At 35.1% G+C, this 72,089-nt stretch overlaps 2 protein-coding genes and 1 long non-coding RNA gene across 14 annotated transcripts in view; all 3 read left to right on the top strand.

Annotated features, from left to right (window-relative positions):
* LOC121407034 (calbindin-32-like) overlaps positions 1–9,921 on the top strand; it is a 23,940-nt gene extending 14,019 nt beyond the window's left edge. For 6 of the 8 annotated variants that reach the window (XM_041597941.1, XM_041597938.1, XM_041597935.1 and 3 more), the window contains 3 exons: positions 1,697–1,753; positions 3,802–3,876; positions 5,353–7,700. In XM_041597941.1, coding sequence (XP_041453875.1) covers positions 1,697–1,753; positions 3,802–3,876; positions 5,353–5,490 — 270 coding nt within the window. In that variant the 3' untranslated portion in view covers positions 5,491–7,700. Of the gene's footprint in view, positions 1–1,696; positions 1,754–3,801; positions 3,877–5,352 lie in introns of all 8 variants that reach the window. The other 2 variants (XM_041597937.1, XM_041597934.1) reach the window with 1 other exon arrangement.
* A 4,515-nt stretch (positions 9,922–14,436) lies between these two features.
* On the top strand, positions 14,437–69,155 carry LOC121407032 (blastula protease 10-like). 5 transcript variants are annotated; one of them, XM_041597929.1, is made up of 21 exons: positions 14,437–14,618; positions 19,405–19,428; positions 21,240–21,257; positions 22,020–22,034; positions 23,352–23,405; positions 23,844–23,867; positions 24,336–24,353; positions 25,630–25,683; positions 26,332–26,385; positions 32,134–32,151; positions 33,927–33,944; positions 34,670–34,736; positions 43,167–43,323; positions 48,710–48,782; positions 50,825–51,025; positions 53,466–53,595; positions 54,507–54,632; positions 59,282–59,394; positions 61,732–61,853; positions 68,500–68,654; positions 68,893–69,155. In XM_041597929.1, the coding sequence occupies exons 1-20, from the start codon at positions 14,529–14,531 to the stop codon at positions 68,639–68,641; spliced, it is 1,518 nt and encodes a 505-aa protein (XP_041453863.1). In that variant the 5' UTR covers positions 14,437–14,528; the 3' UTR covers positions 68,642–68,654; positions 68,893–69,155. The 5 variants fall into 5 exon arrangements, with proteins under 5 accessions (XP_041453863.1, XP_041453862.1, XP_041453864.1 ...); XM_041597928.1 differs by having other exon boundaries at positions 68,500–69,155; XM_041597930.1 differs by lacking the exon at positions 26,332–26,385 and having other exon boundaries at positions 14,438–14,618; positions 68,500–69,155.
* LOC121407033 lies at positions 36,991–39,239 on the top strand. The gene is made up of 3 exons (XR_005968864.1): positions 36,991–37,030; positions 38,448–38,572; positions 39,061–39,239. It is a non-coding gene; the product is annotated as an uncharacterized LOC121407033 (long non-coding RNA).
* Positions 69,156–72,089: the final 2,934 nt, after the last annotated feature.

Genomic DNA, 72,089 nt, shown 5'->3' with positions numbered 1-72,089 from the left:
TTTGTCATTATTTCGTTAGACGTACGGTTCTCAGTGGCGGTTAATTTGATAATAATTTATAGCTACATCATATTGATTCATCTATAGAAACTTGCATGACCTTTTTTCTCTTTATCTTTACTTTCTATATTTTCGGGGTTTTATTTCTATTATTGAATGGAGAATTATTTCATTATATACGCATGATTTTGCCTGGCGATGACTATACTATCACTCACGTTTTTAATCTTGCTTTTCATGCATGGATACGATGTCATTCTGTTCAAATTTCCAGATGATATTGACGCTCGTTTATCGCCGAGACCATTAACCCTTTGAAAGGCCTATGTATCTTTCTTTGCTTAAGCTGTTGTTTCTTGATGGTCCATTGTAACACATCAACTTTGACCCTTATTTAAGCATTTATCAATCGCATGGTCATCCCACTCTTGAGTTCATTGACCCCTTAATTTCGACCAATGATGATTCTCTGGCATTGTAGGCTTCGTTCACGCATAGACCGCCTCAACGACAATCGCGTTAAAACAGATAATTAATTTTGTGTAATTAAAATGATGAATGGGGAATAAGAACCAATACGAACTCGCCTAATTGTTTACAATTTCTTTATTTGAGTTTCAACATACATATCAGTGAATTGATAGTAATCATGTTTTTCTGCGATGCGTTTTAGGCGGTTACCAAAATTATGTGTGAACGAAGTCTCCTAATAACAGCGCTTCGTTCGCTTGAGAGCAGTAGCCACGCACGCTTTATGTGGTATTATTCCTATGCACATTACTTTTGTATTTTACTAACATATAGTTTATTGAAGTATCTTCACGTGTTGTACACACTGACATTCTTTCTGAATCGAAGTCATACTGATATGAGAATAAATAATTTGTTACACAGATGCGACCTATCCCCATTTTTTTTAAAATTTAATGCAAATATAAAGTGTTGAAAAGATAGAATGTGAACAAATTTGTTCTTTATTTTAACATGGTACCACTTTAAAAATGACCATTTATTCAGGAATATTGCATGTAATGAATCGTATTGTTAATTTCAAATGGATTTTCTACATTAGATACTGAAGAAATTAGATTACCCAGTATTTTTTATTGTTAGGAAATCGCCTTTTGGTATTAATTTCTTTCTGCATTCGTTGGTGAGAATTAAAATACAATGTGATATTTTTTTTCCAAAGCCGAAATGTTATTAACCCTCTTACGGTGTATTAGATCGATTTCAGAATTTCAGTCTGTCAGGATTTCGTTCATTTACTAATCAATCCAATTTGATACATTGATAACAATCTTACAAGTGATTTTATTTTCTTTGCTTTGGTATGTATGTCATTCTAACCAAAGTCATAGACTCGCACGCTTCTTAACAAACACACAAGCACTTAACATAATGTGAAGGATTATCATTTAATGTAATATGTGATTGCTTAACACAGACATGAAATACGATTGATGAGTCTTCTAGGAGATCTCATATCATTGCTGTGCTTACACTAAGAGTAGTACTAGCACTGGGAGCGCTTCTTCTTCTTCATAGTATATGTTTGTACGGCACTCATTCGTTGATCTGATAATCATCAAAGGCAAATAGAATGAAAGTTTGTTTTTGCATTAATCAACTAACATGAGAGATACATCTGATCATTACCTGTTTGTGTAATATGTATCTTTTTCTTAATTCACAGGGCCAAAGGAAACTGACGCGAGCAGAATTTGAAAAGGTATTCGTTCACTACGACACGGTAAGTTATGGATCTCGTTTTAATTTAATATGTGTGATGAGTTTGTCTGATTTATGGACACCGATGTGCAACACAAACTTTATTAGTATTCTTTTACTTCATGGGCACATTTAAACATCAGAATATCAAAAATGATTCGGACTGATATAGTTGTCTACACACTAAAATCAAGATCCCAGCAAACCATGAGCAGTATTCATAGTTTACAAAGTGTAGTACTTTCGGTTTATCATACAGATCATGAATTTCAGAATACGGGTTTCTTGTTCGTTTTGGGGTGGGTATCGATTGCATTTGGAATTAGGATGACTTGATATTATTCCTTGTCAGTTCTGAAAGTAGAACTTGCTAAACAAACTTCACTATATGTTCTTAATTTTGACCAAATATTATCAATGCAAGAACAAAATCGTTCTTATTCCATCGAGTTCTATCCAGCACGAATAAAGCATGCAAATAAATTTGTCTGGAAATCTCGGATGGAGTGATCACCTTACTAGATATTATATTCCATCCAACACCTGTCACCTACTCTCCATATAACAGCCATCAAACCATGCATTCTTCTTGGAATCGTAGTTTTTTCCTGACGAACTCAGCACCCTATTCGTCATTCAACTATACAGCCTGGTCACCACCATACTTTACACTCAACTCTTCAACCTGATTGATACCATGCACAGTAACCTCTTTGGTATAAAACTCAGCGCCACACTCGGCACTCGACTCAATAGCCTATTCCGCATCTAACTCGATAAACTTATCGGGACGTAATTCAGTACACAATTCGTCACTACACTCGGCAGTCGACACAGCTACCTGGTCAGAAACCTTATACGACAGCTTACTAGGCATATACGATTGGACCCTACTGGTTATTCAACTCGTCAACCCCGTCACCACCCTACTCGGCACCCTACGTGGCACATCACCTGTTACCGACTTTGGAATTTGACACCCAATTCGGCGCTCTGCCCGGCACCCTACTCACCATTCAACTCGGCAACGATGTCACCTCCCTACTGGGCACTCAACTCGGCACCTATTTCGACAAACAACTCAGCACCCTACTCGACATCCTATTCGTCATTCAACTCCGCAACGTAGTTACCATCCTACTAGGCACCAAACTCAGCACCAAACCCGGCACCTATTTCGACAACCAACTCGACACCCTATTTGTCATTCAACTTGGCAACGTAGTCACCACCCTGCTGGGCACTCAACTCAGCACCAAACTCGACAACCAACTTGGAACCAAATCGGCGCCCAACTCGGCACCTAAGTCAGCACCTATTTCGACAAACAACTCGGCACCCTACTCACTATTCAACTCGGCAACGTAGTCATCACCCTGCTGGGCACTCAACTCAGCACCAAACTCGGCACCTTTTTCGACATTCAACTTGGCAACGTAGTTACCATCCTACTGGGAACTCAAATGGGCACCCAATTCGACAACCAACTCGACATCCTACCTGAAATCCTGCTCAGAGTCCTAATTGTCATTCACGTTGGCAAATAAGTCTTGGGCCTACTGAACCCTCGACTAGGTAACCAAGACGATAACCAACACGGCATTCCTGTCAGCGCCCTACTTGTAACCTTCATTGATAATCATCTTAACACCCAAATCTCAGCACCCTTTTTGAAACCATACGATACCGATTGCGATTCAAATCATTATAAACTTTTCACTCGACTATTTTTTTTTGTAACCATGATGGATTCTAAATATCAATAAATGTCCTTCCAACTAATTATTGTATTAATTAGTGCAAGAATCAACACTTAAGATTAATTTTCATTTAGTGCCAAACATATGAGCAAACAAACACTTTTTTTAGTATTAGGGGTATTTCTTGTTCATATATTTGCACCGGTGTGTTGGCTCAGTTGGTTAACGATTTAAGAGATAGAGCCTCGTCGATCTGGCGCTGCACAGCGGCTGCCGGGCCCGCGATCGATTGGGCAAAAAACAAATTTGTTGAGTATTTAATTTCATTGTCTATTTTTAACAATTTTGTTTATTATTATTATTTTCTCAGGACAATAATGGTACAATTGAGGGTGATGAACTAAAAGGATTCTTAAAGGATCTTATGGAGCATGAGGGTCAGCAGGTAACATATATGGCAGTATTCTCAGTTCACTTTATATTCAATTTATTTCATTGATTCTGTTTGTATGCGAAACGGTATAGTTTAAAATGGTCAGTTTTTGTGTTGGTATGATTATCTTTAACAATAAGTATTGTAGCTGTCTTACAATGTGATGTTAAATTGTGTTTGTTAGTATATTAAGATATAGAGATAAGTTCATTCTAAATAATTGAATTTAGTGTGTACATTTAACTTATTTCAAATTGTTAAAGCATTTTCGTTTTGTTCAATGGCAGATTCCACAAGCTTAAAAACAATTATCAGCCTTTTTTGTAATATATCTTATCGAGTCGTTTTTAGGTTCATGATTTATTGTCATCGATTATAAGTCTGCTAGTGCCGATGTCTGAACTATTCATTGTTAATTGGCTAATCGAGTATTATCAATGAAATCAAAATATTTGTTTTAATGTTTGTCGATGAATACAGTTTATTTCCAGTTTTCATACCACTTTATTTTCTGTTGCACCCTTTTGATAAAACCTTTGTCAATGAAAAAAAATGCATTTTATGAATTTTGGCGCTGAACGGTTGGTATCAGATTTAGCGTATATTTGAAAGGAAAAAAAGATATAAGGTCGGAAAAATATAACTTCGGTGTTTTTTGTGTATCTTCTGTTTTCAAGTTGTTTCAAATGTAACTCTTAAAAGTATCATACTTTGTTTTGAATTGGTGAAACTGTTCCCAGTTTGTGTTTAGTAATATACAGATATTGACTAATGGGGTGTGTAATATAAACATTCTTTGGACCGCCGGATTTGTATTTTCCCGAGGGGTTATATTTTCCCGAAGCGCGCAGCGCTGAGGGAAAATATGATCACAAGGGAAAATATTAATCATTTAGGTGGTCCAAAGAATGTTTTTTTTTACACATCCCATCAGTCAATATCTGTTATATTAGATAGCCTCTAATGATGAATATAAAGTTAGGCTTAACGATGCGTGCAGCATGTTTATAATATTCACAGTGATTGATTGAACTGGTATAGATCTAACGTTAGATCTTGATCTAAGTAACGTTAGTCTAACGCAGTGAATGACCCTTTTCTATTCAAATCAACTTTGTTTAGGCCTAGCCCTATAGATCTAAATCGAAGTTCGAGCCCAGACCAGGTCCAGGACCCAATGCAGGCCGATAATGCATGGTAACATCTAATCCACAAGAGGGCGCCATACACGTAGAAAAATATATTCATGGACCGGTTGGTCAATATATTCATCGAAGGTGGACCGGCTGGGAAAATACATTGATATTGATCATATCACGTGACGCGTAATGGACCAATCGCGCTTGGCTCTCTGTCTTGGCTATTTAATAATTGAAAATAACAATGGTGATAAAGTTGAATACTATTCTTGTAACCCTGATATCGCCCACTTAACACCTAACCCCTTCCTATTTCTTTCCGTATTTTATCTATCAATTCTAATCCTAGGAGTATAGCATGAACGAGTTGGAGAAATGTTGTGCCACGCTTCTCAAGGTCTGCGATCAGAACAACGATAATAAAATTCAGAAAACAGAACTCGAAATGATCCTCCGCCCGACTGACTGTCCAGACCCTCAAGAATGATGTCATACATGGGACAGATCACCTGACCCTGTCACATGACGTGATGTTTTAAGATCAGCGGCGTGTGCGAGGGCACTGGATATGTACAGAAGTGCCCGCACTTGCGCTATATTTGTCGACGACGCGCATGCACGTTCATAACTTTGCGTTATATTGCATTGTTGTTGAACTGTGGATCACGGGTCTGGTGTCCATAGCCTTTTTTCGTTCACAGAGCTTACTAAAAAGCACTAGCAAAACATGTACATAGTAGAATACTTGAGGGAAATATGTATCACTTTACTAGCACATGTACAAATATTTATATCAAAAAACATTTATCACTATATATATATGATATATAATCTATCATAAAAAGGCACTTATTATGTCAGTTGGAAATAATTACGACTACTGCAACAATTAGCAGTACGATATGGAGAGATAAAACACAACTCTCAAAGTTAAAGTAAGCATATATCGTAGCAATTAGATTTAGAATTTGTGGTGACAAGCTCATGATGTACTGATAACAGTTTTGTGTCACGATTTCAAAATAGATGTAGATTGTTTTTAAACATGTGTAAACATAACTATTTCAAGACTATGCATAAACGTGGTTGCATCTAAAAATGACGTAACAATGCTCGTGAACAGATTATCACGCAGCATATTATATTGTGTGGTGAGTTCACCTTTTTTTTAAATTTCCCTTTTGTTCATGTCATTTATAATTTGTTTAGAAAATCTTTCTCACGTTTCTTGAGTAGAGTTGATAGGTGCTAGGATGCCAGCAGGTTCCATTTGGTTTGTTACATCGGTTATCATATTTCTGTTAAATTTATTTACTAACCTATTGTTGATGTAGACGCTGTGGAGCGCCCAAAGCCTTTATGTTTTATCGTTGTGCAATTCATCAAGTGCTTTCATTTCATCTTAATTATGTAAATAATAAAACAGGGGATCTTAAACGCAGCTATGCATTACAGCTTGCTTTTTGCAATAATTCCGCCTGACGCGCATTGAAAAAACCCCGTAGGATTGCATAGAGTGACTAGCATAGTTGCAACTCGTTGCCGATTTTCCTTGAACTTGAGAAAACAAAACCGGACCAAATATATCCAGATCATAATTCATTCTACGATAAAAGTTACAAATTCACTGGCATGTCACCATTCGTGATATTCCATGCAGCGTTAAATACAATAATTATAGTACAGTTCAACAGTGATGTCTTGGACAACATTATTTAGAAAATTAACCTGGTAATGTATGTAACATTTGTGGTAATTGTCACATCCCTATGTACTGTCCTAACCATTTTCTGAAATATTCTCCTTGTCAAAGTAACATAACATTTTAGACTACATCTAACATATTTTTAATCACTTTATATGAATAAGGTTTTTGTTCATAATTTTTGTTTGAATAACCCCTAGAAAGTTTATTCCCACATTCGAAAACAAATTGAAGTTAAGAATACGTGATGGCATATAAAAGAAACTATTTGCAGCTAAAACTTCGATCATTATATATATTTTACTTCAAATAATTATATAATTCACCCTCTAAATACATATAAAATTTAGGTTTATACAATTTTGAAACAAAGTAAATTAAAAATTCCAAATCTTAAAAGCCCCGAGCATATTTATTTTCGAGCAATATTTCCCACACTCAATTTTGTATTCACATCAAACTTGATTCTTAAGTGCACTTTGAAACAAAAATTAAAAAAATATTATGAAATGTAATGTTTCGATCCCATCTTTAGATGCTATTAAACAAAAATCCGATGTCTATTCGCATCTTTAGAATAAAGTTTCAAAGAAATGTGATTGTAGTTGATGAATCTATTATTCTTTCTCCTAGTCCATTAAGTCCAAATTGTTTATATAGAGGCTTAGTTTAGAGAAACTCATTGTAACATGATTAAACCTAATACGTTAGTCACAGACATATCCATGACACAATGAATATTAGGGATCGGATGAAGAAATCACGACTTTTGGATTCTGTAAATCAACGACAATATCCATATACATTACAAATTATCTCAATTGAGATGGTCATTTTTACGAAAAGCATTTTAAATCGAACATTCTCTTGAACCTAACATCCCGCACAGAAGAAGGTAAAACGGATCCCCACTGATGCGGAGATTGCATCTCTGGCCGATCAGATGATCAAAGCTTTGGACAATAATGGTGATGGCGTCCTCAGCGTCGACGAACTGCATATGATTATCTGCAAAAGATGAAAGACGAATACTGACTGACAGTAGTAGCCTTAAGAGCCTCGTTATTTGGACCAAACCATCACTTCGAATTACCAAAAAAAATGGAAAAAAGTTTCATCACAATGAATTCAATACAACTTTATTTTGTTGTTTCCATGATATACATAAATGCATAATATTGTTAATAGCATGGTCAACAAGTTGTTAAAAAAAGTCAATTTATTTTGATTGAATATAATATAGAAGAAATATTAACAAGAGTTTCATATAAATCCACCAGACAATAATGAAGTTGTTGGTATTATTTTTATGTATCAATTTTATGAAGTCACATGCGACCAGCACCCTGTATGTCATGTTTAATCAATGTCCGTATTATTGTAACAATCTCTGCAGTTCAAAACGATGTGCATGTGCAGCCGTTATAAGAAGAGACATTACTTTATAGAAATATTTATGAACAAATGAGTTTGTTTGATCCATAGAGATATCTCTATGCTTTGATCGTTATTTCATGAACCAACGAAAGATAACAATTTATGGAATTGATATTACTATGACGTGTTAGGATCGCATGTGATATTATAAAGTCAACATATGACCCGTTTTGTATCAACAATGATCGTGTCTCTGAAATGCTGCTTTATTAGTAGTTTTGTAATATTTTCTTTTAAATTCGTGTTTATTTGTTATAGGTTTCTAGATATTAAATTTTTGATGTCGATACTTATCATTTTTATCACAAATATCACTGTTTTCAATATATTCATTGTTTATATGTACGAAATATGATATTGTATTTAAAAAAATAATTTGCGGATTCTTATCAGGTTAGGCATGACGTTTGTCTTTTCATATCTGATCAAGGCGCTTTATTTTCATCAAGTTTTCTTTCTTTTTTGATCTGGGAAATTGTAGCTAAAAGAACTATTTGTGCACTTTTTTCTGTAAGTATGAATAAAGTCGAATTTATCATTTCATTTAAATGGTTTCCATGGTAAGTGGTTAATATAAAGAGGTTTTATGCCGTATCTGTACAGTATAGAATTAAGCCCATAACATCTGGGTGATGAAACAGATATGTACTAAAACCGCAAGTTTATTGATTTATTCTGTCTCCTTTTTTTAATACTCGAATTAACAGTGCCCAGCATGAATCATTGGGGAGTGGGGGTCTGACTCCAGGGCGTGCATATTGTATACGGGTCCTCTCGCTACTGAATAAAATCATTGCTTAGACTGTTACAGTACGTGTTACTAATCATAATCATCTGTACATTAGATAACCATATCCAGCAAAAACAGGCACTAATCTTCTCACACTGATATTGTAACTGGTATAAAAGTTTCTACCCCCCCCCTTATTTTAAATAGAACTGAAAAGTATTTTCAAAGTATTTTCAAAATCTTTTACTCGGTTTTTTCTGTGATCAGATGCCCTAGTCATTTTTAAAACTGAATTCTTGGCCCTGACTGACGAATAATCTAGTTGACATCAACAGAGCGAAAGTTGACTGTGTGATTTCTTTTTACTTTTTTTCTCTTTCTTTTTGGTTTCAATTGATAAGCCTACCTAAGAAATAATGAATTAAATATCATAGGTAAATCAATTTGTTTCAATGAAAATTAGTCGATAAGGCGATCAAAGATATTTAACAGAAAACATCCAAAACAATTAGTTTACTTTGAGATGCATAACTTAAATATTACATGGAAATCAATGAGACCCACTTTAATTCTATATTTTTTTATTTGTTTGTTTTATAAACAAAATTGTTAGAACGTTTGAAGCAGGTTGATTTAAATCTTGAATTGAAACGGGTTTAATAAGACAATGTGAACCCTCAGGTCAACGGTTGCTGGAGTTGTCATGATTTTTTTTATTTAGCAGAATGAACTGAGATTTTGCACCAAATCTATTTACGTAGTTTATGCCTTGGTTTATAGTGAATCCGTTTCTTATTTATAGAAAAGAGTCATCTGACACGGCATATTTTGTTTTTATATTTGATTGTAATTTTTTTCTCTCTCTCTCTTTATCTTACTCATTGTAGAATGATGGTATTATTTTGCTGAAAGTTATTGTACAAGGTCTATTACTCAACATATAATATCGATGTTTATTATAGAGGGTTGCGTGAGAATCGTCTGATGATATTTACGGAGTTGGATATTGATATTGGATTTTATTAAACCGAAAGCTCGAAATATTATGATATGTGTTTGATAATTGTTTTCATTTTCCTGTGTTGTATGGAGTTCATGTCGGAATATGAAAATTCATGATCATTCTGTAGTGAGACCGTGTATGTGTCTTGTTTTTTTAACAGGGTATATGATCATTATGATGGTGTAAACTGGAATGCTTCCATTCCTTCAAAAGAGATATTTTTCCATTACATTATTTTTTGCGTTCTTTTTCTTTTTAAGATCATACACGTTACCGTTACAACATATAGGAATATTCAATGTAACATGCACATTATGTTTCCATATTGTTGTGATGAAGCGTTTAGTTAGACTCGGAAAGGATTTCGTTATGGTAACAGATAAGGAAATGAAAAAAGACTCAATTTTTCGTCTGGTACCCGTAACACGAAGCTTAGGAATGATCCTAGAAGATTTTTTTTTACAATTGATTGCATTGCCTACAATGTACAATCAATCATGAACATCAAACGTACGATTGATCGCTAACCTTTGTGTAACAGTACCCAAATTTGATTTGGTGATGATGGTAATAATGATGATAATTATGAAGATGTTAATGATAATCGTGTTTTTGAAGATGATGATGAGGTGATCATATTTTTTTTTCTTTTTTTTCAAGAGATGAAATGGTGAGATTACAATGACGATAACGACAATGATGATGATAGTGGCGGCCGCGGTGATGATGATGTTGGTGGTGATGATGATGACGATGATGATGGCGATATTGATAGTGAATTTTACGGTGATGATGATAATGATGAAGGTGTGTTGGTGAGGATGTTGATGATGATGATGGTGGTGTTGGTGATGATGGTGGAGGTGGTGGTGGTGGTGGTGTAGATATTGATGGTGGTGGGATATATGTTTGATGTTAAATAACGAATTCGTAACTTATTCAATCATCAGTAAATCAAGCATGGTTGTTTATCATGGAAAACAGACACGTATACGTGTTTACCTGTTGTTTTTAAAATTGCATTAAATCAAACCAAAATTCTAACTTTTCATTGATTCACTGTTAGAAAATTTATCCTTGAAATAAAAGAAGTTCCTGCTGCAGAGTCTCGAGAACACCTGTAATCTTAACAGAATGCGTAATCTTACAGGAAATTGGTATTTGGTGTATGGCATCTTACAAATTTCCTTGAATAAAACAGTCTTTTCACCTTTTTAAACAGACCTGTTCTGTTGAATTGCAGAAAAAAATCATGTTTTATGAATTTACAGAATGATTCTGTATTTGCTTTCTGCAAAATCTTCTTTTATTTCTCTGTAAAATCACGGGTTTTTTAACAGTGTTGGAAAAGATGAATTGGTGATTGCATTCAAATTCATTTAGTGCTATTGTGTAAATCTACTGATTGGATTTTTAAAAATTGTATGTAAAATGCCGACAGGTCCGTTGTGGAGAGCCGTTATATTATATTACTGTAATAATGCTACCCATTGTTAGTTTGCATAAAACTACAAATAAATAAATTGATTAAGAAAGAATTAAAACAAAAACATGCTTTAATAAATAACAAAAAATGTTCCAGATGGAAATTTCATCGGTCATGTCTGTGGGGCAGGCATTTGTCACATTTTAGGGATTAAAAAAAATGTCCGCTGAACAAATGACGGCGGAACATTGTCAAATTATGTAGAACATTATGCTACATATACTGTAGACCGCTTAGAGACTTCTGACAAAGTAAGTAATAAGCGCTATATAAGCAAGAATAATTATTATTATTAACAAGATCGGCTGAGCAATTGTAGCATTTTGCGAAGCAATTGTCGGCGGAGCAGTTATTGGCGGAGCAGATGTCGGCGGAGCAATTGTCGATGGAGCAGTTGTCGGCGGAGCAATTGCCATGGAACCATTTGCGAGATCTATACGAACAAAACATAAACCATTTCAAATACATGTACGCGCATTTGTTTATTTGTTTATTTATTTATTTATTTATTCATTTATTTGAACGAACTCTTTTAAATCGGAGGCACTCATAGAATAGGCTACGTTCATACAAATAAAAAGAAAAACAAGTACAATCAATAAAAACAAGCTATCAAAACAACATTTAACAAAATCATCAATCCCTTTTTACCCCAAATGTAACATTATTCAGACATGGCTGAAACAGAAAAGGAGACAGCATCCGTCCCCCGCAAATCGGCAATTTGGAGGACCCCCTCCCCCACCTCTATTCGACTGTGGGGTGAAGCATTCGACTTATGGAAGTTACAGCTCAGAAATAATAATAATAAAAATAAATAATCTTCTGAATAGTGACAAAGGCTAGATCGTACTTAAAATATATTATAAGCCAAATCCAACTTCCTGCCGCAATTAAATCTGCATGAAAATATCAGTACATGTAATTAAATAAAAAAAATCACTAAACAAAACATCATGCATCATTTACGGTATATTAATATTGAAAATAGCTGTGATGAAAGCTAATTACTGCTCATACATTGTTTTCATAAAGAATCACGATTGATAGATGGACTTATTAAATTCCCAGTTTGACGTCAACCGTGTCCTTCTGAAGATGATATGATGAAGTTGATAATTTCTTCACGAAAATATGCGACATCATTTCATTGGTACATTACCCCATCTGAATACCCCATTCAGGCGATGGTACGAAGTGGCACTATTGACAGGAATGCTTAATAATGATTTGATAATTTTTCTTATAAACAGCCTTTTAATCTTTTAATTTATCTCAGATAAGTAGATCCTAATCCAAAGGACGTAAAAATCATTAAGTTTTCGAAAACTTAAATTTCGCCGCTATTGGTACATCAATCTCTTCGCTATACTTTATTCCCATGAGATCTGAAGAATTCAATCACACGAAGTTTTAGACTCGAAGGATTTTGAAGAAGAAAATGAAGAAGAAAAAGAAGGAGGAAGAGTACGAAATAGGAGGGATGGGATGCTGATGAGATTGAGGAAGAATATAGATAGATAGATAGATAGATAGAAGGGTTACAGAAGTTTGATAGAAAAACAATGATTTTCAGGATGAAAAGGGGTATTTGCTTAGATTCTAGGTCGAAATCTGAAACACGGGCGCGCATGTTTATTCAGTTATGCAGCTTATTCTCTATTTAAATCATTAGAAGCCTATCCAGTATTAGATCACAATATCAAAAATATTCTGCTCGCGCTTTTCGCTCGCATTATATATAAAGAAATATTTATAAGTACTCCTCCTTTTCATAATTTACAAAACATGAATAGAGTGTCCCATATCTAGGTGTAAATCTCGTGTTTTTATGCTCGCATCAATAATATTATTGTTGAGTTATCTACTTATATTTTTCACGATTACAAAAAGTGCTTAAATTTTCAATTCTTCAGGTAGAAATGTCAAAATTTTCAGCTCGCGCTTCGCGCTCGAATTATTTGATTGTTGAAAAATGTATCGTATTCATGGCTAACTGCAAGCAGCTGTTAACTGATTTTTTTTATCAGATCAAAACGTATATCAAATATTTCTTTTCGCACTCGCAGTTATTATTTAGTGGGATACACATCACGTTTAAGATCACAAACATTGCCCAGAATGTTTTAATTTTAGGACAAAATGCATGAAATAAAAAAAAATAGCTCGCGCTATTTAAATAAGGCTTATGAGATTATTATATATTTATGTTGATGAATAATTCAAGGAATTTCTTCCTAAATACCGGATATACCCATTCCCCTCACCTAGGTTGAGTGCAGCACAAAGTGGATAAATTTATTGCTGAAGGAAAATACACCATGGCTTAGAATCGAACCCACGTCATTCAGATAGAAAGACGAGAGTCATATAACCACTACAACACGAGTCGATATTGGTAAAAGAAATATTAATGATCGAGAATGTTTAATTTCCACCTTTACCACGAAGGCAGTTTCTCAAAAAATAAGTTCCAGCTAATGTTAAGTAATCACTCGACTAAGTACATTATTTTCTACTCTCATGCCATTAGCATAATTGGAATCATAAATAATGGAAGACATTCCACAATTAACATTCCGATAACGACAAATAATTATCACGGAAAATCATGATAATCATTGGAATACAGAGGAAACTTTAAACACTGTGAATTAATTCATTTACACAAACTTCATTCGAGAGAGGATGAAATACATTTTAATTTCACAAGCTGTCAGCTCTATCCTTTCTTAATTAAGATTGGATTGTTCTTGAAAAGGACCAGTCTACCCCGATATTTATTAATAATATTTTTGGCGTCCTCGCATCAAAGTAATATCCTTTACGTACTAAGCCTGTCGAAAATATAACAATTTCTGTTTGTTAATTAAAATTTTAATTAACACCCTTTCTTGTAAAACAAAATCAATATTTTAAAATGAGAATGGTGAATATTAAAATTATTAGAACAATGATACAGGCGTATCTTCTTCTAATTGATGTCGTATAATTGAATCAAAGGAAAATGGGCGGATAGGTAGGGGTGCTATAAAATCCCAACTCTATCTCCATCTACCATCATTTTGCATCTGGATTTACTTCGCTGCAATCTGTAAACAAGTATCGTCAATTTGATTTACTTCGCTGTAATCTGTAAACTAGTATCGTCAACTTCTAGCAAGATGAAGTTTGCTCTGGCCTTGTGTGCCATGCTATGTGCATATGGCTGGTACGGTGTCATCTCAGTTCCTTTCGGAGGAGACCAGTCCAAGGTATGTATTTTTTTTTCATTCTCATCCCCGCCCTTTGGACTAACTTTTAATTGCAACACGTGCACGCAGTTGATAATTTATATATATATATGTACCCTTTTTATCTAAATACTGTGAAAGTCAACTGCAGCACCGACTGCGCATACAAATTGCCCTTAAAAACCAATACCGGATGTACACCCTATGATTTATTATGCACCCCCAGAAAAAATCTAAATGAATAAGATAAACCAGACGAATGGCGTGAATAGCTACCTTCGTTTAGACACCTGTTAGTTTTATGATGATTACATTTGATTTGTTTTTAAATTGTGTTAATGCTCGCGAAATAAATAACAAAGTCAATGCATTCCATGTTGTATGCATGAATAAATAATATTTGATGATACCTTAAATTGCCGTAAAATAGGTTTTTCTTCATAAAAAAAGAAATAGTGCATTCATGTAGAGCAAGATAATCTCTCCATAGTGGATAGTTTTTTTTTCATGATTGGCTGTCTCCTGTAATAAAAGGAATCTTTTAGGGTAGCATAAATTTGTTGTTTTTACTTTATGTTTTTATAATTTTTTCTAATGCAATGTGCATTGCTCAATAATTTGTCGTACAAATTTTATTTTGACTTTATGACTAAATTGTATTCATCACAGAGGTACCGATTTTTTTCACAAGCTCTGCATTTTTAGCCTTCCTCATTTCTCATGTATTATGTGTACATCAAGCTAAAGGTTTTTTTTTATATAGGGCCTATGTATTTAAGATTTATTGCTAACTGAACTCAATCCTTTTATATTATTTTTTATACAGAATATAAAGTTGTTACATTGTAACTATTAAATATTCCTTTGACGGTTCCATGACATTTTGTCCGGCGATAATTGCTTCGATGGAAAATCTGCACGCTAAGTCAAACATAAATCCTAACCTCCAAAACTAAATAAACCCTAATTCTAATCTTTACATCATTCTGAAATAAAAAGTTTATTTCAACCCTGACTCTAACCCTATATGCCCTCTGAGAAATTATAAGACCGGAGAAAATGTCGCAGGAGCAAATGTTGTGTCACGTCCTTGGTCGGTCACTTTATGAGAAATAAACGATTGAACTTGAACTTGATCAACGGGTGTGATGTGGATGCAGGGTTGAAGATGTAAATGATTGAATGGTTCTCCGGGATGGACATTATTAAATCTAAATGATCATATAATAGAGCAACTAAAATTCGCCCAGCAAAACCCTGAAAACGTCATCAAAGTCTCGTAACAAATAACAAAGTTACTGAATTTTGAAGATCAGCTATATTTGTGAGAACAAATAGGCCGATCTGGGTCGATGATATCATTTGTCCCCACTTTTGTTTTTCTTATCTTAATTACATGAAATTATGATATGTGCATGATAGGTATCCCTTAAGTTGAAGCAATGATTATCTTACACAATTCATTCTTAAGGTACAAGCTTTGAATAAACATGATAACACTCGAATAAAAAAGAACAAGTGGGGATTCGAGATCAATTTTACCATTGAATATTCATAGACATACATAAAATTGTTTCACAATGATGCAATTCTTAAAAATGTCAGAACTTTGCTATTTAAGTTTCATTTTCTTTATCTATATCAAATTATATAATTATCAGTCTTGAGTAGCCTCTCAAAGTTTTTTTTTATAGAAATTATATTTATTTGTTTTGCACTGTGTCACCATGCACACTAGCTGTGAATAATATATTTACCGTCACTGTTCAGCAGAGTGTGTTCGTACAGTGCACAACGTGTAACCGCACAGTGTGTTCGTACAGTGCACACCGTGTAACCGCACAGTGTGTTCGTACAGTGCACACCGTGTAACCGCACAGTGTGTTCGTACAGTGCATACCGTGTAACCGCACAGTGTGTTCGTACAGTGCATACCGTGTAACCGCACAGTGTGTGCGTACAGTGCATACCGTGTAACCGCACAGTGTGTTCGTACAGTGCACACCGTGTAACCGCACAGTGTGTTCGTACAGTGCACACCGTGTAACCGCAGTGTGTTCGTACAGTGCACACCGTGTAACCGCACAGTGTGTTCGTACAGTGCATACCGTGTAACCGCACAGTGTGTTCGTACAGTGCATACCGTGTAACCGCACAGTGTGTTCGTACAGTGCATACCGTGTAACCGCACAGTGTGTGCGTATAGTGCATACCGTGTAACCGCACAGTGTGTTCGTACAGTGCACACCGTGTAACCGCACAGTGTGTTCGTACAGTGCACACCGTGTAACCGCACAGTGTGTTCGTACAGTGCATACCGTGTAACCGCACAGTGTGTTCGTACAGTGCACACCGTGTAACCGCCTCTGTTAAGCACAGTGCGATTCCATGCAGTGCATCACACACACTGTGGAGAAAACTGTCACTGTGGCATTTCGGTTCAGCACAGCTGGTAAGAAATGAACTGCCACGCGCTCTTTGGCATCTCAGCATAAGCGGCGGAAGGGGAAATTTTTGTGGTTCCCCCCCCTGAAATTTTTGTTGATAACCTTTTTTTTTTTTTTTTGCTTGTCAAATTTTTTGCTGGGTACATACGGATCCATTGTCAGACTTAATTACATGGTTCAAATTCGTCTGTAAAATTTGACAAGTAAAACAGTCAGTTTTGCATTTATGAACAGTGGCGTACCGTGGCTCACGGCATTGGGGGGGGGGCACCAGCGAAAATTTCGGGTCACTTAGGGAGCGCGCGAAGCGTGCTCAGTTGTCAGGTATACTGACCTAATAGAGATATTTTAAGAACATGCAGTGCCATCAAACGGATGTGTATCTCACTGATTAAATAATGCGAGCGCGAAGCGCGAGCTGAAAATTTTTGATATTGAGGACTAAAAATTGACATTATAAGCGAATTGTTTTGTAATCATGATACTTAACTGTCTCGCTAAACAAACAATGCGAGCGCGAAGCGCGAGCTAAAATTTTTGTATATACTGACCCTATAAACAAGGAAATTTTAAGGATTATATTTTACAATCCATTAAGAGTATAAATATCTCACCATAGTTATCTAATGCTATTGCCATCCTTTGCTGATTTTGTTAGAATTACATCTAAACACAGTCATGAAGCACCTTTTGTAGTCATGATTATCATACGCATCTTACTAATCAAATACCCAAGCACAAAAAAGCGAGCTGAAAATTGAGGAAATATAGACCTGAAGAGGGGCATTCTAAGGGTTGTTTGTAGGAATTCTCTAAGACCCTACGATTTGACTAACCAAATGATGCGAGCGCGAAGCGCGAGCTGAAATTTTTGTATATATTGACCACAAACATGGATATTTTAAGGACTATAGTTATGAATCCATTAAGTCAGAGTATACATATCTCACCATAGTCATCTAATGCGAGTGCCAAGCGCTTGCTGATTTTGTTAGAATTACATCAAAACACATGGAGCACTTTTTGAAGTCATTGTAATCATGATTATTATATGCATCTCACTAATGAAATACTGCGAGCGCGAAGCGCGAGCTTAAAATCTAGGAAATTCAGACATGATGAGGGGCATTCCAAGGCTTGTTTGTAGGAATTCACTAAGACCCCACGTATTTCACTAACCAAATGATGCGAGCGCGAAGCGCGAGCTAAAATTTTTTGATATTCAGATCAGAAAAATTGACATTTTAAGGACTGATTTTAGGAGTTCATGAAGAGCAGAAATCTCACCAATCCACGGACAGGAAATGTTTTATATTAAGACCTTGAAATAGGGCAATAACTTTCAGTAGTCATGAAAAAGAAGAATATATCACTACTTAAAACAATTGCGAGGAGATATATTATTTTGTTGTATATTGATTTGAAAACGGGAGGCTTTAGTACAGCAGGTCTATATATCTCGTTAAAAGTCTATGCGAGCACCAGGAACAATGAAGGCACAATAATTAAGCAAATGTTTCATAAAGTTGTGAAAAAATGCTTCTTATGTTATATTACATAATATAACACTATGATAAACAACAATGTCTTCTTTCGCCCACTACGTTTCTCTTCCTTTTTCTCCTTTTCCCCGTTTTTTTTTTTGGCCAGCCGATTGGGGGGCACGTGCCCCCCATGCCCCCCCGTAGTTACGCCACTGTTTATGAACATATGAAAAGCATGATTGCATATTTGAGGGAAGAAAATGATTTGTTTCATTATTTACCAACTCTCATGTGACTGCCAGATCGCGAGGCCTGGCGTACCATTGTTGATTCATTTCCTGATGCATCTAATGTGTAGTGTAGTAGTACATAGAAAAACGTCAGGGGCCAGGGGTGGCTTGCATGCAGCCCTCGGCTCCCCCACTAGCTGTTCCATGGCCCCTGGTTTGAGTTTCCCCCTCTACTTTATGATGTTGCGAGATATTTCATGTGTTAATTGCCATGACAACTTTGCAAGTTGTTGAGTTATTTGTCGTGATCAAGCCCTGAGATGTATCATTTATATAATAACGAGTTATATGTTAATGTTTTCTACCTGGTTCATTGGCGTAATGAGCTAAAAATCTTAAGGGGGTTAGTTTGATATGGTGAATCGCATAAAATTTATAAAAAGTAAAAAAAAAAGACTTTTTATTTGAGTTCAACATTATATTTTCAGAGAATAACATCATTTAACACCTGTTTTTTTTCTCTTCCTTTCTTTTCTCTGTTTTCTTGGTTGTGATTATATACATGTATATATTTGATAAGTTTTTCAATGAAATTGAGTAAAATGAAACTATAAAATTGTTATTTTTATCTTTAATTTTTTTCCAGAGAGCCGATGAAGCACCTGAAGTGGTATGTATCGACCCATTGCAAATCTTTTTAAAAAAATTGAAAAAATAGCAGAAAAATGCTGAAAAATATTGGTGAAGGTCTGAGTGAAATCCATCAAAGATTCCAAATGTTATTAGAAACTTTTTTTTTATTGGTGATATCAAATACTAGGAGCTTTCCATGTATTGTAAATTTGAAAATATCAATGGAATGCAATTATCTCAATTAAATGAAAGTGGGGTTTCTTTTACATTCACTACATCAACAAGTTATTTCACACCAGCTCATTAACCCTAAGAAGACTGGGGGACTGATTCAGCCCCCCCCCCATCGAAATTTTTTACGATAAATCCGCCGCTGAAAATTTTTTGACCGGATCGCATGCTGACTTTTTACTTTCACTTCTCGCGCAACTTTTGAGACCAAAATTGTGACCCCTAGGTACGGGGTTCTGAAATTACGCAACATTTCTTAAGTGCATGCAGACCCAATATTACTAAAAAACGTGAATTTGTGTACAAATCCAATGCAAATATTTTTTTAGCCCAATTTCATAAATGTATCATCAATTTCCTTTTACTGCTTAAAATCAATTCATTTTATCTTTTGTATGGTCAAAATAAAGTCCCCAACAATTTCCATTGAAATAACAATAAAAAACAAAAAGGCCAATAACAAAGAAATACATAAATAATTTAGAAAACAATAGAATACATAAGAAAATAAATGTGATGTTGAAATTTTTGAAAAATTAATTTGATCGGGTTCCTATCTAGAGTATGTAAAACAAAAATTAGCATTTTAGGGGCAAATTAGGGGCAAATGAGCATTAGAGCAAACTTATGATTTTACGCATAAATTAGCATAATTAATGAGCAATGAGATATTTCGCAGCATTTTATTTTATAGTTTTGTAGATCATGCCATGGGTAACGCACGTGCCAATTTTCGTCACGATCGCGCGATCGACGGCCGAGATCATAAGGGGGGGGGGGGCTGAATCAGCCCCCTCCCCAGTCTTCTTAGGCGTCGAAATAGCCCAGTCTATTTAGGGTTAAAAAGAAAAAATTAAGTAATCATGAACCATTGAAGATTGAAATTTAAAAAATTGGGGGAGCTGCTCGTATATGACGTCACAAATCAACAACTTGAAATTGAATTCTGATAACTTTCTTTCTTTGATAATTTTTCTTGTATTTTTACTACAAGTTTTTCGTCAGTGTAAACTTCCCCTTTGATTGTCCCAGGATCAGGTCTAGATGAGGGGGAGGGGGGGGGGAACTAAACAAAACTTTTTCTTGGATTAAAAGAAAATAGCAGCAATATGCAATTATGCATTCTCTAATTGGTGATTGATCATGACCCTAGTTTATGGTCATCAATTGTTTTTCTTCAGAAAACCTGCACTTTTACTCTCCCTGGTTTTTTAATTGAATTTTACAGTTTTTTACATTTCAAAATGCATGAACTTTGTATTAAGTAGAAATGTATGATTCATTTTGTACTATTTTGTAATTTGTATCATACGTATCATAAATTTGCCTGTATTTTAGTAAGTTCTGTTGTGATAACTAAAGGTCTGTAAGCGTAGACTATATAGGTGACCACTTCTACCGAAATGTCGCAGTGATGTTGTTGCAGCTAACCTAACAAACCTCTGTTGTACATAGATTTCATGAAATATCTACTGACTATACTGGTCTGTTATTTGCCTCCAATTTACTTTCCAACCAATTTCATCATTACTTTTAAACATTAAAGCATTTTCTGCATACAAATTTATGTTATAGAGTCATCTAAAACAATGTCATATATTTTCTTTTCTCTTGTAGGAGTTCAAGCGTGATCAGGTTAGTCTGTCTGTGAGTGGGAATGTGAGATAATCGAAAAGAATATCAAAGCAGCATGATGTAAAAAATATATTTCCTACAACACTCATTATTGTACAGTCATGATTGGTTGTTTTTATTCATTTGCCAAGCCTTTAAACCACAAAATAGATTGATTCATCAAAGTATAACTAATTAGTAAGCCTTGACAAGGTGGCCTATGAACGCCTGAAAGTTTATTCCAATGGGTTTATTGATGAATATGAAACAAAAGAGTAAATGAGTTGAAATCATCTTATTTACATGTTGAAAAATAAGAAATGATTATGATGGAAATGAATATGATTAATATATATATATAGGCCTATTACCAATGCTGTTGTATATGTATTGATCACACTTGTATAAATATATATGCTTAGATTTAACTGAAGGGTGAATTTGATCTCGTTTTAATATTTGTACCCCGGATTTTAACATGTACTATACAGTGTGTCCCAGAAAAACGGAAACCGTGATTCGGAGTAATTTTTGCCTATCATGATCATGAATTTTGCTTCATGAAATGTACATGAATGGAAAGATATACTTCTCTTCTTTCATTTGATACCAATCTAAACGTTCACAATGCATGCATGACTGAGGCAGAACAATAGAAAGTGGTGCTACCAAATTTTCATATTATTTTATACATGTATGAAATATGGTCATATATAGATTCTTGATGTTTAATAAATAGTTAAATATGTATTTTTTTTCCATTTTATTCCCTTTACTCAATAGCAACATGATTCTGAGGTAAACTTTTTTGTTATATCAATTTAGAATTTATGACTTTTGGAATTAAAGTAGGCATGTTTATCCCTGATGAGCAGTATGGAAGAGGGCCTACAATATTGTAACAAAATGTATAGAAATAGCAGAAGCGGATCTAGAGGGGGGGTTGGGGGTTGTAACCCCCCCCAAAAAAAAAAAATCCGGGGACCATTTTTTTAAAATCTTATCTTTTTTTTAAACTTGTAATTTTATTTTATTCTATTTCTATACAAATTTTCATGGGGGTTAATGTGGCAACGACCTCTATACCAAAAATAGTGGTGTTTATGATGCAAGAAAACGCCATTTTCACACAAAGATTTTCAAAAATTTTCCCTACTGTGGGAGGGGGACACCCCCCTCCCACACCCTCCCCCTCGCTAGCTCCGCTCGCTTGGACACGGTCGCTACGCTCCCTCGCATACCACCCAAACCCCCCCCACTGTATAAAAAGCTGGATCCGCCCCTGAATAGTCATGGCCACACTCGCACCAGCAAACTACATTCAGATTTTGTATGTGCTCTCTCACCCCCCCCCACCAATCATCCAACGTACCTGTGGACCTACCGCCACACACACACCCTCACACTGGTACCCACCCGGGGTACCCACATTATCTTTCTCACCAAGAAATGCATGTATATGAATACATAAATATGGCACAACACAGAGTATTTTCAAATTACATTATCATAACTATATTACAATATGAAGAAAATATATAATAGTAATTTTCTAAGAGTGATCTTTTTAATAAGATGTTTTCTACATGTGCATTTTAGTTGACTTTAGTCTCGTAATAGTGTATCTGAAATAGCTGTTTGTATAAAAGCATCCCAACACCTCCCACCTGACTGGCAGAATCACGACAAGCAAAATGTGTATTATCCAATCACAGAAGCTAAAATTATAATGTTGTTAGTTGACATTTTCAGGGCTCAGGGGGGGGGGCATTATTGTTATAAGGTGGACAATGTAGTCCCATACAGACTTTCAAAGTGTACCCTAAACAAGTCTCGTCCTTAGATCTCAGAACATCCTTACGTGCCTGGCCTCGTGATCAGTTCATACCACGTACAAATGGACAAATATATATAAAAGTAAGGGCCATGTAATGTTGAATCATTTGGCAACGATAAGATGAATTCATAAGTACTGATAAGTCACCAATCATTCAACCGTTTATATAGCAGGTCCTACAACTTCCCATGATCTTCGCCAAAATTCAAGTATCAAATTACATAATTGACAAAGTAAATAATGTGCAGATTGTATTTGCTGTCTGTTTTTTTCTCTAGAGAGCAGCAGAACTGAGAAAGGCTCAGGAAGCGGCCGACTTTGGAACAGATAAGGTATGTGATCGCATGATGACATCAAACTATTGGAATATTACAAGGGAATCCTCCCTATTTTCAATGAAAGTGCACAAAATATTAAAATCATCATCTGATTGTGATGTCCGACAATGGTCTATCCCCCCACTCTTAAAACCATTTTGCTGATATTGGAACCATACGAGGTATGCAAGATGAAAATTATGAGAAAATTGTACAGTGTAATCTGATGAAATTATGTTTGAGTAATTGAGACATAACTGATTTCTTTTCACTAAGACCACTCTTTTGTGGAAATCAAAAGGAATATCACTAGTTGGTCTAGGCATCATATTTTGTGTGTCTTGCCGTTGAATTAATCATATTTGTATTTTTTATATCAAGGCATAGATGATAGATCTGAAGAATGAATGCAATGTATGTAACTTAGATTTATTACTATACCTTGACTTTCAGAGAGGCGACGAAGGGACAGAGGCGGTATGTAGACTACAACATCTTAATCATCTTGTTTAAAGAATGTTTTTAAATACCCCCCCCCCTCATTAAGACGGTTAACCACATGCATATGTTCTTTCCAGATTCTTAGTGATACCCCCTTAAAGGACTTGGATTAAGTCCCCCCCCCCTTGAAAATGAAAGACCAGTGCACTTGAGAGTCTAGGATTATTCCAAGGTATATTATACAGTAAATAAGCTATTAATGGGGTTTTTAGAATGAATTTTTCAATTTACATTTTCAATATGCATGATCTTCGTATTTAGTAGATACGTGTGATTCTTTTCTGTACCAATTTGTAATTTATGTCATATTTCAAATTTGCTTGTATTTAAGTAATTTCATCATTGCTTATAAACTAAGAAGCGTTTTCTGCATACAAATTTATACTATATTATGCATAGTAGAGTCTCCTTAAACAATGACATATATTTCCTTTTTTCTTTAAGGAGTTCAAGCGTGATCAGGTAAGTCTTTAATTGCAAAGTATAATGTATGTTTTAAAGCAGCATGATGTGAAAAAATTTATCCTACAACACTCATTACTGCACAGTCATGATTGGTTGTTTTTTATTCATTTGACCAAGCCTCCATCACACAAAATAGATTGATTCTTCAAAGTCATACAAATCAGTAGGCCTAAGCTTTGACACGGTGTAAACTCGAAAGCTTACTTTTAATGGGATTCTTGACGAGTTTGAAACCCCCAAATTAATTAGTTGAAATCAAATATTTACACGCTGAAAAGAAATAATTATAATGGAAATAAATATGATTTAAATAGGTATATGTTTAGAATAGTTTCAAAAGCTGTTATACATGTATTGATCACACTTGATATATGTGTATTATGTCTATATTTAACGAGAGAGGCGTGAATATATGTACCATCACTTCATCATTGTTTATAATATAAGTATACAGAATAAGAATTCAGATTGACCATGATTGCTGAAAGGGGAAGTTCTTGTGGTTGCTTGTTCAAAATTTCATGTTTTCTCCATTTCTTTTCAACAGTAGTAATAATAAATACATGTAATAATAGGATGAATCTGTCTAGTGCAGACACTATAAAGATACACACTCCTTCACTTAGGTACTGTTACTGCTTCCACTAAAAACTTGAAACTTCACTTAGGTACTGTTACTGCTTCCACTAAAAACTTGAAAAATTATAATCTTAAATTGTTGTGAAACCACAGCAGTCGGTGTGAAAAGACCACACAAAGCATATTACACTAGTGTTCATGGGTTTAGTTCAACATTAATTGTTTATTTTAACAATGTAAATATATTGAGCACGTGAGTGTAAGGGTGATCTATGAAAGGACTGTAACACAATGATGATTAAGGCCCGTATTCTGAATTCAGGTTTAACTTAGACCATGGTCTAACTAAAAATTATGGCAAGCCAAATGTGTCAAAATTTGTATGTTTCTTATGTTTACTGTGCTCTTTCCTGATTCATCGACGGTGAAGACAATCATCTATTTACACTTCCGAGACAATTACGAATGATTTGATAGCCAAAATAGCTGATATATGATATCTATACTGTTAGTAATTTATGTAACGATTTGCTATCCATACTTAAACCACAACTTTAAACCTGAGTTTAAGTTAAACCCGACTTCAGAATACGGGCCTAAGTGTACACGTTCTATGAATGGTAGTTATTTAAATGCCAAAGATGAAGAAATTAATTTATTATGAATTGTTTGCATCATGATTCTTGTTATATAGAATGCTGAAAAGAGACCAGCTGGGGACAGCTATACAGATTTTGAGGCTGATAAGGTAGGTTGTATGTGATATGTAACATGACTTGAATTACATATGTGATATGTAACATTACTTGAATGATTTGTGTAAGGGCATGACTGTGTATTTTGAATTTGATGATGAAGATTATGATAATAAAGCATGCCCTGCTGAAAAGAATGTAGGGTTCCTTGGTGTAAAAATTTTGAGCATTTTAACGTTGTGAATCACACCTTCACATGTGAACACAATGTGAACACATTACATATTGAACACCGTGTGAAAACACTGAACTCCATGTGAACACTCTGAACACATTACATACTGAACACCATGTGAAAATACTGTGAACACCACGTGAATACTCTGAACACACTGCATACTGAACACCGTGTGAAAACACTGAACTCCATGTGAACACTAAACACATTACATACTGAACACCGTGTGAAAACACTGTGAACACCACGTGAACACTCTGTACACATTACATACTGAACACCATGTGGAAACACTGTGAACACCATGTGAACACACTAAACACAAAGTGAACACCATGTTAGCACACTGTGGACACACCGTGAACACTATATAAACACACTGATAAGTGGAGCAATAGATAGAAAAAGATGGATACAGATGAATTCATGGATGGTTCAAAATAGATGTATTCTTGTTATCTAGATTGCTGGAAAGAGAGGAGCTGGGGACAGCTATACAGACTTCGAGGCTGATAGGGTAGGTTGTATTCTATGTAACCATTATGAATAATTAAATGTCATGTAAATTTGAATTTGAATGACATCTCCACACAGTCCACTATACAAATTGTAAACACTATGTTAATACAGTGTGAACACACAGTTAACACACAGTGAACTCCATGTTAACACACTGAACATACTGTGAACACAATTTGAACACACAGTTTACACAATGTGAACACACAGTTAACACACTACAATGCCCAAACTTAAAGAAAAATCAAGTAAAGAAACCCGCCCAAAGCAGAAGCGAAGGAAGGAGACGCCAATCGAAGTTCTTGAGAAAGACATCCCCGGGAGCTCCCCGCATTCTGCTGACGACGAGGAGATCAGTAATCATGCTGGTCATTGGAGTGTATCGAGCCAGAACACTGAATGTGATGATGATCGAAATACACATACCAAAGCGGATCTGTATTCAAATTCTCCCGCCACGATTAAGGAACAGATAATGCTCGCACTGCAATCGCCGCCGGTGATTCGGGCCATTGTTGACGCAATTTACTCCGAGATTTATGAGAAAATTGCTAGTGATTTGCATGATGGTCTCCAGCTAGAACTTCAAAATAAAATGCGAGAACTACAGTCACTGGAAGTAAAACTGAATAAAGTTTCAAAATGTCTGTCAAAGATAGAGTCAAGTGTTGAAGAGCAAGAACAGTATAGTAGAAGGAGCTGTTTGAGGTTTCATGGAGTAAAAGAAAAACCGAATGAAACAACGGATCAGGCAATCATCAATCTAGCGAAGGATAAGATGGGTATTACTCTAGCACCGACCGACATCGACCGCTCGCATAGGCTATCTTCATCTAGGCTAGCAGCATCAAGTGTCGACGAAGGATCGGAATCCACAGAGTCAAGCAGTAAGCCTAGAATTATCATCGCTAAATTCAGCAGATACAATGTAAGGGACGCTATCTACCGCAATCGTATGAAACTTCGGGGCTCCAAGGTCTACATTCACGAGGATCTTACAAGCTACAGATCATCTCTTCTTTTCAAGGCAAGAACCAGTGTCAACGTGAAGAAGACTTGGACATCAGACGGCAAGATAACTGCCTTCACCAACAATGGAAGGAAAGTACGTATTACTTGTGAACGCGATCTTGAAAATCTTGACAGTTAGTTTATCCTTTATCTCGATATCTATAAAAGCTTGAATTGTCTTATGGTCAAACTCTTTCCATGTAATAGATGTAAACAGTCAGTTACTAATAATCAAAATGCTGTCTTATGTGTAAAATGCCTTCGATGGATTCATCTTAAATGTTCATCTCTGAGTTCTGAGTTTTTTCATTCGGATACTGATTGGATTTGCGATGTATGCCTGTACAGAGAATTGCCTTTTCATCTTATTGATCAATATGGAGAGACGGAAGGACCAAGTGTAATTGATACAACTTCAAATGACAACCATTATGACTCTATCCCACTTGTCTTTGAAAAACTGAATTGTAACAAGGGATTGAAAATTGGACATCTAAATGTATGTACTTTGTTAAAAAATGTAGATGAAATTAATCATATTTTAGAACAAAGCAATTTGGATATCTTAACTCTCAGTGAAACAAAGTTGGATAGCAATATATTTGACTCTGAAATTTCCATATGTGGCTATAATATTATCAGACTGGACCGAAATAGACATGGTGGTGGTGTCGTTATGTATTTAAAAGATAACATTGTATTTGAAATGCAAGAACGTGATTTTGGTCGCTTGGAATTAATATGTATTAAGATCGTTATTGAGAAACAAAAGCCTTTTCACCTTGTGACATGGTACAGACCACCAGATTCAAAGAAAGATGTTTTAGATGATTTTAATTTGTTACTTCAATATCTGGATTCTTGGTGTCTTGATTTTATCATACTTGGTGATATGAATTGTGATGTATCAAAAAAACCTCAAAACTTTCATACTAAAAAATTGTTATCGCTTGCCAGTGATTATAATATGAAACAATATATTTCAAAAGCTACCAGGGTAACTGACACGTCTTCCTCAACTATAGATTTACTATTTTCTTCTAATGATGACATAATTCAATTCTGTGATGTTGTAACAGTTTCCATTAGTGATCATTACATGATTGTTGCACGTTTAGGAAAAACAAAAATGACATTTTCTAAGCACAATTATGTCACCTATCGTGATTTGAAAAAAATGAATTTTTCCTCATTCTGTAAGGAACTGCAGAAATGTTCATGGTCTCAGATCCTTTCTGAAAATGATGTAAACACAGCCTACGATAATTTTCTAAATATGTATAATGATATCCTAAATAGGTTTGCACCTGTGAAACGTAAACGAATTCGTAAGAAAAGTGTTCCATGGATCAATGAACAGATTTTAACGATGATGAAGCTTCGTGATCAGTGTAAAGAAAGGGCTCGCTTATCTGGTGACCCAGATGTCTGGCGTGAATATAGACTGTTACGCAATCGAGTCACGGCAAAGCGACGTAAATCAAAAGGGAATATATAACAAAGAACATTCTTGAGAATTCTGGCAATAGTGCTGGGATATGGAAACTGCTAGGTAAAATCCTTCCAAACAAACGTAAAAGTCAAACTTTGAAATCTCTTGATATTGGTGGTGGTATATTGTCTGATCCTGAAGACATCGCAAATTATATGAATAATTATTTTGCTAATATAACTAAAGAACTTAAAGATGGTGCCCGGTTTACTCAGAAAACGTTTGAACCAACAGTCAAATGCTCGACTGTGTTTTCTTTTAATGAAGTTACACAGAACGATATAGTAAAGTGTTTTAATGAGATTCCAAAAAATAAGTCTCCAGGATTAGATGGTATACCTACCTGTATCTTAAAAGACTCAGTTTCACATATTATTGTACCATTGTTACACATAATAAATCTTTCTCTTAAACAGGGAATAGTTCCATTAGACTGGAAAATGGCTAAGCTCACGCCATTATTTAAAGGTGGTAACTTAAAGGATCCTACTAATTATAGGCCAATTTCCGTATTGCCTGTACTGTCAAAAATAATGGAAAAGGTTGTTTTTAAACAAGTTTATAAATATGTTTCTGATAATGATATACTTTCAAATAATCAGTTTGGATTTCGCCCCAATTATTCAACAAATACAGCCCTCTTTACAATTACAGAAAATATTCGTAAAGAATTGGATATTGGGAACGCTGTTGGCTTAGTATCGCTTGACCTTCGGAAAGCATTTGATATGGTTTCCCACGATATTCTGTTAACAAAACTTGATCTTCTGGGGTTCGATGAGTCAAGCTTACGATGGTTCCAAAGCTATTTAACTTTAAGAAAACATGTAACAGTTATCAATAATACATTTTCTTCTTATAATACAATTACCTGTGGAATTCCGCAAGGGAGTATAATTGGTCCATTGATGTTTATAATTTTCATAAATGATATTTCTACTGTTGTAAAGTTTAGCAGTATTTCAATGTACGCTGATGATACCTGTATATACTATTCCTCAGATAATGTTTCTGATTTATGTTCCTGTCTAAATGAAGATTTGGCACGGATTTCAGACTGGTTGAAATGTAATGAATTATTACTGAACCCTAAGAAATGTGAATTTATCATATTTGGATCAAGGCGTAAATTATTAGCATTTGCAAATGCACAAGTTCAAATTGACGGTGAAAAAATCAGAAGAGTGGAAGAGTGTAAATACCTTGGCGTTATGCTCAGTGCACCGCTTAACTGGAATGCACATGTTAAATTTGTTAAGACGAAAGCAACAAAAACCCTGTATTGTTTGAAACGGCTCAGGCCGTACATCAGTCTGAATACTGCTATAATGCTTTACAAAGCACTTTTTCAACCACACTTTGATTACTGCTCTATAGTATGGTTCAATGCAGGGAAAGTTTTACTTAAAGAATTAAGTGTTCTCCAAAATCGAGCACTGCGTATGGTCTTAAGAGTTGATTATAGATACAGTTCCAATCTATTGTATTCTACTCTGAACATTGATAAGTTAGAATTGCGATGGAAAAAACAGGCAGTTTCCTTTATATTTAAATTACTTCATGGACTACTTCCATCTTTCTTGTGCTCCAAAATAAGCATCAAGAAAAGTAATTATTCTCTTCGAAATTACCAGTGTAGGATTAATCTCGAAAAACCCAAAACTAATTTTATAAGGGACGGTGCTCTCTATATAGGTATTCAATTATTTAATTCTTTACCAAGTAATACCCGGCAACTGGATCAGTTCTCTTTATTTATGAAATCAGTTAATTCCATCGACTTCTAACTCATCTGCGGGGGGGGGGGGGCTAGAGAATTTCTATGATTTCTCTTCGCACTGCGGTTTTATGCAGTTTTACTTATTGTTTTTCATTTTAATTATGTATGTCTTATATTATGTGTTACTGTAATATTTAAAATATTTTCGTATTGTCTCACTATTACATGTTTTTTAATGTTCACGGACTTGCTGAAAAGCAGTCTGTTATGACTGAATGTAAGTTTTACCGTGATTAAATAAATACAATACAATACAATACAATACAATACAATACACTATGAACTCCATGTTAACCCACTCAACAATATTGATAATATTCCCTGCTAAAAAGAACATAAATATTTTGAGCATTTCAATGCTGTGAATCACATATCCACACAGTCCACTATAATAATTGTAAACACTATGTTAACACACTGTGAACACACAGTTAATACACTGTAAACACAAAGTTAACATACTGAAAACAGTTAACACACTGAACACAAAGTTAACACACTGTGAACCCTATGTTAACACACTGAATACAATGTGAACACACAGTTTACACACTAAAACACAGTTTACACACTATGAACACTATGTTAACACACTGTGAACACAAAGTTAACACACTATGAACTCCATTTAACACACTGAACAATATTGATAACATGCCCTGCTGAAAAAGAACATAAATATTTTGAGCATTATAATGGTGTGAATCACATCTCCACACATGAGGAGCACCGAGATTCTGTTTCTAGACTTTTGATCAATAGAATGTGCTATTCATTACTTTCAATTAAAATGTTATCTCTCATATCAATGGTGTTTATTTAGTCAATAAATGTTTAGTTTGAATAATCACAATCGGTGAAGATGATAGGCAAAGCGCTTACTGTACATAGAGGTAAGCTGGATAGCTCCTAAGCAAAGCTGAGGAAAGATAGCGAATACATGAAGCTCGCCAAGAAATTCACCTGAAATAAAGAGATAATTATATGCTTTATATTCCAAACTACCATGTGTATGCTTGTTTTTATTTTTTTTATTTGTCAAGTACAAACCATAAACAGATATCAGCGCGCTTAGAAACACCAGTAGTAAGCGGCTTACAAATTATTATTATCAATATTATTTTACATACACAATAGAATTAAAGCAAGCAATTATTCTATGCATTTTATTAAAGCAAACCACGATTTATTAATAAAATTCCTTCTTGTTGGGAAGTATGAATATTGGGGGGGGGGTTATCATGGATTTACAAGTGGAATATAAAGTAATCACCTTCATTTCAGATGGTGGGGGCAAACTGCATGCCACTTTTTAGCAGATGAGCTATCTCTACAAGATTGCCTCAAACTGTGATAGTTTGCTCATCACCTTCAACAATGGTAGATATTTGAAACATATTTTGTGCTCTTTTTCAAAATATCACTTCATTACTCCTGATGATTTTCATCCTTTCATTTTGCAGGTGGCGAAGCGATCATCGGTAGGTTTGAATATTGCTCAATCTTATGCAAGTATGAACAACCTTTTGCAAGTCTTTTTATCAGACTGAATCGAAACTTTTTCCCTAGATCATCTTTTGATGACAAGCTCTACTTCTACAAGCTCTGCTTTTTATTTAGGTTTTCTCACTTTTTTTACATTTGTAGTGTACCTTATGCTTAAAAACTTATGTTAGATACTTAATTTTATCATTGATACACTATGTTTATGACCACATTTGTTATACGTATATTATGATATTTGTTTTAAAAGTGGAATCAATAAATGAATCAAATCAAATGAATCAAATGACATGGTCTCATAAAATGTCGTGTGGCCTTGCAATGATGCAGGTGTATGTCGGGAATACGGTCTCAAGAGTTGCGCGAGACTTTGAAGAAAAAGGTCAAAATATTTTGCGGTGCTATACGTTTTTCAATTCTGTAAATATTGTGCAAAGAATCGAGTTAGGAGGGAATCATGGCCCCCAGTCCTCGTAAAGTTTACAGTTCATTTTCTAACCATTTATCGTTTTGTCTTATTTCCATTTAGTCTGTATCCCTTCAATCTAATATCTACTTCTTGTAACACTAGCCATTGTGTATGGAAAAAAAGTAAAAGAACTGTTCATGAATAATGACCAAGTGGGTTTAACAATGATGGGGTTAGATGATCTAAGTATTAGACATCTGATAGTAGACTACGCAGAAGGCCAGCTTTTGCGTAAATGGTTTTCATGGCAAACTTATTTGTTTTTGTCTTTTTATATATTAAGTTTTACAATTCTTCGTGTAATTTTAGTGATCTAGACTTAATTAATGTAGTTTGTAGATTTCTATAGGTGTTTTTTCATAGATGTACGTTGTTGTCAATTACTGATGTAAGGAACCCATTGGAAATAAGCCATCTCGGCTTTCATGGGCAATCCTGTCAAGGTATACACTACTGTTCATATTTTCATGTACTTGTTCACAGTTACCTGACAAATAAAATCAATCAATAATACAGAATGGTCTTAAATATTAAGTCTTTGTCCCATGAATTGTGACAGGCCCCCAGTTTATGTATTATTGCATGAAATGGCATTCAATTTCACTTTCTGTTTACGATAATGTAAAACATGGTTATGCTGCTTATGAAATACATCAAATTATCTTAAATCCAACTGGTTTTACTATGAGGGGAAAAATGCACACCAGTGAAAAAAGCTTCCAAGTTGTAAATTCTATCTCAAACCAATTCACCCAACCTGGGTCCAGTGCAGTCAATGTGGATAAATTCCTTGCTGAAGGAATCATAGGAACTTATTTTCCCGAGTCCGAAAAGGTGGTTTTGAAGAGAGCTGATTAAAGCCATGATTTATGCAGATTTCTTGTACAAATTATGCTTAATTTTCCATGTACATTAAAAAAAGTCTAATGCTAATGCATGATTTTGTCACCATGCGCCAAATTAATCTTTATTGCCTTGGTTGAGCGTGCTATTTTATTAGTGCATTGTATGTTTTGAACAGTGGATTCATGAAAAAAAAATAACATGCTCAACAGGCATCAATTCAACGCTATGTGACAAGAGCGTGATATATAGGCTGTGTGAAATCTGCAATAACCATGGATTCAGCCGATGGTTTACAAAAATCCACCTTTATTAATTTAGTGTTTTCTTTTCCTTTGAACTTATGAGTGAATTTGAACGCATTTTTATTCACAGCAAGCATCTTTATTTTTGCCAACATTAACTGACCATTATCTTCATTTATTTCTTTTCATTTTTCAGGCAGATGCTTCGGATGCGGTATGTATTTGTTAACTATTTATTGTATTGTATTATCTAAATTAAATAACTTAACTACCAACTATGGACGAATTAATTGTGATATCAAGATTGATTACTATTTGTGGAAGAAATATATCTTAAGTGCAACTTTAAATGAACTGAGAGAGGAATATAAGCTTTTAAAGGGGAAGTGAGTTCCAGGTTCTGTTGCCATTGGTATATGGGAGATTGCCTTGGGGACGATCAAAAGGATGACCGAAGTGATCGGGAGGGATGGTGGTGTATCATGCTTGCGATGTATGAGGGGGACTTTCCTTGGATGCTCTTGAATGTTATGACAAAGATTTTTAAGAGGATGCGTTTCTCTACGGGTAACCAATACAGAGCCTGCTAGATTTATCTAGATATATCTCGTTTTCGAGGGATTTTATGGACAATTCTAGCAGCGGTCTTCTGTATTCTCTGTTACTAAGAGATGAGATTTTGCGAAAGTCCAAAAAAAGAGACTGTTTTGGTTTTTCCTTGGCATCATTGCATGCACGTCATTCCTATAGGATCAATTCCATTCCTAGTTTCTATTATTATCTAGGTTTTTTTACCTTTCTAGCTTTTATTATCATCACCATGATCATCAAATCATAACATAGTTTAACTGTACTGTGTGAATATATGATCTGAAATATTTTCTCTGATCATGATTACATGCCAATATTTTTAGACTAATCTCTTTCATATATTTATAGTGTAAGGCTACAACCGTGAATCTTGCAAGTCTATGGGGTTCCACCGTTGAATATGCCTTCGCAAAAGGTGAGTATATAAAAAGTTTGAGAGAGCTTGTTTTGGTCCTTGCTATATGATATACTTCTTCTTCCTTCTGTATTTTCACTTGGTCCCCAAGACAGGCCATTTGCATTAAATGGGAGGGGGGGAGGTTACACAGGGGCAACTTTCCAATCGCTTCCTCTTTTAACCCTAAATAGACTGGACTATTTCGATGCCTAAGAAGACGGGGTGGGCGATCACGATGAAAATTGGCACACGCATTACCCATGGCACAATCTAGAAAACTATAAGATCAAATTATGCGAAAAATATCATTACTAGTTTATGCGTAAAATCAGACGTTGGCACTAATAAACTAAATTATGCCCTTAAAATGCTATTTATTGGTTCACAGACTCTTATAGGAATCTGATCAAATTTACTTTAAAAAAGTTCAACATCACATTTATTTTCTTACGTATTTTATTGTTTTCCAAATTTCTTATGTATTTCTTTGTTTTTCGTCTTATGTTTTTTTTCAATGGAAATTGTCAGGAAATTTGTTTTTACAATAAAGGAGCTGACATTAATGGATTTTAATCAGTAAAAGGAAAAATAATGAAACATTTATGAATATTGGCAAAAAATACTTCATGTATTGGATTTGTAAACAAAGTCATGTTTTGGGGTCTGCTTGCACTTCAAAAATTTTGCGTAATATTGGAACTACGCGATTTTTATCTCAAAAGTTGCACAAGACTTGAAAGTAAAAAGTAATTGAGCGACGCCGTCAAAAAGTTTTGCGGGCGGATTTATCGTGAAAAATGTTGAGGGGGCTGATTCGACCCCCAAGTCTTATTCGTGTTATATGCTCCTACTTTCGTGCATTTATCTCAATTTCATCTCATGTTGATGTATTACTGTTTTCCTAGAATTAAATACACCATGTGTACTTTGGCACAGGAGCTATAGTTTGCCCCCATTGACATGATTGATTACTCCTGAAAGGAATTGATTGCTACTACACTTTCTTACACAAAATCCATTCACTCCAATATCTTGTTTAACTAAGGGCCCACTTATATACACTCTTCGTGATGAATACTTTGTTTTATATCCCTCTTATGAATCTTCATGTGTAGGCTTATTTTAGATTGGTCAATATGCGATCATGTGACAAAGTATAAGTTCAATAGGAAAGCCCATCACTGCAAATATTTATATAATATTGACTGGCCTTGAGGGGAACATCAAATATATTGCCAGCAAGAGAATCGTATTGGCCCGAGTCTTTAGACGAGGGCAATATGGGTCTTTTAAGGGCAATATATTTGATGTTCCCGAAAGAAGAGCCAGTCAATATTTTTATTATCATCCAAATCAGATATCTAGAGCAAAAATCGTGATAATGGTGATATTTCTTTTTAAAATAGTTATATTTGTGTCTTGTTAATATAAGGGTCTAGGCTCTGCACTTTACCATTATGACGTACTTGCAAGCGCTTAGATCCAGTGATGTCTTTCATTATGACGTACATTGTTGGCGCGCAGATCCTTATGAAGCGTATCTCTTTATACGCATCCTCAAATGCCCGGATCTGAGACCAGGGAAAATACAAAGGTATATTTTTACCGTGTTTACACATGACTCGGCTCGAGTGTTGAATCCTCAAGCAGGGTCGAACGCTGCGAAGAGGGCATGCTGTGATCGCGTTTATACGTACATATAAAAAGGCGAGTTCAACACGGCTCGCGGATCTCGAACGGAAGAAGAATTATGACGTCGCAAATTAAAGGCGGGAAATTCACCGCCGGAATCGAATCTTGTCCGTGCGAACAACAACAATGCCAAAAGTGAAAGCGCGCGCAGTGACCTAGGTCCACAGAGATACGATCTTACGTATACGTAAGCTCCCGAAGGGAGCTAGAGAGGCAACTCTTTTCGCGCGTTTTTGATTTTCCATAGGTTTTGTACATAACAAACATGGCTGCCATTTGTCCAATTTGAAGGTTGATTTTGGAAGGTCAATGTTTAATTCATGAGTAATGACGTCAAAATACGCATAATGCACTTGTATGATTGGATAAAACGCTAATGTTTTATTCATGTCGTCATGCATTAAACATTTTTTTCCGTCCCACAATTCCCTACGATATCTGTGCGAAGTGTCGTTCTTTTTGATTCTGCGAAATTCAACTTTTTGAAATACAATAGCAAGTCTAATTATCTGTTTTTAGAATTGGTGTTCGAAATCATGATTTCTGAGTGAACTTCAATGGAGCAGAAAATCTTGGAGGAAACATTGATATCAATCTAATGACATTCCATAGGAATAAAAGTAAGTTAAGTTCAATTCCTTACTTTGATCTTAGTTGAAATTGTAATGTGTTTGCTGGGGTTCGGCGTCGCATGCATGGCTTTATGTGCAGTTTACAACGCAAACCACAATTTCCATACTTCCATTTCTTTTTCCTGTCTGATCCTAAATAAGTCTGAAATCTGACTGACATATTTTCTCGGAAAATAACATAGTTTTTCGTAGAACTAAGTTGGTTAATTGGGATGCTTCATGTCCGCCCTTATTAAATCTGTATTTCAGTTCTTATTGTCAAATATCAGGGGTAGATGTGGACTTGTTTACGGCAAAGCTGCATCCAAATTAAGCCAAATACCGTATATAGCCAGAGCGGGATGCGGACTTTGATATCGCCGGTGCCAGCCGGCTGCGAAATTGCCGATGTAGGCTAGGTCATTAGGTGTTGTAAATTAATTGTCAAACAAGCTTGAGTTGAAATTTGAAGTTATAGGCCATGGGCCCCCATGGGCCTAGTACTGATTTTTCGACACCGCTATTTCAATATAATTATCTGCATTTAAAATGAAATGAAATGAAATCTAAATGAACTGAATCTGGAATGATATTGGTAGTTTTGCCATGGCATGGAATGATTTGAGACAGATGTTAACGTTTTTCTTTTTTAAAATAAAAGTAAGGCCCTAGGATAGGTCTAACTTAGATATTTCTAAAAATAAAATTCTAGACCTGTCTGGTTCCACTTTTTTTCTACAAAGATTTAAGTTAACTTTATTTTAATTCCTGGCTGGACCATTGGACTAAAATATAATTAGCCTAGCAACGGAGTTTAATGATTTTTTTTCGGGGGGGGGGGGGGGTAACATTTCTTTGTCAGGGTTCAAACTGCTCAATTGTTTTTTGGAAGGGTTGAGAAAATTTATAGTGCCCTATTTTGAATTGTTTAAGTATAAGGCTAAGCAAAGAGAGCAGCTGATCCAATTGATTTATCTTTATTGTCCTCACTTGGTGTTATTTGTGGTGAAAGGCAAAGGGTCATTTAAACCTGCCAGCAAGTGAGCTAACCCTATTTTTAAATAAAAATCAAACTTAAGAGGAACTCACTTAACGTAGAGATTCAAATCAGACATGTTTATAGACAAAAAATTTAATGATTGTCTCGCACTGATGAATGAGCGAGAGCCATATTATCACAAAAATGATAATTATCCTACCTCTGTCAAAGCTGGCTTGGTGTATATATATATTGAAGATTGACAAAAGACCTCACTATAGTAGGCCACGTATGCTTGAACCATTTAGTTTTTGGTCAAGACCTGCTTTTTTCTAGTTGGGAATTGTGAAAGCTGGAAACTCTGAAAAAATTGTTTTAAGAGAGGAATTTTGTTTTTCACTTTTGAAATGTTTAACTGTAAAGTATTGTATGTATATTGAATTGCAGATCCAATGGGATCCAGTTCTTAGCAGTCCCAGCCTAGTCAGAAGTACAAAGTCAAATACCATTTGCACATCACCAAGAGGTACAATCTGATGAGTAACAGGATATCTGATCTAAAAGCTTGCCAGGTATGCTTGTTTTCATAAAAATATAAAAAACCTATTTTTTCTGAATCATGTTATCCCATAAAGTAAAGCTCCATGATGAGATAATATTCTTTTGGATTCAAATTCACCAGTATTTCCATCATCATCAATGCATACTTATTGTCCATGTCTTTTAGCTATATTAATCATACATAAAATCACTTTAAAACTCAGTTACTCTGAAGACAGAAATAAAAAAGGACAAAATATTGAGATTAATCTTTCGATATATATTTGAATGGGTTTTCACACTTAATAAAAAAAGTTATATGAATAATGATCTATAATAGTGATCTATGATTTTTATCTGGCAACATAAGTTACTACATGTGCATTTTCTAAATAATATTGCATGGAAGAGTAGGGGCTCATAAAAAGTTTAAAACTTCTAAATAAACTGGACTAGATGAGTAAGAATAATTTATATCAGCAGTTCATTTGGTTCCTTTCTCTTTTTGTTTACTATGCAGGTTTCACAAGCTGTTTGAGTATCACCAGGGCAGATCAAGAAGAAATATGAAGGCCAGGTTCATAAAAAGCAGTTTCTTCATTGCAATTACAGATTTAAAAACTTGAATGAATTTAAATAAATGTGTCAATACATATTGAATGCTGCTTAAACTACACATCTGTTGAAAAAAAGATTAATTGGAGTATAGATATTTAGGTCCATAGGTTTCACACAAGATTAAAATATTTTTCCAAAGGGCACACTTACCCCCCCCCCCCCCCTTATTAATGTTCTAATCATCTACATGTAGTACTTATAGTAGTGAAAGCACTTTGAATAATATTAGTAGTTTGAAAGGGATAGGTTGTATTCTGGTAATCTAAACAATGCAGAATGGGCCTTTACTGAGGTCTGGGCTATGTAACATACATGCCTACAGACATATAAAAGGTGATAAGAAATAATGGATTTTCATTGAAAAAATGTGCATAATAAAAACAATGTGACAGAGGGCGAAGAAATCACTCTCAGTCCTGGACCCCAGTTCATTAAGACCAACCACTATTCTAGCTTTGCCATTCTGGTAATTACCATGGAAACATTAAAGCAACAGATCAACATTGGGGTTCCCATGCTAGTTGCTAGTTACATTTGGGGCCAATTTACCATAATTGAAGTCCTTATGAAACAAGAACCTGTATGTATTGCTGGACATAATGCTGTTGAATTCATTTTCTGGGGGAAGTGAAAAGTTGCACTATTCTTTTTTTAATCTCTTTGTTTTTGTAACACTGTATTGTCGATGTCCCGTATAATGAACTAGATTAGCTCTGCAAATAAAAGAATTTGTTGGAAATAGAACACAGCTCTAGCAGCACTTCACAACAATAGACAATAAGCAACTTTGTTACTGATTTACCAATATGCAGATTTGGGAAGGCACTCTTTAGAGAAATGTGCTCCCTTTTTTTTATGAAGTGTCACCGATTAGATTAGCATGCTATTTCTTGTCAGCAAATGCTGAAAAAATAATTTGATATTTTAGTAACTGACTTTGAGAGAGAGGTATATTGATAATCTTTTTATTAATGGCATCCTTGATGCCCCCCTTATATTGACTATGTAAGGCTTATCAATAACTATGTAAGTGAATATACATACTTATTTTTTTCATATTTTTTTCTCTAGATTTTACCAAAAAAATACATCCCCTCTCTTGTAATATCCTTGCAATTTCTGTTGCACTCATTATAGGCATTTTGCTGATGTAATTTGATGCTTTGGTGAGAAAAAATATTTTTATCATGTATTCAAAAATTTATTAACTAATAAACATTTTAATTTGAAATATTACTTTCTAATCTTGATATTCGTGATTTACTTAATCCACCAATTTATATTGCGTGAAAGATATGTGATGATGATGTTATTGCTACCAAACTGTGTTGTGATGAAATGGCACTGAAGATCACTTCTATATGACCATGGTGCTACTGATTGATTGATTCTGTATGTCGGGTATCCATGGGTATAATACTAGTACAACAGGTATTTAGTATCAAAATAACATGCGTGGCAAGATAGCCCATAAAAGCCATTGCAACATGGCATACTGTGACATTCAGGTGCAGCCGAATTAAAGACATGAATGAGTTTGATTTAAAAGTGGAATAGAAATAAAAATGAAATGAGAATAATTGTTTGCTCGCATGATTATGTGGGATGTGTGTGTGTGGAAGAGAGAGGGGGGGGGGGTGGAATTGATAGAGAAATATAGGGGGTGGGCAGGTACAAATTTTTATTTTATTTGGAAGTGACCTTTAAGATAGCGTTGATGAGAGCAAATACATGGGGGGGGGGTACTGGGCTCTCTTTGGCTCCCATTCCAAACTCAGACTTTAAAAAAAATCTTCACAAGATTTGCACCAGATTGTTCATTTCAATATCAAAATAAAGACAAAATGACCTGATTGCTCTCTTGCTCAGATCATTTTAAGTATGTACCCCACCCCCAAAAAATAATAAACAAATATTTGTGGCTATTCATGATGTGTAATGAAAATAATGGGCAGTGATGAACACCTGATGAATAGAGCAAGCAGACCCCTAAGTTCAATCCTACTAATGGATCTCTTGTAAGCTTCCAAAATGTCTTCCAGGGAAATATCTTAATTGATGTAGTAATAATCGCGAAAGAATTAAAAATATGTAAACAAGAAAAGATGAATAAACAACTGAATACCTTGAGGGGGAATGATCAATGAGATGAATTTACCAAAGACGCAGCTCTATACATTTCATATTCAATCACGTCGCGTATTATGCTAATTTGTGACAATTTGCTTATTTGCATATTTTTACGCTGTGCGCGCAGGCCAATTTATGACCACGCCTCTGTTTCGCTGGTGTGCCATGAAGTTGCGGTGTCCATAGCCTTGTACGCAAAAAATGGGAGCAGTGTGCACTTTTGACCTTCCAAAATTTCCCCATGTCTGACCGGATGCAGAAGCGGAGTTTCCACCCCCTGCCTAGGTCAAGAGGGTTCGACACGGCCTTCTGTTTACACACGAAAAAATTGCCGAGTCTGACTCGGCTCGCGGGTTGAAACCTACGATTTTGGCGGATCAAAAAAGCCGTGTTCGACACGGCTCGCGAATCACAGTGATCGCGTTTACACAGCATAAAATTGCCGTGTTCGACACGGCTCGCGTGTCGAACCCCCGAGCCGTGTCCCTGTGTAAACACGGTATTTGCGTCGTCGCGTCTCTGCATATCGCATGCAAAGTAAATATGCGCATTGAGACCGAGGAAAATACAAATAATATACCTATCCCTTCGCGATATTTATGAATCTAGGGCAATACGGTTTTGTAAATGACCAGCTCAGATGTCTGATACGGGTAATAATTCCGTATACACTGTTAAAAAAAACCTGATTTTACAGAAAAATAAAAGAAGATTTTGCAGAAAGCAATACCAGAATCATTCTTTAAATTCATGAAACAGGAATTTTTCTGCATTTTAACAGAACAGGTCTGTTAGAAAAAGGGGAAAAGAGTGTTTTATTTAAGGAAATTTGTAAGATTACACACACCAAATACCAATTTCCTGTAAGATTACGCAATCTGGTAAGATTACAGGTGTTCTCGAGACTCTGCTGCAGGAACTTCTTTTAGTTTAAGGATAAATTTTCTAACAGTGTAGTCTCCTTCTAGCTCCTTATATTTTTTTTATATACTTTCATGGAAAGCTGTTTGTAAGATACGAGAGAGGACTTGTGACCCTTTCTTAGGCATTAACTCTCATCAATGAAAATTTGGTGTACCACAAGAAAGGATAATTAGTCATCCATAAAGTCACTCATAACTTACGGTTTTATGAAACGGCCTTATGGTCATATCTATTCCATTGCACAAATTATTTAAATATTCAAATCAGTCTTCTTTAGTGTCACCAGGCTTGGGTTTCTGGGAGCCTTCTAGAAGAATTTGTGATGAAATAGATAATTTTCCAATTGTGGGTTTATTGGGAAGTTCACCCTGAAAAAAATATAAAAAAAATTGCTGAAGGTCTGAGAAAAATCCATGAAAGAATAAATAAGTTATTAGATTTTTAGTATTTTGATTTGTGAAGCCATATAATAATATAATAATAATAATAAAATAATATAAGATTTGTAAAGCGCACGTATTCGCCTTTCTATAGGTGCTCAAGGCGCTCTTACATATCGTATGGTAAAAATTTAAAGAAATGTCATTTTCGCAGAAAATTGAAAATGATTTTTACTGTACCTCAATTATATCAATAAAATCATTTTACACCTGTTCCTATAATGAAAACAAAAATAAGTCATCAAGAATCATTGAAGAATTCAAATTTATGAATTTTATAGTAAATACCAGGGGCAAATGCTCATTTATGACGGTACAAATCCAAAACTTAATACTTTGATAACTTTCTTAATCTTTATTGGATTTTCCTCAAACCTTCACCAATATTTTCATTATATTTATATTTTCACAACAAAGTTGTTGTCAGGCTAAACTTTCCCTTTAATAACCACCTGAATCTTGCAAGTTTATTGACACTCACCTCCTTCTGTAATTTGATAATTTTCATTGGCAGACGAAATTAAAACTGATGTAGTTATCGCCGCTATAGACGGATTGAATGCAATTCTAGGAGATCTTTTCACATTTGTGGACATCACAGACAAAGTTGGAGCTGGATGCCAAAATTCATATCAGAATCATTACATCTGTATTAAGAACGATGGAAGCGGGTAAGTCTGTTGACAAGTGCTAATGAAAGCTGTATACAAAGTGAACTATTCAATTAGATTAATTGTTTTATTGGTTGTCCTTGGTTTCAATTGAAACATATTGATATTGATTGAGGAAAATGGAAAAAAATATTATATGAAAGATTTATAATTCATTTTAATTCAGGCCTTTTATCCCCCCTCCCAAATAAAAACATGCAACAACAAACCAAACTAATCTGAGATATCTTTATTTAAAAATGTATGTAATATATTAGTGGCTTTTACTGAAATGATTCTTGTAATGTAGTGGCATGAGTTGTGTACTTTACAATTTCAATCCATTTGTCTATGTTCATTATTTGCTTGCCCCGTTTGTTTACATAATAAAAAATGCAGAAGAAAAATTGTAATCAAATTTAATCCTTAAAAGAGTCTGTGAATAAAAAAATTGCATTTTATGGGCCTTAATTAGTTTATTAAGGTAAAATATCAATTAGCAAGTAATTTTTTTTAAGAATTTGATTTTACCATTTTGTAGATTATGCCATGGGTAATGCGCATGCCGATTTTCGGACCGACAACCAAGATCATTAAGGAGGACTTAAGGATGTTCCACAGCTATGTTTGTGCACATCATGATCTGCGCATATTTTACACTCTGCGCGCTGACGTCACAATGGATGAACAGGTGATTAATCAGCTGTACGTATGAGCTGATTTGTCTCCTTATCTGCAGATCCGATGTCTTATTTTATGAAGCTAAGAAACTGGAATTATACCATGGTCATTTTTTGTCTCACCTGCATAGCAGAGTGAGACTATAGGCGCCGCTTTTCCGACGGCGACGGCGGCGGCGGCGTCAACATCAAATCTTAACCTGAGGTTAAGTTTTTGAAATGACATCATAACTTAGAAAGTATATGGACCTAGTTCATGAAACTTGGCCATAAGGTTAATCAAGTATTACTGAACATCCTATCAGAGTTTCATGTCACATGACCAAGGTCAAAGGTCATTTAGGGCCAATGAACTTAGACCATGTTGGAGGAATCAACATCGAAATCTTAACCTGAGGTTAAGTTTTTGAAATGTCATCATAACTTAGAAAATATATGGACCTAGTTCATGAAACTTGGACATAAGGTTAATCAAGTATCACTAAACATCCTGCATGAGTTTCACGTCACATGACCAAGGTCAAAGGTCATTTAGGGTCAATGAACTTTGGCCGAACTGGGGATATCTGTTGAATTCCCATCATAACTTTGAAAGTTTATGGATCTGATTCATGAAATTTGGACATAATAGTAACCAAGCATCACTGAACATTTTGTGCAAGTTTCAGGTCTCATGATTAAGGTCAAAGGTCATTTAGGGTCAATGAACTTTGGCCGAATTGTGGGTATCTGTTGAATTACCATCATAACTTTGAAAGTTTATTGATCTAGTTCATTAAACTTGGACATTAAAGTAATCAAGTATCACTGAACATCCTGTGCGCGTTTCAGGTCACATGACCAAGGTCAAAGGTCAATGAACTTTGGCCGAATTGGGTTATCTGTTGAATTACCATCATAACTTTGAAAGTTTATGGATCTGATTCATGAAACTTGTACATAAGAGTAATCAAGTATCACTGAACATCCTGTGCGAGTTTCAGGTCACATGATCAAGGTCAAAGGTCATGTAAGGTCAATGAACTTTGGCCATGTTTTTTTTTTGTTGAATAACCATCATATCTCTGTAAGTTTATTGGTCTAGTTCATAAAAAGTGGACATAAGAGTAACCATGTATCACTAAACATTTTGTGCGAGTTAGAGTAGTTTTCAAAGTCAGCACTGCTGCTATATTGAACTGCGTGATGCAGGTGAGACGGCCAGAGGCATTCCACTTGTTTTAGATTCCTCTACAATTTCAAAATACTTTGCTCTGTCGTGCTCCAAAGTATGACGAATATGGCCCCGAGTTTGAATAAATGGTAGAGTGGTTTGAATTTGTTTTTCTCACATAGATACAAAGCTTTTGGCGCGTATTGGGTTTTTTTTTAAAGGCGCATTTGCTCTAATAAAAGTGCTGATAGTTTGAAAACTAGCACATGAACCCATATTTTTTTAATGTTTGCACCTCTTAGGTATACATTCTTCTACAACTTTGCAAAGTTTGGTGAAAAATGACATGGGTTTTGAATAAAGCGCATTCACTTCTTGTACTTCTCAAGTTTGTTATTGAAATTACACGTTTTTTTAGGTTTAGTTTTTGTTATCTTTCGCACATTTTCTAAGAACTGAGAGTGCTGTTAGACTTAAAAGAGCAGACAATAATAGCAACATAAATAGATTATCCATCTTAAGGGATAAAATTATTAATTATAATGTGAAACCTGATGGTATTTTCATGGATTTTGAGTGAGTGATAGAGATTTAAACTCATTGTTGTGAGGTCTAAAAATGTCAAATTCTTTTGAATGTGCATTCTTCAGAACACCCATTTATGTGTGAACTTTAAAGCTCTATAGCAAATATCAAGCACATGGACCATGTTAATTTTTACATATTTGGAATATTCAGATGCTAAAGTATCTATGTGCAAAGTGTGATGAAAATGACATGGATTTTCAATGTTTGGGAGCAAAACTAGGGAACCATTTGCATTCTAGATGGTATTATCAGACTTTTGCTTGTTTTTGGCGCATTTTGGACTATTTTAAGTAAACTTGCAATGATTTGGACACTGATGATTTGAAAACAAGCAAATGGAGCCCATATTTTTAATATTAAAACGTCTTCAGAATATATTCTTCTACAAATCTAGAGAGTATGATGAAAATTACATGGATTTTGAATGTTTGGGAGCAGAACTAACGAACCATTCGTATTTTAGATGCCCGTTTTAGGCGCATTTTATTTATTTTTTATTTATTTTTAATTTATTTATTTACCACTTGTGGGATGGAACACCCTACCAGCACATGCTGTTTTTCGAAGGGGTCCATTCTGTTTCAAGCCAATTCGGACACTTTAGATAACTGATAGTTTAAAAACGAGCACATGGATCGCATATTTGTAACATTTTAATGTCTATTCCTCTTCAGATCTGGAGAGAATGAAGAAAATGACATGGATTTTGAATGCTTAGGAACTCTGAGAACTAACGAACCATTCGTAGTATTTTAGACCTTAGTCGGTTTTAGGGGGGGAAATGTGAAAAAAAAATAAATAAGCACACAAACCTATATTATTTTTTGCGTATTCATAATGCACAGATAGATACCAAATTAACTCTCTGCAAAATTTGGTGAAAATGACATGTACTTCATTTTAACTGTGGAACGTCCTTAATGCCCTCCCCCCGTCTTCTTTCGTCGAAATAGTCCAGTCTTTTTAGGGTAAATCGTAGGAAATGAAACATGACATATCATCAATAATTAATATGAAATGAATGACTGGTTTCTCAATCAACGTCAAAGGTCATTTAAGGTCAACAAATTTTGTTCATGCTTGACAGAGCTTATTTATCTAGGTTGTCTCATCAAGATTTGCTTCAAGATGAATAAAAAATAAAAATAATGAAATCAGAGGTCAACATTGAATACTGTCCATCACTTGCATCAATTTGATATTCTGTTTGAATTGTGTGTTGAATAAAACGCTTGAAACAATCTCAATGAACAATAAAATCAAAGAAACAGATTGGTGAAAGTTTGAGGAAGAATGAATGGATAGCAGAAAGCATTTGAATATTGAGATCACTATTGTCATGTAGATCCTCCTTTTGGCAATGCGACCAAGATCTGTGATGTTCGCACACAAACAACTTCCCCATTCCATTATCACTAGAAGTTCATACATGACTTTTTATTGTAATCAAATGTTTCCTTTTATTTTGTCCGTCTCAGGGTTGTGTCTTCTTTTTTGTAAGATAATATTTTCCCTCATAATATGTCTATATTGTCTTGTCCAGAGCTCACTGCAACAATAAAGTCATTATGCATTCCTTATCCCCAATTGGTTGTAATAAAATGATTGAGGAATTATTAAAAAGAATCATCATTTAGATTTATTATAATAAAAGATCAATTCATTCAATTGGGATTGGCCACGTCGTAGTCTAATGGTTCTTGTAGTTCTCATCCTTCAGCGTTGTGGGTTCCAGATATAGCGGTATGGTGTGTTTTTATTTCGCAAGAAATTTGTCTCTACTGCACTGCTCTTGAACCAGGTGAATGTGAATGGATATCCAGCAGTGAGGATATATTCCTTTATCCAATGGGATAAAAATGATGAAGCAGCACCTTGAGCTAAAGCTAGGGTAAAATTGCACTTTGTATCCTCTGGCAAAGGGCTATGTAAATTTGATTATTACCTATCTGAGGTGTTTTCCCGTGGCAGTTTGTGAAGCGACGCAGTATATTACATGAGATGTGGCTCTATGCAGTGCATGACAAAAAAAATCGTTTGAGAGCATATTATCAATTCTCTTTTCAAAACGACCAGATATTTTAGTATCTAAACATACGTTTCTTGACTGGTTCCCTATCAAAAATCAGATTATCTTTAAGATTTCGTTGCCTATATTTCATAGTATTCTTGGATCAGCACTCAAAATTTGGAGCGAAGATCATTTGCTTTTGCATGCCCCACTTTGTGGAATCGCCTTCCTGAACACATTAAAAAATGTACCTCTGTCGAAACGTTCAAATATCTTCTAAAAACATTGGCTCTTTATGCGCCTTTATCACTCCACAGAGTGGATTTGGCTCTTTTTAGTCACATTTTTATTATTACCATCATTATCATTATTATTACCATCATTATCATTGTTTTTACTATTATTATTATCATTATTGATCAGTCCGTGAACTCAGTAACAGCCAAAGCAGGGGGCCACATGTAAAATGTTGTTGTATATGAACTTGATGCATGTATCTTTCTACCTTCGACTTTCTTTCCTTTTTGTCTTTCTTTCTTTTCATTTTTTCCTTTTTCATTTTTCTGTCTTCCCCTTTCTCCCTTTTCTTCATTACCTATATATTCTCTCTTTCTCTCTCTTATCTATTCTTCTTTATCTTTTCCTTCTTTACATTACTTCTTTTTTTTCAATTGGTAAAATTATAAATTTCATCTTAAAGGTAAAATGGCCTCAGAATACCACCCCAGAACACTATCATGACTATGTCATAATATCTCTATATGTTTCTGTTGCTTATGCTCAGTGATTATGTAAATTTGTTTATTGTGTAATATAGTGTGTAATTGAAATTTTGATATCTTTTATTAGATTGCTGAAATTGCTACGTCCTTTTAAGACATAAAGTTGGAAAGGCAGCATCAACAACTATTAACCTTGCCCTGGTATCAGTGAACTTTAACACATCAAAAAAATATTGAAATTTTATTGTTGCAGGTGCTATTCTTATATTGGAAAAACAAGCGGAGAGTACCAAACTCTAATGCTTCAAAAGGATAAATGTGAAAACGTAAGATTGATTTGATCATTTGAGTCATTTTACTTTAAGTTTTGAACAATAGCTGTCTACTGTAGTTTAATACATTAAAAGAAATAATATGGACATGATAGAATAGGTGAAGGACAACGAGAAAATATGAATGACAAATGTTTTCCCTCATAATATGTCTATCCTTTTCTGCTGGTTTGTTTAACCAAATCATATTGTCAAATAGAACATCTTGTCTGTTCCTATTTCTTTTTTAATGTGAACTGGGACTGGGTAAATATTGCAATTCCATTTACTGTTCTGGGTCCGTTGCAGAAAGAGTTGCGTTTAAACGCAAGTCAAAAATATCAAACGCAAGTCCCAAATACGCGCTGTGTGATTGGTTGAAAATCAAGTTGCGCATGATTTTTAGAGTTAAAATTGATTGCAACTCTTTCTGCAACAGGTCACTGATGCTATAAGTATGGTGAAGATCAACAGGCTAGATGTACGATGATAATGTCTTTTTCACGATAAGGCACGTTACATACTTAACGTGATAAGGGTGTCAAAAACACAAAAATAATGAAAAAAGGGTATCTATTTCGTTATAGGAAGTTACGTGTTTAGGGTCAAATTTGCGGGGATGATAAAACAAAATTAAAATGTTTTATAAAGGATGTCCTTTTTACCCATCAACACTACGTGTTTAGAGTCCGATTTGCGCGAGGTGCAGAAGGTGGGGTCGTACTAAACCAAATGAAAACCGACGACCGAAGGACCCGTGACATAACAATAAAATATTCTTGTACTTGTTTAGGGGTTCATTTCAGGGAATATTTTCCACGAGTATCGTTTTGTTCCGAATACTTGTTAAGGGTACGGTTTCACACGCCATGCAATACTTGTTAAGGGGTGCATTTTTAGAATGTGGAAATTACACAGCAAAAACTGTGGTGTTAACCGGTGTACATAGAGGACCACACCAGTTATTTTACATCGGTGTTAAATTGGTGGTGTTAGTTTTACACTTATAGGTGTTATTACAACACCTTTTGTTGTTACATTTACACTCTTTGGTGTTGTGTTTGATCTCTAGGGTGTAATTCTAGCACCTCAGGGTGTGGTCCTCTATTAACACCAATTGTGTCAGTTTTAACACCACAGTTTTTACAGTGTACTGTTTAGGGTGCTTTTCGAGACCCCATGGTCGCGCATGGTATCCACTCGTCAATGGAAGTGCCCCCCCCCCCCCGGGTGTAATAATTGACTTTGATTCTAAAGACTTCTGTGTGAAATATTTGCTTGCTGCCATGACTTAGTTAAACTTTAAGGTGTGGTCCCAAGTGGCGTTTAATAGATGTATGATGGTATAAATTGTTCACAACATTGTTTTATATTCTTTAAACATCAGCAATATCTGTGAAACATGCTTGTTTGAGTTGCCATATCCGCAATAATCAGCGAAGTCAAGTTTCAACAACTCAACATCTCATCTTCCTGTCCCCAAACAAGTCAAATTTGCTTATATTCCTCACATCTTCACTACACATTATTAATTCATCCATAATTCATGAAAGGAAATATGTCACTTTTGGTTAAATCAGTGCGGATGAAAACAAATGCCCAAAATTTGTAAACGTGATTCGTGCACAATTAATCCTCCCATCAGTGCGACCGCGCTCTTGATTAAAAAATAATAATAAATGAGTTTGAGCGTAACTGGATTCTATGGATTGATGCTCTCAGCAATGTTCCAAATTATGTTTAAACTTATTCCCAAACTTGGTAAAATACAGTGCTTTATGCCGCCAATACACTGTAAAAGAATTAATATCAAAATTAATTATTCAAGCTTTCATTATCTATTTAAAGAAGTAAGCAATCCATTTCATATACTTCCACTATTAAATAGAGAGGTAATTCAGAGTACATGTATGATATATTCAGAGGGAATTCAGAAAATGAAATACACACACTTGAAGTGTTTATTCATTTATGCACATGTACCACGACATATGATCTTTTGAAACAGTGTACCTTTTTTGTTTATTTTTATATTTGTACATTGATGTCGCACACAGAAAGTTGTCATCCAGCACGAGTTTATACACGCTTTGGGAGCGTACCATGAACAACAAAGAGAGGATGCCCCGCTTTATGAGACATTACACAAGGATAATATCAAGGACAATAAGGTAGGCAACTTCGAAGAAAAAGTCACAGCTGCCCTCTGTACAGATTGTCCATTCTCGATGTGCGATGCAATGCACTATAGACGAAAGGTAAGTCCTAATGTTTTATCAGAAATTATTTACTGAAAAATAAATTAAGTTTGGGAGTTTTCAAACTTGGTCTATCGTACTAAGTGCTGCAGTGACATTATTACTCCAATTCACTTTGTGCGCTGATGACAACTCGCATGCACAGCAAAAACTGTGGTGTTAACCGGTTTACATAGAGGTCCACACCAGTACTGCCGTGTTAAATTGGTGGTGTTAATTTTACACCTATAGGTGTTACTACAACACCTTTTTTTGTTACACTCTTTGTTTTATGTTTAATATCTCGATCGGGTGTAATTTTAACACCTCAGGGTGTGGTCCTCTATTAACACCAATTGGTGTCAGTTTTAACACTGCAGTTTTTACAGTGTGTTAGAAAGAGGTAGACATAACCTCTTTCAGGACTTTGCTCCTCCTGAATTTGTATTTGACTCTAATTTGGAGTGCAGTCTCCAAAAAGCTTTCTTTCATCACACTAAGTAATCTGGCAGTCTTTTTTTCAATTGCATGCTCTTCAGGCCAAGGAAATAAATTAACCCATTTTCAGATATAATATGATGTACCATAATTCCATAGACTTCTACTTATGCTATCAATTTAACAAATAGTATGATGAATTCAATCAATTGAGAAAATAACAATGGTTATAACAAGTTATTACACGTATCACAGCTTTCTTGTTCAGACTTTAGGCCAACTTGAAAAGATTTAAGGGTGTATCATCAGCTGTCATTGAAAAAAGTTCATTTGAAATCTTCAATAACACTTCCATTTATACACACAAAAAGCATTTTAAATCTTACCCAAAATGTGCTATGACAACTAAAACTGGTGCATAAAATATTGATAACTATTGACAGAACTAAATATTCTTTCTGTGTAAAGGGTACAAAAGATAAAGCGAGCAAATTCTTCCCAATATGGCACAGGAACACTAAATCCATGATTGGGTGTAAAGAATGTCCAACCTGCACAGATGTGCTCCATATAAGAAGAAAAACTACCAAATCCTAAACCTTGTCCAACTGTCCAACTCTAGAAAGCTTTCAATGAACTCATTAAACATCCAATTTCTCCTTACCCAGATGGTATTTTAACTCGAATCAATGTGGAGTTTGAATATGAATTGAGCAATCCCTTAGGCATATCATCCTTAAACTAGATCACAATACCGAGTCATTTGTAATAGTGGATATTTTTTCATACCGAAAAAACACAAACCAACTGTCGTGGGTCAGGGTTGGACCGTAAAAGGGACTGAGTTCATTGAAGAACACAGACAGTAAATATAATGTCAATGAAGTCTATTCAGTGTCATCACATTAACCATTGCTCATGGAACATACATAAACAGAAAAAAACCTGTCGAGATACAGAAAAAGATGCACTTTTGCATCACATTACGGATTATAAAAAAAAAACTTCATTTGAATTCGCCAACAGATTCTTGGTTCTATTCCAATTTGCAATATGTCTCAAAAATTATATATCATATATGAATGAAATGTACATGCTATTATTATTCATATTCATAACGAAGCAAAGAAGCATGTTGTTTCAACCTTCAAACAATGTCATACTTTGACAAAGTCCAAAAATCTCAAATTACTTTCACTTTATATAAGGTTTACTTTTCACAAGTTTTATTCAAATAACTATTGATATATAACTACATAGGGGTGTTGCAAGAAAATATTTGCAATCAATCGCAAATATTCTGTTGCAAATTTAAAGTTGATTGATCCCTTTTAACTTTTGCAAATCAGATTACACTCCTTGTTTCATGGAGCAGATTGGCAATTCATTGCACGACATAATTATGCTTGATTTCGGGAACGAAAATAGACTTGGCAATTGATCGCAAGTTTCTTGCAACGTCCCAGTAGTGTAACTGTCCAAGTTTAATTAAACTTCTGCTTTATCATGATCCTTATCATTTAGCTTAAAAGAATATCAATTTATATTTATAATTATCATAATGATTATGCACATTATTTTCTCAAATTTGCCATCAAACAATGAATTTAAAACTGCAGCAATTCCTGTTTAACATTTCACAATGATTTGTAATAGATGCTAAATCATTAACGAAACAAGACAGTCTTCAAGGTTTTTATACTTGTGATAAAGTATCACTGTTTTGAATGGCCAATATTGATTAAATACTTTTAGTAAGAGATTCCTACCGAAGGTCAAACAACCACTATTAACAAGCTGCATCATCGAGACTGCAAACTCCACAGCCCCCCCAAAAAAAAAAAAAATCTTCGCTTTATATACACTCACTGTTTTTCTCAAATTTAGGAATTTTTCATTTACCAATATTATTTTTACTGTGCTTTAAAATTGAATAATCATATGATATGATTATGTAAGTGAAAAAAAGTATGATTACCTTTCTTCAAACTGAAATATTTTCATGATTCTTTGACAAAACCAGGCATTCTCTAAAAATGGCAATCCCACTATTGAAGCCAATGATCCGGGTCAATGGCCAATGCAGGGACAACAGATTGAGATCAAACCTGGAGATATCTGCGTTATCCACAGCCTATACCAAAGTGAACTTCGTGAGTGTCTATATGTGGCAACACTTAAAAAAAATTATTTTATTCTTTTCACTCATAGTAAGTGTAGTTGCTGTGTAGAAACCAGGAGTACAGTTATCAACGCTCATTGACAAGGCAAACTGTGATTACCATGTAGATCCTTGAGAATTCATGTTTACATGTAGCCTTACTCTTCCATTTTGTGAAACTTTTTTCACCAATCACCTGCACTTCAAGGAACTGACTGATGACTGTCACTAAATTTTGACCGTACAAAACTAGGGCTTCCCATACTCAAGTTCATGTCTTACACACCATGATATTTTAAGTCAGGCAGGTTCTCAACAAATGCCTACATGAGATATGCCTTCATGATAGACACCAGGTGTACAGATATCATAGCTCATTGACGGGGCAAATTATCAGGACCCTATCGCATAAAAAGTATATTATGGTAGCTATCCAATGGGAATGATGATCAATAGCCAATCAAAATCAAAGATTACATGGTAGTTACCATTTAAAGGCAAAGTTACTACTTTTATACAACAGGGCCCTCGGGATTTAATACCTTGCAGATTCTAGAAGGTCTGTGATTATATGTGGCTGGGGCTTTACTCTACCAGTTTTTAGTCTAATACCATTTTCTGAACTTTTTTTTTAACAATCATCTGCACTTTGAGGCCGCCATCAATTCAAGCCTTACCGCTCACGATGGCGGTCTCCTGCGTTCATTTATTACATTATATTTATATATATATTTACATTTATAAAAGATCCTTATTTGTATTTATTATGTAATATGACCACATTGTGCATTATTTTGTACATTGTAATTATAAATAATTTTGTATTGTGTTTTTGAACGCAGAAATAAATGCAAACAAACAAACTGTGAGGAAGTGACTGATTTTTTTCTTTTTTTTTGTCAGCACAACGTCAATGCGCCAGCAGTGGAACACTTTGCGAATATGGAACTGGTGTCAACCCATTTGGGTTTGAATGCTGCTATTGTCCACGAAATTTGGAAGATGAAAGATGTCAAACATTTGTTGCGCGTAAGTGATATATTTTATTATTGCAACTGTGAGGCACATTTGTTAACAATGTGACCCCCAGGGGGACACATCCCCGGCCCACTCGCTTTTTTAAAGTTGTAGAAGAGCCCGAGTGTTGTTGGAGCGGTCATGGAGCGGAGAGAAAAAATATCATCACCGCTCGCTACCGTTCACCATTTTCGATTTCGATTGTTTGTTTTTTTGTCTGCGATTTTTTCCCCAATTTTGTGAGCGAAATTCGACCTTCTTTCCCTACCGCTCCACGACCGCTCCAACAACGCTCGGGTGGTGTGACCATGCCTTAAAATCTCATTGTCACCTACGCCTTTTACATTACAATGCATCACTGCCCACGGCTGTATTTTTTTCTCTGGAGTTCTGCAGGGTTTTGATAATAAGCATGGAGAGATGAATATCATGTGTCATACACAATTCATGTCATGCATAATGTGATGAACATCAGGTGGATGTTTCATAAAGCTGTTTGTAAGTTGAGAGCGACTTTAAGAACGACCGATGATCCTTTCTTGTGGTAAATGTTATATTCATTGGCGATGGCTAAGCGCGTAAGAAAGGATCACCAGTCGTTCTTAAAGTCGCTATATACTTACGAACATCTGAAACGGCAACCAGATGTCTTTGAATTTGGCTGATATAATCAGTGTTTTGTGATTGTCATCATATCAAATAGACTTTTGATCAAATGCTCTCCAGGTGATGTAGTGACCCCGTGGTGCTAAGCACTATACCATGCATTTTTTAAAGGAGAATGAAACCATTGGAACAAGTTAGCTTGTGTAAAAACACAAAAATCAAAGAAACAGATCAACGAAAGTTTGAGAAAAATCGGACAAATAATGAGAAAGTTATGAGCATTTGAATATTGCGATCACTAATGCTATGGAGATAGAAAATTGGCAATGCGACAAAGATGTGTGATGTCACTTGTGAACAACTCTCCGCATTACTTTAGTATATATTTAGAATTGCCTCTTTATCACATCTATCAATAAATCATGTGTTCTGTCTACATGAGGGCATGTAATACATATTTTTAAGAATACATCATGGATAAAGAGTTTGTATCATCATAAGAAAAAGCAAAAAGAGACATTTTGAGGGTATTTTATAGTCCATCAAAGGGAAAGTTGTTCATCAGTGACATCACACATCCTTGTCGCATTGCCAATGTGAGGATCTCCATAGCATTAGTGATTGCAATATTCAAATGCTCATAACTTTCTCACTATTTGTCTGATTTTTCTCAAACTTTCTGTATTCTTATTCTTTGATTTTCTGTTTCTACACAAGCCTATTCGTTCCAAAGGTTTCATTCCCCTTTAAAATGATACATTTTTGTCTCTCGCCTGAACAAAGTTCAGCAGAGACCTAGTAATCACTTATCCCGTTGTTTCATTGGTCTGTTAGACTCCTCGTCTGTTGCAAAAATGTTGAAGTTTCAACTTGCTCTCATTTCTATATTTTTAAATCGAATATGTTAATACTTGGTACATATTATTTTGGGGTTATACCACGCCTTAGCTCATGAGAATGATGGGGTCAAAGGTCATTTATGGGTCAAAAGGTCAAATGATATGAGGTCATGTTCATCCTATTTGTGAAGTTTTTGTCAACTTGCTGTTATTTCTTTATTTCTGCATTAATTTTATTCACTAGGTTCGAATGATCCTTGGGGTATACCACACGGGTGTTGTTGAGGAGGATGGGGTCAAATGTCATCTAGGGGTCAAAAAGTCAAGTTTTTGTTCAACTTGCTCTTACTTCTTTATTTCTGTATCAAGTTTAATTACACTTGGTTCGAATGATCCTTGGGTATTACCACATGTCTGTTGTTTAGGGTGATAGGGTCAAAGGTCATCTCAGGGGTCAAAAGATCATATTGCATATTCATTGACCATGATGTGGTATCAATAGCAAATACTTAACCAAGGTGAAGAGTTTTAAAACTTAGAGTATGAGCCCCTATTCCATAAAACTTTTATGTAATGGTTTGCAAGTAGATGAATGAAATTTCACATCACAAGGCAAAGGTCATGTGTCATTTCAGAGTCAAACTTAATATTATTATAAGGAAATAACCAAAGGTTAGAATGTCAAATTTTCAAGATAATTTGAAATTATCAGTCAGTACTCAGGATTACGTTAAACAGGGATACAATGGTTAACAATTATTAGAAATTGAATTAGTATAATCTCAGGATTCTGGGTCAAGGTCAAGCCAGATCAACTTACTTGTACAGGTATAAGAATTTGTATTTTGTTCATTACTTTAACAAATATTTGATCACATTAAGTTAAATGTGCATATATGAGATGGTTATTGGATAAAATATGCAATTAAAAACAAATTTCTTAGTCAAGTTGAAATGTTATTTCCGGTCAACAAACCAAGAATTTTATTTACAAAAATACATTGCAGTTCTTGTGGTTCAAACTTCTTCATCAATGAAAAAAAAGATGAAAATTGTGGTTCAAACTACTTTGTCAGTTTATAACCAATCATCATGAAATTTTGAACACACACTGATTTATTGGTCAAGATATGCAAGACGTATTTTTGTGTGTTTCGGAATTTTTGTTGCCATGGTAGCAGCATATGATATGGTGAAATTAGATTTAAAAATATTGCGGTTCAAAGTACTTTATCAGTTTTCAACCACTGCTCATGAAAATGCGGGAAAATATAAAAGAGAATACACAAGAACAAAAAAGCTGAGAAATTGTTAAAATTGTGTCAAAACTAGAATTCGCCTCATTCACGCGTGTTTATTTTAGTGCCTTAATCGTTATGTCTAAATATGATACGTATATCACCTATTAAAAGAAATGATGGCACGTCATAATGTCTACTCTTTTAGAGGGCCGCCAAAGTCACCCCCACGGTCTTCCATGTTTTGCTTCTTTATTGGAAATTCTGCCATTTGGGAGCCCCTTTTGAGACAGATAGGTGTTCTGCTTTGTGGTAAAGCCATTCTTTTTAAACCACTTGGAGAAGAAAGAATAGGCTCTTCTCTATCACCTGCATATAAAGAAATGCCGGCACATCGAAACCTACCCCCCCCCCCCCTCCCCTTAGGGGGCTGCTGAAATCATCCCACCCCTTTTGCCTATATTGCCTATTTACTGGAAAATTTGCCATTGAGTCGAAATCTACTTAAATTGTTTTGAAACCACTTGGAGACAAAAGGTAGCCTTTCCTCCTCTTTCATCTACACATAAAGAAGTGCTGTCATATCAAAGCCTATCCCCTCAATGGGCTGCTGAAGTCACCCACCCTTTTTGCCTTTTTTGCCTGTTTAACGTTTAGTATGAGCTGTAAATCTGTGAGTGCAGGGAAGAGGGAAATAAAGTAAGGCTTTCATCCATGGTCCATGAAAAGTGGCCATTTTCAGAGTTGCTTTAAAGCATTACAGAACGGCATTTTGGTCAATAAATTGTGATTTACTTTTTATTATTAAATATATTTTTGCCATATTGTGCTACTGCAATATATCAATTTTATCATAAAACCATTATCAATTATTAAATATTTTTTTATTAACACATGTAATTTTGATAATATTGAAATATTTCTCAATCCTTCTGCCTATATTGCTATAGGATGTATACAGGGGCCGCGGAACGGTTTTCAAAGTGGGGGGGGGGACTGAGCATGCTAAAATTCACAATCATATGGTAATTTTTAAGTTTTTGTACACGGTTTTGGAAAAAGTGGGGGGCTGAAGCCCCCCCCCCCCCGGTTCCGCGGCCCCTGGTATATACAAATAAATCATACAGTTGCCTTCTCTCAATAGGGAAAGAAGGTTTATCTGTATACTGTGTAAGGTCACACAGCAGCAAAATTCACAAGATAGTTCAAAAGCGAATTGCATACCTCTAATTGAACAAATGATGATTACAAAATCCCAGGCAAATATCCTTGCTCGTATATGGAACGTATCTGTGAGACTTTTTGATTATCTTGATTAAATCTGGTACGAGTTTCTTTCATTTACCTCTGAATAGAACATCGTTTGCACAGAAGACATTTGTTTTTACTGGTCCAAAATTATGGAATTCTTTTTCAAAGGATATTATACAATGTAATTCAATACAAAATTTCAAAAGAAAACAAATTCTCTTCTGAATTCATATTAGATGATCGTATTTTCCCAAAGTAATGTAATTCAGAACTTAAAAATATTAAGTTCTCTTTGTATATATGTTTAATCGTTTATGATTTCTGTATACAGTGTATACTGAATCATTTATTTTTTATTATTATTCATTTTTAATTTTAATTGTTTATTATTTATTCATTTTATACATATTGTTTATTTCTTTATTTTATCTTATGTTTTATTCATAAAATGGACTTAGAAAAGGGGGCCTTCACCCTACAAGCTCTGCTTTTTAGTTGGTCTCTTTCTCTTTCGATTTCATGGTATTATTGTATTATAAAAACGATTTAAATGTTATATTTTGTAAATAATTATGTACATTGAACTATCGTTGGAAATATAAAAAGATTGAAAGAGAAAATAAATGAATTGAATTGAAAAAAAAAATGAAATGGCCTACTTCTCATTTCCTATCTGTTTTCTCTACTTAGCAATAAAGTAATGTTACTTATAATTATTTTTTTACAGACGGAGCTCATGATAAGCACTATGAACTTTCTGCAGTGGGAGATAGCGTAGTTGTTAAATCACAGGAATCACAGAAGTATAGTCTGAATCAATACATAACCTTCTTTGTTACGGTAAGATTACCCTTCTTTGTTTATCCAGTAGAGCACAAACAAGGGTAGGACGGATATTACACTCTTAAAACAAATCAGTCAAATTGACTAGACCAGTAGTCAGCTGGGAGCAACTGATATGGCAATCACTGATATTCATATTTCTGACATATATTCTAGTCAGAAATAACTCTGTTCTAGTAAAATATGACTGAAATAGTCAAATATGACTAGAATAACAGTTGCTCCCAGCTGACCCTATTAACTAGTCATTTTTGACTGATTTGTTTTTAGAGTGTATGGTAGCAAATTTTGTTTCTCAAGGGGGAAAATGTATAGCTATTGTTCTTCTAGATCTTTTTTATTTTGTATTTATTGTAACATATTTATCAGGATAAAGATAAAACGTGATCAGCTGAGGCTGTTTTACATCATGGTCCTGACACACACACACACACACACACACACACAAAATATATACAATGCACAAAATTATTTTAAAAAGGAGTAACGTCTACAATGGCTCACAATATAAAAGTTCAAATACGGTCTGACCTAGAAGGAGAACATGATAATAGAAAGAAGGAAGACGAGAGAGGAAGGTAAGAGAAAGAAGGGGAGAGAGGAGGGAGAAAGAAATGGTTACACTTCGTAATTCCGAAGGTTCGTAATTCAGAAGGTTCTTTATTCCGAAGGTTCGTAATTCCGAAACACGTAAATTGCCTATACCTCGATGTTCGTTAATCCGAGAACGTAAAAAGGTTCGTTAATCCGAACATTTGTGGCGTTATTCCGAAGGTCCGATAATCCGAAAACGAAATAAGGATCGATGTTCCGAAGGTTCGTTAGTTGGAAAACGAAATAAGGTGTTGTTCCGAAGGTTCGTTAATCCGAAAAAAAATGAGGTTCGTAATTCCGAAGGTTCGTTTGTCCGAAAACGAAATAACGTTCGTTAATCATTACAATTTCGGACTAACGAACCTTCGGAATTACGAACCTCATTTCGTTTTCGGATTAACGAACCTTCGGAATTACGAACCTCATTTTGCTTTCGGACGAACGAACCTTCGGAATTACGAACCTCATTTCGTTTTCGGACATCATTTCGTTTTCGGACATACGAACCTTCGGAATAACGAAGCTTCGGAATTACGAATGTATGCGGAAATAAATAAAAGAAGGTCGGTAAATTAGAGAACATTACATATTATTATTACATATTTAAAATAATGGCATTTATACGTATGCTTAAAAACTTCAAATGAATTTGTATTCTGGATATCAGATGAAAGGCTATTCCAAACCAAGCCGCCAGCTCGGGCCGCCAGCATATGTAAAACAATTAACTCTTAAAACATTCGAGAGTTGGCTTTGGTAAAAACGACGTTCAAGGTATTGGCAAGTCTAGTATTAACAGAGTGTCTTTCAAAAAACATTTCCACTTCATTGCACATTCGGGCTGGGGCCTTTCCATGAATACAGTTATACAAGCTAAAAAAAAATAATAACGTCTGATATCAAGAGTTTGTCATTTAAAGGAATTAATATACTGAGGCCATTTATTATTATTATTAAAAATTGCCTGTTACTATATATGCGTGCAGTCCTTTTCTGTAATCGCAAAAGTGTATTTCAATGATGTAAAAAACACTTTCCCCATACGGAACAAGAATAATCAAAGGTTGGTTGTATGATGCATTTATATTCAAAACTTCCTTACCTGAAAATTTACTAATTTTCATTAGTGTAAATATCTTGAGTTTTGATTAAATATTTGATATTGATTCCCAGCATAGTTTACAATCTAACATGATGCCTATAGTCATCTTATGCTTTGTACTTGTTCAATTATATCATTATTGATATACACCTTAAATTTAAGATCATTATTATTCCTTAAGTTCTAGAAATCTATTTCTTTTGTTTTTTATTGTTTGAATTATACAATATTCCATTTTTACAGATTTGGCAATAAGGACCAACTTGACTGAACCATATAATATTAAACGATGCTAATTCCACATGTTCATGGAGGAATTGATTGCTTTTTCACTTGACAATGAAGAGAAAATTAGAATATTTCATATTTCGTATAATGAAATACAAAAGAAATGAGTGGATGATGTCATCAGTTTCCTCATTTGCATACCGACCAGGATGTGCATATAACTGTTTTGTGAAATTAAGCGAAAATTTTAGAATGTCACAACTTTCTTATTTTACATCCGATTTTGATGAAATTTTCAGTGTTATGCTTGTTGCAATTTTTTCTTTTTATTCAAATCAACTTTTTGTTGGGGGTGGACTTGTCTTTTAATTAAAAGTTTGCATAATCATGAATTCATTAATTTCTTTCAGGCTCCGGAAGGCAAAAGTCTGAGTATGACCGTTAATAAGTTTGGTGTGGAGCCAGATCCAGATTGCTACTGGGATATGGTCACTTTATATTATCAAGAATCCATACTTCAGTGCCCTGAAAAGTGAGTATATGCTTGTCTGGAGACATGTTTGTAGTATTATCATGAATCCATACTTCAGTGCCCTGAAACGTGAGTATATGCTTGTCTGGAGACATGTTTGTAGTATTATCAAGAATCCATACTTCATTGCCCTGAAACGTGAGTATATGCTTGTCTGGAGATATGTTTGTAGTGTTATCAAGAATCCATACTTCATTGCCCTGAAACGTGAGTATATGCTTGTCTGGAGACATGTTTGTAATATTATCAAGACTGAGTATATGCTTGTGGAGACATGTTTGTAGTATTATCAAGAATCCGTACTTCAGTGCCCTGAAACGTGAGTAAATGCTTGTCCGGAGACATGTTTGTAGTATTATCAAGAATCCATACTTCAGTGCCCTGAAACGTGAGTATATGCTTGTGGAGACATGTTTGTAGTATTATCAAGAATCCATACTTCAGTGCCCTGAAACGTGAGTATATGCTTGTCTGGAGACATGTTTGTAGTATTATCAAGAATCCATACTTCAGTGCCCTGAAACGTGAGTATATGCTTGTCTGGAGACATGTTTGTAGTATTATCATGAATCCATACACTGTTAGAAAAAATAAAAGAAGTTCCTGCAGCAGAGTCTCGAGAACACCTGTAATCTTACCGAATTGCGTAATCTTACAGGAAATTGGTAAAAAAAACCGTGATTTTACAGAAATTAAACAGAAGATTTTGTAGAAAGCAATAACAGAATCATTCTGTAAATTCATAAAACAAGAATTTTTCTGCAATTTAACAGAACAGGTCTGTTTAAAAAGGGGAAAAGGGTGTTTTATTCAAGGAAATTTGTAAGATTCCATACATCAAATACCAATTTCCTGTAAGATTACGCAATTCGGTAAGATTACAGGTGTTCTCGAGACTCTGCTGCAGGAACTTCTTTTATTTTTTCTAACAGTGTACTTCAGTGCCCTGAAACGTGAGTATATGCTTGTCTGGAGACATGTTTGTAGTATTATCAAGAATCCATACTTCATTGCCCTGAAACGTGAGTATATGCTTGTCTGGAGACATGTTTGTAGTATTATCAAGAATCCATACTTCATTGCCCTGAAACGTGAGTATATGCTTGTCTGGAGACATGTTTGTAGTATTATCAAGAATCCATACTTCAGTGCCCTGAAACATTAGTATATGCTTGTCTGGAGACATGTTTGTAGTATTATCCATACTTCATTGCCCTGAATCGTGAGTATATGCTTGTCTGGAGACATGTTTGTAGTATTATCCATACTTAAGTGCCCTGAAACGTGAGTATATGCTTGTCTGGAGACATGTTTGTAGTATTATCCATACTTCATTGCCCTGAAACGTGAGTATATGCTCGTCTGGAGACATGTTTGTAGTAATATCAAGAATCCATACTTAAGTGCCCTGAAACGTGAGTATATGCTTGTCTGGAGACATGTTTGTAGTATTATCCATACTTCATTGCCCTGAAACGTGAGTATATACTTGTCTGGAGACATGTTTGTAGTATTATCAAGACTGAGTATATGCTTGTGGAGACATGTTTGTAGTATTATCAAGAATCCATACTTCAGTGCCGTGAAACGTGAGTATATGCTTGTCTGGAGACATGTTTGTAGTATTATCCATACTTAAGTGCCCTGAAACGTGAGTATATGCTTGTCTGGAGACATGTTTGTAGTATTATCCATACTTCATTGCCCTGAAACGTGAGTATATGCTTGTCTGGAGACATGTTTGTAGTATTATCCATACTTCATTGCCCTGAAACGTGAGTATATGCTTGTCTGGAGACATGTTTGTAGTATTATCAAGACTGAGTATATGCTTGTGGAGACATGTTTGTAGTATTATCCATACTTCATTGCCCTGAATCGTGAGTATATGCTTGTCTGGAGACATGTTTGTAGTATTATCCATACTTAAGTGCCCTGAAACGTGAGTATATGCTTGTCTGGAGACATGTTTGTAGTATTATCAAGAATCCATACTTCAGTGCCCTGAAACGTGAGTATATGCTTGTCTGGAGACATGTTTGTAGTATTATCCATACTTCATTGCCCTGAAACGTGAGTATATACTTGTCTGGAGACATGTTTGTAGTATTATCAAGACTGAGTATATGCTTGTGGAGACATGTTTGTAGTATTATCAAGAATCCATACTTCATTGCCGTGAAACGTGAGTATATGCTTGTCTGGAGACATGTTTGTAGTATTATCCATACTTAAGTGCCCTGAAACGTGAGTATATGCTTGTCTGGAGACATGTTTGTAGTATTATCCATACTTCATTGCCCTGAAACGTGAGTATATGCTTGTCTGGAGACATGTTTGTAGTATTATCCATACTTCATTGCCCTGAAACGTGAGTATATGCTTGTCTGGAGACATGTTTGTAGTATTATCAAGACTGAGTATATGCTTGTGGAGACATGTTTGTAGTATTATCCATACTTCATTGCCCTGAATCGTGAGTATATGCTTGTCTGGAGACATGTTTGTAGTATTATCCATACTTAAGTGCCCTGAAACGTGAGTATATGCTTGTCTGGAGACATGTTTGTAGTATTATCAAGAATCCATACTTCAGTGCCCTGAAACGTGAGTATATGCTTGTCTGGAGACATGTTTGTAGTATTATCCATACTTCATTGCCCTGAAACGTGAGTATATGCTCGTCTGGAGACATGTTTGCAGTAATATCAAGAATCCATACTTAAGTGCCCTGAAACGTGAGTATATGCTTGTCTGTAGACATGTTTGTAGTATTATCCATACTTCATTGCCCTGAAACGTGAGTATATGCTTGTCTGGAGACATGTTTGTAGTATTATCAAGACTGAGTATATGCTTGTGGAGACATGTTTGTAGTATTATCAAGAATCCATACTTCAGTGCCCTGAAACGTGAGTATATGCTTGTCTGGAGACATGTTTGTAGTATTATCAAGAATCCATACTTCAGTGCCCTGAAACGTGAGTATATGCTTGTCTGGAGACATGTTTGTAGTATTATCATGAATCCATACTTCAGTGCCCTGAAACGTGAGTATATGCTTGTCTGGAGACATGTTTGTAGTATTATCAAGAATCCATACTTCATTGCCCTGAAACGTGAGTATATGCTTGTCTGGAGACATGTTTGCAGTATTATCAAGAATCCATACTTCAGTGCCCTGAAACATGAGTATATGCTTGTCTGGAGACATGTTTGTAGTATTATCCATACTTCATTGCCCTGAATCGTGAGTGTATGCTTGTCTGGAGACATGTTTGTAGTATTATCCATACTTAAGTGCCCTGAAACGTGAGTATATGCTTGTCTGGAGACATGTTTGTAGTATTATCCATACTTCATTGCCCTGAAACGTGAGTATATGCTCGTCTGGAGACATGTTTGCAGTAATATCAAGAATCCATACTTAAGTGCCCTGAAACGTGAGTATATGCTTGTCTGTAGACATGTTTGTAGTATTATCCATACTTCATTGCCCTGAAACGTGAGTATATGTTTGTCTGGAGACATGTTTGTAGTATTATCAAGACTGAGTATATGCTTGTGGAGACATGTTTGTAGTATTATCAAGAATCCATACTTCAGTGCCGTGAAACGTGAGTATAATTATGCTTGGCTGGAGACGTGTTTGTAGTATTATCCATACTTCATTGCCCTGAAACGTGAGTATATGCTTGTCTGGAGACATGTTTGTAGTAATATCAAGAATCCATACTTCAGTGCCGTGAAACGTGAGTATATGCTTGTCTGGAGACATGTTTGTAGTAATATCAAGAATCCATACTTAAGTGCCCTGAAACGTGAGTATATGCTTGTCTGGAGACATGTTTGTAGTAATATCAAGAATCCATACTTCAGTGCCGTGAAACGTGAGTATATGCTTGTCTGGAGACATGTTTGTAGTAATATCAAGAATCCATACTTAAGTGCCCTGAAACGTGAGTATATGCTTGTCTGGAGACATGTTTGTAGTATTATCCATACTTCATTGCCCTGAAACGTGAGTATATGCTTGTCTGGAGACATGTTTGTAGTATATCCATACTTCAGTGCCCTGAAACGTGAGTATATGCTTGTCTGGAGACATGTTTGTAGTAATATCAAGAATCCATACTTCAGTGCCGTGAAACGTGAGTATATGCTTGTCTGGAGACATGTTTGTAGTAATATCAAGAATCCATACTTAAGTGCCCTGAAACGTGAGTATATGCTTGTCTGGAGACATGTTTGTAGTAATATCAAGAATCCATACTTAAGTGCCCTGAAACGTGAGTATATGCTTGTCTGGAGACATGTTTGTAGTATTATCCATACTTCATTGCCCTGAAACGTGAGTATATCGCCATGTTTCTACGACAAGTAATACGACAAGTAATACCGGAATTAGCCTCCATCCCCGGGGGGGGGCACTCGACCAAAAAAGTGGTGGGGGTGTGCCGCGGGCGAGACAAAAAACGGGGGCCTTGGAGCGGGCTTATACTCTAAAAAGGAGGGTCCTCGGAACGGGCTTCGGAACGACAAATGTTTGTGAAAACGGGGGTCCTTGGAACGGATCGCCAGCGTGTGAGTGCGTATGCATCTCTATGGAACGGTCATGCGTGCATGATGCAGCTAGCGCGGCCTCCGCCGGGGAGCTCTGCGGCCGCTTTTCACCAAAATTGCAGCTCATTCAATGCGATCGGAGCGGCGTAACGAAAAATATGCGAAGCTTTGGAGCGGATTTCTCTCTTCTTTTTTCTCGATAAGAATAAAATGCTATGCCTTGGAGCGGCTTTCTTTGTTCTTTTTCTCAACAAGGCAAAAATGCTATGCCTTGGAACGGAAATTTGAGTGCGAAAATGGGGGTCCCCTCCGCGGCACATACCCACTATGCATTATATACTGAGTGCCCCCCAAGTAATACCGGGCCTCCATCAAAGTTTACAGCACTCGCGCGCGCGCGCACTATAACCATAGACAATAATAATGTGCAAAAACATGCCTATACAAAATTGATTATAGCTCTTCAGGACGTCTGTTGACCCCCAATTGTTTTTCATATTCGAATAGAGTATGGATGGGAGATATGATTTCATGTCACATTTGACCCGAAATTTTATCATGACGTCATCAAAATGGCGTCGGAACTCAAAATTCCCATTTTCCTATTTATGACGTCATCATAATTATGCAAATTTGACTCTAACTCTGTAAATATTGGTCAATGTTTGCTCAGTTTTCAATATGTTGTAGCTGAGGACATACTCTTTTTAATTTGATGGCTTTATTCACTTTTAAAGGAATGGATCATCCTGAAAAATGGCAAATCATAGAGGCATGTCATTTTCGCTCATTTTGCGTGCAATCTCTATGGAAAATGACTTTTTCTCAAAACTGGATTTTACATTCTTCTATTTCACGAGCCATATCTCCATTTCTATTTGTCGGTTTTCTCTGAGCTTAAAGTATGTTGTAGCTCAGATTGTAAGCTATTGGAATAAGGTCTTTATTTTCCAATCAGATGCCGGGGTCATGCCCTTATTTCACTTGCAAAGTTGGATTTCAGATCCTCTTGTTTTGCTTATGTGTATAGTCTAAGGGAAATGTGTAGCTCAATTGGTAAGGTATCAGTCTTGCGTCCTTAGGGTCCGGGGTTCGAACACAAAAGTGGACATAATTTCTTTTCAACATTTCGCAAATGTTCCTTAATCACCATTACAAGTTATATAAGTTCAAATATCGCACAATAAAGTAGATAAAAATCTCTTTTAATAAGCCTATAACACTGATGTACAATGTGTATCGCCTACATCTACAACATGTATTTCACATATTCTCATTTCCCTCTATGAGTATTCAACATGTTCTTTTCGTAATAAAAGTTCAGTTTTCAATATGATGATTTAATTGATCTCAATAAACATGGTGGTTGTATTCATGATCATGAAAATCAGAGACAGATCACCTAATTCGTCCTCATGACGAATTAAAATTGTAGTTTTCCTTTCAAATTCTTCACTAGTTTGTTGATTTTTGAAATGTGTGTTTCTTGCAATCTAATAACTTGATTGCAAGATGGTCATTTTTTCGGTAATGAATGTTAATAAGGGAGTAGCCTAGATGGGTCTATTTGACTTTTGTTTTTTCTCCACATCGCATTCATTACCCTATGTATTTTGTTTTTTTGTTAATTTGTCATTTTATAATATTCATTAATCCATTACTATGGAGTCATTTTGATTGATCTCGATGTATGGTGTCTTGTATGTTTTTTGGAGATGTGAAAAAAATAAAAAATGAAAAAAATGAATTTGAATTTTTATTTAAAATAGCTGTTTTACCACTTATTTTACATATTTTGTGAATGGATTATGGCAGAAAGTATATTTTGTAATTTTCTGCCTATTCCCGGATGTGAAACAAGACAAAAACTACATAGATATTCTATGCGGATCAGGCGCCTGTTACAATTAAGTTTTGATGTAAAATATTTTGATTTATCCAATAAAACATATTTCCTTTTCATGTCTTTTCTACCACAACCATTTTTGGGACGCATGCATGCATATAATCATGGAAAAGTAACATACACTTTTGGAAGGATATACCAAAAAATAACTATTTACACATTTCTTTATCTTTGAAGTGATTGTGGAGACGATCTGAAAGCCGGTATGGTTCTTACATCTGAGAGTAACTTCTTCATGGCGAGACTCTATTCAGATGACTATATGACTGACATAGGATTTGAATTCAAGTTCGAAGTCGTGGAACCAGTGAGTGGTTAAGCGGACACATCATCACATTGGGTGATTTCAAGTTCAGTGTTGACCTTTTGGTGTTGGGTCAATTTTTACACGATTATAACACCAAACATAAAATGAGGATGGTCCCCAAAAGTCACTCACTCGTTGTTGAGATGTCAATAATGTGATCTGAATCAGTTTTACAAACTCTGAATAAGTTTTGGAGCTAGGGGAAGCAATCAAAATTTCAACACTAACACCAACACCAAGGCCAACACCGAACTTGAAATCACCCATTATACTGCAGAAGCAAGGGATGTTGGATTAAACATTTTAAAGGAATCTGAACGTTAGGTAACTTAAATATATTTTTACAGAAATTTTGGGACACTATTACCAAGACCAAAGTCATCACCAACAATCATGCAGTATTGGCTTGTAACTGACTTTTATTTCAAGGTGCAAGAGTCATTCGAGAAATTTTTTGGGGGGAAAAATGAATATCTCATAGACAAATTGGTCAGCTACAACTTCCACTCACTTCTTTTGCAGTATAAGAACATGATAAAGGAAATGATTTGACCATGGAACTTCAATATAGAACAGAATTACAATGCCTCTGACACCTGTATGGTGGGGGGTTTTGACCACACACACCCCAAACAGAGAGCATGTACTTAGGCATAAACATAGAGTTCAGTATTTCAACTCATATCTTAATCTTTCATTGAGTGTTTGTGAAATTGTGATATTTGTTTATTCTTTGAGTAGCTTGTAATGAGGGGAAACGTAAACCATACTGCTTTTGTCTAGTATTCACAGTCCTGCAGTAATATGGATTGATCAAATGCGAGTAATTAAACATGACGTCAATATTAGGACACTAGACTGACTGTCATTACTGAGTGAAGTATTTGTCAAATGAATATTAACCATCATGAATGACAATAGTAGTAATAATAATAATTATCAATGATGAAATTTTTCAAAATGTTTGATAACAACAAAATCAATATGTATACCAAACAGAAAGACAATTGTTGCATTATTGACATATGCGAATCCAATGCCAGTAACTTTCAATCTGCAGATAAGTGGAAAAATAATGAGACTCATAGGTGTGCTATTTAAAAATGCAAGAAAATATTGTTTAAAATAAAAAAATATATGTCTAAATGTATTTCCCTGGTACCACTCAAAATAAAAGAGTGTTTTGATGCTCAATTTGTAAATGTAGCACATGGGTGGCTTCACTAATTCAAGACTGTTATGGTAGCAGGTATTTTTCTGTCAAAAGAAAAAAAAATGACAAAAAATGGTTTGCAATGAAATAAAATGAACCTAGTTTGTAACCTCAAAAGGGGGCATTGCTTACGGAAAGGTACTTTTTACGTTCAATGTTCAGCGCTGGGGGCCGTACCCTCTGTGCCCCCATTGATCAAATCTTTGTAGCACTATTCTTTTTATTCAATCATTACATATTTATGATCTAGAGTAAAGGTATTGTTTCTCTTGGAATTGCCCCAATGTTACCAATGAAATTTAAAAAATCGGATTATGTAATTTCTGATAACAATGATAGTAATCACAATATTAAGAATTAAAACAATAAAGTTGTTCTATTTATGTTTCATACACGATCTACACCATGTACACTGTTTTGTGTTGTGTCAATGTACTTTCATAAATCTTTGTGTCGTTATGAAGACTATTTAGAGTAAGTTTCTTGGAAGACGGAAATGTTTAACTGTAAACTTCAAATAATGGAATTACATATTTGATTTGTAACTTGGTTCTTGATGTGTTATATCTTCTATATTGTATGTTGTTCTAGATGTCATTATAACATCGTTTTAAGGATCTGTAAGTTGATCTATACTCTAATAATGGCTGTCCTTGAAAACTGAACTAATAAATCGTAGTAAACTGCAAATCATTTATCGCTTCGTGTTTTATTTAGGAGTGTGACACAGTATTTGGAGTATACTTAATGGAACCACCTAATGGAATGGTTAATTGGTGACACGAGACATGCTCCTGCGAAAATTGCTCCAGTCTTAATATATCAAAGGTCATATTTTGGTTCAGAATGATGTACAGATAACGATTATGTTTTTTTTTCTTTGTGGAGGTTAGGTTTTATATGTTTGGCCTTATCTGCTGATTTTCCATCACAGCAATTTTCGCCATGCAGAGCAAACCTATTTAACAGCACCAAACTTTGTGACTTTTTATTGTCATTTTTTGATAATTTTTGTTACTCTTATATACTTTGTTTTATTTTTATATCTTTTTTTTAATAATTTACTGTCCCACCTGCATAGATAGCACCATGGAGATATGGGCGCCACTTTTCACGATTCAATTGATGGAAACGGTAGTGCTCCCCAAACTCTTAAAATCTACTTTGGATGTTGATAAGTTTTTATTTCGCCCAATAAAAATTGATATAAAACATCTGTCATGTATGCGGTGTGTGGCAGGCGTAGCAGTTTTACGGGTGACTAAGAAACCGTTATACTCTGGATCAATTAAAGGACAAGTCCACCCCAACAAAAAGTGGATTTGAATAAAAGAGAAAAATCCAACAAGCATAACACTGAAAATTTCATCATAATCGGATGTAAAATAAGAACGTTATGATATTTTAAAGTTTCGCTTAATTTCCCAAAACAGTTATATGCAAATCCTGGTCGGTATGCAAACGAGGAAACTGATGACATCACTCATTTTCTTTTGTATTTTATTATATGAAATATGTAAATTTTATTTTCACCTCATTGTCAAGGGAAACAACGACTCATTCCTCCCTGAACATGCGGAATTAGCATTGTTTAATAATATATGGTTCAGTCAAGTTGGTCCTCATTGTTAAATCTGTAAAAATGGAAATATTGTATAATTCAAACAAAAGAAAACAAAAATAGTGAGTGATGGACATCATCGACTGATTCATTTGCATGTCACTCAGTAATTTGTGCATATCACTGTTTTGTGAATAATAATAAAGTGAAACTTTAAATGCCATAACTTTCCTATTCTACATCCGATTTTTTTCTGAGGTGGACTTGACTAGGGACTTGACCATCAAAGGGTAATGAACCTTTGGAACAATTGGGCTTGTGTGGAAACAGAAAAATCAAAGAAGAAGAACAAAGAAAGTTTGAGGAAAAATCGGAAAAATAATGAGAAAGTTGTGAGCATTTGAATGTTGCTATCATTAATGCTATGGAGATCCTCCCATTGGGAATGCGACAAAATGTGTGATGTCCCATATGAACAACTTTCCCTGGCTTTGGTGGAAAATAAAATGCCACCAAAATGTCTCATTTTGCTCTTTTTTTATGGTGATACAAACAATTTATCCATAATATATTCATTGGAAATCTGTGGTACATGCCCTCCTATGGAAAGAATACATGATCTATATACCAAGTTTCTTTGATTTTTCTGTTTTCACACAAGTTTTCTTGTTCCAAAGGTTTCATTT

This window comes from Lytechinus variegatus, chromosome 2 (genome assembly GCF_018143015.1).
Source record: "Lytechinus variegatus isolate NC3 chromosome 2, Lvar_3.0, whole genome shotgun sequence".
Classification (NCBI taxonomy): domain Eukaryota; kingdom Metazoa; phylum Echinodermata; class Echinoidea; order Temnopleuroida; family Toxopneustidae; genus Lytechinus; species Lytechinus variegatus.
Note: the sequence above shows the minus strand (reverse complement) of the source record. Positions and strands in the feature narration are given on the sequence as shown.

What these genes read in the sequence shown, in the direction of transcription:
- LOC121407032 (XM_041597929.1), top strand. Translation starts at nt 14,529, where the DNA reads ATGAAGTTTGCTCTGGCCTTGTGTGCCATGCTATGTGCATATGGCTGG. An exon ending in TCGGAGGAGACCAGTCCAAG is followed by an intron (nt 14,619 to 19,404) that starts GTATGTATTTTT and finishes ATTTTTTTCCAG; the next exon opens with AGAGCCGATGAAGCACCTGA. An exon ending in CCGACTTTGGAACAGATAAG is followed by an intron (nt 23,406 to 23,843) that starts GTATGTGATCGC and finishes CTTGACTTTCAG; the next exon opens with AGAGGCGACGAAGGGACAGA.